The sequence below is a fragment of the Mustela lutreola genome, chromosome 15 (genome assembly GCF_030435805.1).
Source record: "Mustela lutreola isolate mMusLut2 chromosome 15, mMusLut2.pri, whole genome shotgun sequence".
NCBI lineage: Eukaryota > Metazoa > Chordata > Mammalia > Carnivora > Mustelidae > Mustela > Mustela lutreola.
Genome location: NC_081304.1, coordinates 8,256,078 through 8,321,200, shown reverse-complemented (window position 1 = coordinate 8,321,200; position 65,123 = coordinate 8,256,078). Strand labels below are relative to the sequence as shown.

Sequence of the window (65,123 nt, the reverse complement as noted above, 5' to 3'; positions counted from 1 at the left end):
TTCTCCAATAAAGCGCCGACGCAATAACCCACTGGCTACGATATCTTAGTGGGAGTAGCTGGTTAGAGCCCCTTCAGCTTGAGATGAAGTCCCCGCCATAAGCCAGTCTACCCTGGGAGAACCACACAAAACTATCCCGGGAGAATCTCTGCTCTTTTCCGCTGAAGTCCTCCCTGGGGCTGCACAGGCCCAAAGGGGACAGGAGGGGAGGAGGAGGCACAGGTGTGACCCCGGAGAACTGCGGAGGAAGCTCTTGGTGCTGAAGGAAGCCCCCTGGCTCCGTGGACTGCGCTGAGCACTTTATTTATATTTTTAGATCAGCAAGGCCAAAAGCACCTTCAAATGAAAATGCCTGAAAAAAATTTTTTAAAGAGGAAAATTGCAGAGGGGAAAAAGTAAAATTTGGCCTAAGGAAATTTCCAGGCTGTTCTAAGGATGCTTTGAGGGAATCCGAATGAAGCGTGGTTCCCCTGTACCCTGCCTAAAAGACTGGTATTTTCAGAAAAGGAAGGGGGAAACACACACACACACACACACACACACACACTCTCTCTCTCTCTCTCTCTCTCTCTCTCCCCCTTTGGAAGCTCAGTCCCTTTGGAACTGTGACTTCCTACTCCCATCCCCTCCCCCCCCCCCCCCCCCCCAGCTAGTCAGTCCAGGTTGAGCCAGCAACTCCCGCCTCCTGCTTGGCTCGGGTCCGCACGCCGCCCCTCCCCCCCACCCACCCCCCGGCGGGCGCCCCGCTGGGCCCCAGCCGCCTGCGGCCCCACAACCCGGCCAGGTCACCCTGGAGCACTTTGCAGGTTCACGCCTCCCTTACCCAGCACCTCTCTTCCGCCTCATTCCTCTTTCTGTGAGAAAACAGGAAAGGGAGGAAAAGAAAGCCCTTTTTGGCCTACAGTTTCAGGGGGCGCTGGGACTCTACGGTCTTAGGCGACCCATGTCTGGTAATCTCCCCAAGTAGGGCGCGGGTCTGGGGAGAGGACTATACAGTCGCGTGCGTTTATGGACCTGTTGCTGGGAGCCCTGGAGGCCTGCGACGGGTCCCACGCCCACTGGGGCAAAATGTCCCAAGATCGCATTTACTTGGCGGTCCGCAGATATTTACTGCGCACCTGCGAAGCTACCTGGACCTTTCCTTGTGCTGCTGCTCTCAGTCCCATGCTCCGTCCTGAGACGAGGGCTTACCCGCCGCCTCTCTCCCCAGAGAACCGGTGTCCGGCCTGGAGAGCGACCGGCAAATGCGCTCCCCCCGGGTGAAAAGTACTAATTACCGAGGAGCCCCTGGGAGCGCAGAACTCGGGAACCACAGGTTCCCCACTACCCCCACCCCCACCCCCATCCCCACCCCACCCCCAGGGATTGGGGTCTTGCAAGGGAACCGAGCTCCAGGGAATTGACAGAAGAGAAACCGAGTCCCCCTAAGCACCTCTACAGAGGACATTGCCCGGGACGAGATCTGCAGGAGACGCTGCTGCTCAACCTAACCGAATTTTTCAGGGACATACACCCCTGCTGAACACGGATTTAGACACGCTCCCCACTTTTGCTAAGAAATTTTGGAGCGGGAATTATGGTTCCCAATTCCCCCAGGCGGAGGGGACCCCATTCGCCCACGCCGTCCACTGCCATCCGGAGATGGAAACTCCCCTGTGCGATGTGTTCACACCGCCATCCGGAGACGGCCCACGAAACTCACTGTAAGCCAACATCTCCGGGCTCTGGACTCCGCGCCCGCGTAGACGCGGAGGGAGCTTGGCGGCCCAAACGAGGGAAATTGAACCCGGCGCCGGCCCTAGTCGCTGAAGGCAGGGAGGGGTGAGGAGGAAGGCGGTAATCCCGGACCTCGGTTTAGCGAGGTCCGCCTTGGGATCTGCTCGCACCTCCAAGTCTCCGCTCCTCAAGGCAGACCTCGGGGCGCTTGCTTAGAGCGAGGACCGGTATGCACGTCGCAGACTGGGGAAGTGCCTTCCGCTGCCTGCCCTTTTTCTTGACCTGCGTCCATTCCCTTCCGTATCCCCACCAGCATGAGGAGCCCAACGCGTTGGGCTCTGGGCAGAATGCTCTGGCTGGTACAGAGTCAACAGCCTCAGTTTCCCGATCTGGAACCTGAACCCCGAGAATGGGTTCCTTTCCCTCTGGCTCTCTCTGACACGGGTCCTCGGGTGGTGGGGCCGCGAGCGTCTTCCTGGGGCAGGGAGGAGAGGTCAGAGGTGACCAGAACCCCTGAGTAGGGGGTGGGGGAGTTGGCACCAGAGCCCTCTGCAGAGATACAGGGACTAATCAATGGTGTCCACGAGTCAGACTTGGCCTGGTCCTGGCAGGAGCAGAGGACCATGTCTGCTCTCTGGGAGGCAGGGGTCCTTTTCCTGGACCCGGCCTCCCGGTCCCGTGCAGACTAGAAACGTCAGGCACCTTGAGCTCTCTTTTCTTGCCAGGTCCCCTGTAAGACACACGCCTCCCAGTTCCTCTCACTGGGCTGCCCAGAGGTGAATCCAAACGGGAGGAAATATCGAGTAGGAATTTCTGCAGAGATAAATCTCAGCGGCAAAGCAGTCCTGATGGAGTGGAGCACACCACCACCATCCCCCACCATCACTCAAGCTTTCCTGCAGTTTCTGCGAGTGAAACAGTTTCTGGGCTTTTGGCGCCCCCTCTGGATGCAGCTGAAAATTGCGTCATTTAAAAAGTCAACTGATTGTTTATCAGTGTTCGAGAAGATACAGGAATACCAAGTGTTTGCATCAAACGAACAGAAAATGTTCAAAACGTTGTAAATTCATGATTTAAAATTCTATAGATTACGTATCTCCTATAACGTAATTGCATTAAATATATATTTATGTGTATATATTTATCTTGACAAATATTTAGAGAAATATTCGAAAGTATCTTCAAGTCCGGGTCTTCAGTGCCTTTAAGTCCGTAAACACAAGAATTACAATAAAATGCAACTGAACACATTCGTCTTGGCTAAAATTTCTGCCCGAAGTTCTAGTTTCTGAGTGTGCTCCTGGGTCAGGTGCCTACGAATCACACAGTTATACTCACAAATGTCCCCTCCCCACGACACAGAAATCAGTTGATACTACGCGGGACTCTTTTCTCCCAAGAAAGGATGAAGTTGTTCTTGTACTTTCCCAGCGTATTCCCGGAGCCATGAGTACGTGGCGCAGGTCTCGAAAACTTGTAAACAACCTATAAGGTACTATAGACATCCACTCTGAGTGAGTTACACCCGTTTAACAAGTAAATAGTATTTAACTGTAGTTGCAACTTAACTACCTTCTGAAGAGCTCCGTTTCCTAAAAGAAAGGTCGACTTCTTTGGAAGAAAATAAGAGAAAACGAGATTTAGAAAAAAAAAAAAATTTTTTTTTCCAGGAAACCATTCTTTTAAATCTTGCAAGTGTCCGCAATGTGCAAATTAGAAATGAACAAGTCTTTGCTATGATGCGGGCGGATTCACCACAATAATCATTTAATTCGAAGCGGACATCTGGGAGAGCCAGAAAGGGGGAAGTTTAAAATTAGGAGAGTTCCACAGTCGTGCTTTTATTTGTGATTCTGAAGACAGGTAACCCGCAGAAGCCTAGGGTTTTTCTTCTCTTCCAGAACTGAATCCTAACCGGGCACTAAAGGCAGTTGGTGCAAACACAAAGGTTGCGCTCAAATCACGCTCGAGATACATCAGAGACACCCCCAATCCCTCCCATGGAACTCCTAGCTGTCTGCCAGTCGGAGAAGGACCCGACTGCAGTCGGGAGACGCGAGCGTCACCCCTCCAGGTGTTTTGTAAAGGAGGGCGAAACAGGCGAGCTGCACGACTCCGCCAAAGTGGAGTGTTTTGTCTGCGGTGGTGCCCATGTGTCTGGCCTTTTACAAACCAAGTGACCGGCCTCAGCCTCCCGGCCCTGGACGGCCACATTCGCAAAGTTCGATCTCGCCAAGCCAGAGCAGTTTGCAAGCCCTTTCCAGTGGCAACCCTCCTGACGTTTGGATTCGGCCAGGAGGTGAAAAGCAGAACGTCAAAGCAATTGCCTGTCACTAAGCAGGGCCGCGGGCTGGGGGCTCCGGGGGCTGGAGAAGGACTTTTCAGAGTTCAAGGTCGCCGTGGCGCGGGGCGGCTCCCGCAAGCGCCGGGCTACCGCGCCGCCGCCGCCAGCCTCCGCGGGGACTTATCTTTGGTCTTCATTGATTCCCCTTGCAAGAGCGCAGCAGAATCCCGACCAGCCGCACCAGCCCCGGCGAACCAGAGCATGTTAATCTATTTATATGGATTATTACAGAGGAACAGCGGACGTTGAGTCACCAAAACCTTTGCTTCAAAAGACCATTTCTAAGCACTTTCGGAGGAGGCAGGCTCCGGGAGCATAAACTGGGCTACCCGGTAAAGAGCGACTGCTTTTCGAACGCTCCGAACTCCAGCTAAGTCTCCGGGACCGCGCAGAAAGCAGTGAAAAGAAATGCTTGGGGAAGATCCTAGTCTAGACACACGCGCGCGCGCGCACGCACACACACACAAACACACACACGCACGCAAAATTCGTGCGGAGACGGCACCAAACTTCTGACATGACGAGAGTACGGCAAACTTACACACTTGGACGTCCCAGGTCCCCCGCCTTCCCCGCTGCACACCCGCCCCCCCCCCCCGCACACGCCAGACCAGAGGCAGCGCTCCCCTCCCCGCTCCTCCCCTCCCCTCTCGTCACCCAAGCCCAGTGCCACAATCCTCCTCCCCGAAAAGTCCAGTCCAATCAGCTGCCTGCCAACCCCTGAAATGCCGCGCTCTGATTGGCTGGCCGTCTCTAAGGTGAGGAGCAGTAGTTATTAAAGAGCCCCGGGGCTGGGAGTCGGAGAGCTGAGAGCGGAGCTTGAAACTCACTGGAAACTTCAGTGGCGCCGCGACTTGCCAGTTTCACTCCAGGAACTTTTCTTTGCAGGAGGAGAAGAGAAGGGGTGCAAGCGCCCCGCTTTTGCTCTCTTTCTTCCCCTCCTCCTCCTCCTCTCCAATTCGCCTTACCCCACTTGGAGCGGGCAGCTGCGGGCTGGCCACCGCGCGCCTTCCCAAGTGCTCGCTGCCGCAGCCGGGTGACGCGCCAGGCTCCCCGGGAGCCGCTCGCTCCGCGTCCGGGCAGCCGAGGGGAGAGGAGCCCGCGCCTCGAGTCCCCGAGCCGCCGCGGCTTCTCGCCTTTCCCGGCCACCCGCCCCCTGCCCCGGGCCCGCGTATGAATCTCCTGGACCCCTTCATGAAGATGACCGACGAGCAGGAGAAGGGCCTGTCCGGCGCCCCCAGCCCCACCATGTCCGAGGACTCGGCGGGCTCGCCCTGCCCTTCGGGCTCCGGCTCGGACACCGAGAACACGCGGCCCCAGGAGAACACGTTCCCTAAGGGCGAGCCGGACCTGAAGAAGGAGAGCGAGGAGGACAAGTTCCCCGTGTGCATCCGCGAGGCGGTCAGCCAGGTGCTCAAGGGCTACGACTGGACGCTGGTGCCCATGCCGGTGCGCGTCAACGGCTCGAGCAAGAACAAGCCGCACGTCAAGCGGCCCATGAACGCCTTCATGGTGTGGGCGCAGGCGGCGCGCAGGAAGCTCGCCGACCAGTACCCGCACCTGCACAACGCCGAGCTCAGCAAGACGCTGGGCAAGCTCTGGAGGTAGGGCCGGCGCGGCAGGGTGGGCTCCGCGGCGGCGGGGGGCGGGGGGCGCTGGCCGGGACACTCTCGCGCCCCGCCTCCCAGCAGGAGGGAGTTGCCGGTCCCGGAGCCCGCGGGCTGCGGCGGCGGGGGGCTGGGGGGGCAGGTTGGGGGCGGGGGGAGGACGAAGTGTAACTTGGCTCAGAGTTTGACAAAGTTCTTGGATTGCTCTCAGGGGGGGAAGGGAGGGAGGCGGGGGGTGCGGAGGGGAAGGGGACAGAGAGAGCCAGAGGGTGGGAGAAGACTGTGGGAGACACGGTGGGAGGGGGCTGCCAGCCCTATCTCCCGTCGCCGTGAAGTTCGATCCCAAGTTGGGGGTTGGGTGAGAAGTGAAGTTTGTCCCTCTTTCGCTCCAACTGCGCTCTCTCGTGTAGCCCTACAAACCAGGGAGATGGGATGTGTGTGGGGGGGGGGGACTTCAAGGCCAGAGAAGACTCCAAGCAGGAATGGGGGGGGCTGACTACTGCTGGAAATAGGTGGACGCGGCGGGGGTGGGGGGGGCAGGAGGAGCTCCTTGACGATTAAGTGATTTTTGGAAAGCTTTTAAGGATTTTGGGGGCGGGGGGCGTTTTAGCTACAGTAGCAGAAGCACTTAGATCCCTAGCAGCGAAGAGCTATTTTCATCTCCAGGGTTTTCCAAAATAGAAGGAGCGAGGGCGGGGCGGGGAGTGACGGCTCAGGTCCGACTAAAAGAACCGAGATTTATTTTTCCTTTTTTTTTCCTTCTCCTTTTCTTCTCTTTTTTTCTTTTCTTGCTTTTTCTTTCTTCTTTCTTTCTTTTTTAACTTAAAAGTTAGGAGTTGCGGCAGGGGCTGGAAAGCAGGGAGGAGGGAGGAAGGGGTTGTGTGCGCAGAAGCCGAGCGGTCGGGGTCACCTCCCCCCTCCCGCCGACCTGACAGCTCGGCCCGTCTCACAGAACCCCCTCTGTTTCTCCCTGCGCCCCCTCCCCCGCCCCCAGACTGCTGAACGAGAGCGAGAAGCGGCCCTTCGTGGAGGAGGCGGAGCGGCTGCGCGTGCAGCACAAGAAGGACCACCCGGATTACAAGTACCAGCCGCGGCGGAGGAAGTCGGTGAAGAACGGCCAGGCGGAGGCCGAGGAGGCCACGGAGCAGACGCACATCTCCCCCAACGCCATCTTCAAGGCGCTGCAGGCGGACTCGCCCCACTCCTCCTCCGGCATGAGCGAGGTGCACTCCCCCGGGGAACACTCCGGTGAGTCCCCCCGCCCCCACAGGCCCAGCCAGACTGGGCCTCCCAGGGGCCCCACGGCACACCCCCAGGTCTCCACCGAGTAGGCTCCTCTTAGGGACTTTGCGCTCCCGGGAGAGGGAAAAACTACCCCTAGAGCCTAATCCTACCCCCCTCTCAGCCTAGGACCCCCGTGAAGTCCCTACACACACACACACACACACACACACACACACACACCTCAGTCTCTACATCTTAGCAGATTAATTTTTATTGCGAGGTAAAATGCCTTTACAGCTTTACAGAACTTCTTCCTCCTTCTCTCGCTCCACCACCCCAAAAGCACACACCGGCCTCTTCCACAAGTAGCAATCCGGTCCTCCCGACCCTCCGGGCCTCAGACCCTCCCTGCCCCCCATAAAAGGAGATCGCCGAATGTGTACTGGCGGGTTAATCATTTGGCGACTTATCTCGGGTGCTGCGCGCCTCCCGCGCGGTTGCGGGTCCTTCTGACACTTCAGCTCGGAGGGAGGATCCAAGGAGGGGTCCTAAGATTAGAGCCCTTGCACGGCCCCTGTTGACTCGACTGGGCTTCTTCTCTTTGATCGCCCGCAGGGCAATCCCAGGGCCCGCCGACGCCGCCCACCACCCCCAAAACCGACGTGCAGCCGGGCAAGGCTGACCTGAAGCGCGAGGGGCGCCCCCTGCCAGAGGGGGGCCGACAGCCCCCCATCGACTTCCGCGACGTGGACATCGGAGAGCTGAGCAGCGACGTCATCTCCAACATCGAGACCTTCGACGTCAACGAGTTCGACCAGTACCTGCCGCCCAATGGCCACCCGGGGGTGCCGGCCACGCACGGCCAGGTCACCTACACGGGCAGCTACGGCATCAGCAGCACGGCGGCGACCCCGGCGGGCGCGGGCCACGTGTGGATGTCCAAGCAGCAGGCGCCGCCGCCGCCGCCTCCGCCGCAGCAGCCCCCGCAGGCCCCGCAGGCCCCGCCCGCGCCCCCGCAGCCGGCGCCCCCGCCCCCGCAGCCGGCGCCCCCGCCGCCGCAGCCGGCGCACACTCTGACCCCGCTGAGCAGCGAGCCGGGCCAGTCGCAGCGAACGCACATCAAGACGGAGCAGCTGAGTCCCAGCCACTACAGCGAGCAGCAGCAGCACTCGCCGCAGCAGATCGCCTACAGCCCCTTCAACCTCCCGCACTACAGCCCCTCCTACCCGCCCATCACCCGCTCGCAGTACGACTACACAGACCACCAGAACTCCGGCTCCTACTACAGCCACGCGGCGGGCCAGGGCTCCGGCCTCTACTCGACCTTCACCTACATGAACCCCGCGCAGCGGCCCATGTACACCCCCATCGCCGACACCTCGGGGGTCCCCTCCATCCCGCAGACCCACAGCCCCCAGCACTGGGAACAGCCGGTCTACACACAGCTCACCAGACCTTGAGGAGGCCGCGTGTGATGATCCTTTAGGAAAAAAGCACCGAAGCAAGCAAGAACCCGCCACAATTTCCTTGGGACGATTTTTTTTCCCCCTATTCTTTAAAGACATTTAAGCTAAAGGCAACTCGTACCCAGATTCCCAGACGGAAACATCAGCTATCCGAACGCGTTCCCACCTTGTTGCAAAGCAAGTGGCCAGGCCACCCTCGTGGCCAGATGGACCCGGCGGAATCCCGGAGGACCCGAACTTGAAAACGGTCTTGGAAGCAAGCATGGAGAATCATGGAGAATAGTCGTATCACCAGTTTGCTCAGTCTCTCTGCCTGTTTGGACTTTGTAATTATTTTTTAGCAGTAATTAAAGAAAAAAAGTCCTCTGTGAGGAATATTCTCTATTTTAAATATTTTTAGTATGTACTGTGTATGATTCATTACCATTTTGAGGGGATTTATACATATTTTTAGATAAAGAAATTAAATGCTCTTATTTTTCCAACAGCTAAACTACTTAGTTGAACAGTGTGCGCTAGCTTTTCCTGCAACCAGAATATTTTTGTACAGATGAGCTTTCTCTTACAAAAAAAACAAAAAAACAAAAAAACAAAAAACAAAAAACAACAAAAAAAAAGTGTGTGTGTTGTTGTATTAACATAAAAAAAAAACACGAATTTGTGTTATGTGATCAGTTTTGGGGGTTAGCTTTGCTTAAATCCTCAGGCTTTCTGATTCAAGGAGGAGCTGCCTTAGAAAGAAAAATAAAGGCCTTATTTTGCAAATAGGGAAGTAAACCATAGTCTAGAGAAGCATTTGGTAAGCTTTATCATATATATATTTTTTAAACAAGAGAAAATACCTTGAGCCTTAAAACCGTGCTGCTGGAAAATACTTGTACTCTCTGTTAGTGCATTTCCTTCCTCATTTGCTTGTTTGCTGCAATCTTAAAGAAGTGAAAACCAAGCAAAGGAGATGAAATCTGTTCTGGGAATGTTTCAGCAGCCAGTAAGTGCCCCAGCACACTGCCCCCTGGTTGCCTGCTCGAGCCCCATGTGGGACACAGATGCTAGAGCCTTCTCCCTTATGCCTTCACCTGTGCCTCTCCCAACACCAGCAGTGAACCTTCAAGACATTCCACGTGCTAAAATTATTTATTTTGTAAGGAGAGGTTTTCGTTAAAAAAAAAAAAAATCTTTCTCTTTTTAAAAAATTTTTTGAAATTTTACCTTCCTTAAAATAGGTTGTTGGAGCCTTCCTCAAAGGGTATGGTCATCTGTTAAATTATGTTCTTAACTGTAACCAGTTTTTTTTTTTTTATTTATCTCTTTAATCTTTTTTATTATTATTAAAAGCAAGTTTCTTTGGATTTCTTGTCCTAGATTTGTATAATATACATGCCTTTTTGTCTGTCCTTTTTTTTTTCTTTGTTGTTTTGTTGAAAACAAACTGGAAACTTGTTTTTCTTTTTGTATAAATGAGAGGTTGCAAATGTAGTGTATCACTGAGTCTTTTTCAGTGTTTTTCTGCCACAGATCTTTGGGCTGCCTAAATTGTGTGTGTGTGTGTGTGTGTGTGTGTGTGTGTGTGTGTGTTGACACAAAACAAGGCTGGCATGTGTCATGGATAGTCCCCTGCATGTTCTCTTGGAGACAAGGAGGAAAGATTGGAGGGGAGAAGCCCAACAAGAGACCTGAATTCTTAATTCCTTCTGTGGCTGGAGAGTTCGAGGATTGCTTTTTAAAAAAGACAGCAAACTTTTTTTTTTTTTAATTTAAAAAAAGATATATTAACAGTTTTAGAAATCAGTAGAATAAAATCTTAAAGCACTCTTATAATATGGCATCTTTCAATTTCTGTATAAAAGCAGATCTTTAAAAAAAAATATTTCTGTAACTTAAGAAACCTGGCATTTAAATCATATTTTGTCCTTAGGTAAGGTTTGGTTTGTGTTCGTGTTTTGTTTGTTTCCCTCCCCCAAACCTTTTGTTCCCTCTGTGAAACTCATCTTTTCCTTTTTTCTTTCTTTTTTTTTTTTTTTGTATATTATTGTTTACAATAAATATACATTGCATTAAAAGGAAAGCGGCCCTGTGGACTGACTTACTCACCCCATTCTCCCCTTCAAAGGATGATTGGAAGAATTGAGGCACAAAAGAGATTGTTACACACCGATCACTGTGATGGTCTCAGGGTTGATGTTGCACTTTTGACTATCCCAAAATTGGCAGTGACGAAAAGACTGCGTCCCCAAAATCTACATGGAAAAGTCTTGGAAAGCGTCCCCCTATTAGGTCACCTAGACCATTCCCTGTCCGTGGTTCCCCTCTTGGGCAAAATGTTTGTTGTGATATTAACAGCCTCATGCTTCAGGGCAAAAGCTATTTCCCTCTGAAACTCAGAGCGGAATATTAGACCTGAAATCAGTAGCTTGTCTGTAGACAGAATGCCAGAGGGGTGACTTGCCTGTCTCAATTCAATTGAGCAAACTTTCTATACTTTCATGGTCACATACCAACAAGGGGTGTCCATTTAGAAGGCAGAAGAAGCCAAAAGAGAAGTTTTCAAAGAGGACCAGAGGGAAGCCTGTTTTATTAACCCATTATATGTGATTCAGAGCCTCCCTGGTCTATCTGCAGGGACAATGGAAGGCGATTACCTTATTTTGCTCTTCCCTCCCAGTTAACTCATTCTGAGAAGTTGCAAAGCCCTGGTAGAAGTAATAAGACCTAATCCTGTTTTTCTTGGCCTGAGTGACATGGGAGTTTCCAGGATCAGAGAAACGTCCAGGTCATTTTTCATTAAACAGATGAAATCACTCCTTCCCTCCCACCCCCACACAGAGCCAACCCCCCCCAACCCCCACAGACACCCTGGCTGATTGGGGAAGTGTCTCTAAAGGAGTCAAGTCTCTTGTCATCTCAGGCTGGTTTGACTTCAGGGCCCCTGTCCCTGACCGTCCTCACCGGTATCCAGACTCTCCGGTATTACGCCACATTGTCTGTTTTGGCTTTTCTGGATTCCTGGCTTGGGTCCCACACCGGGATCATGGCAACCAGGAAAATGGTAGTTATCAAATCGAGACAACATTAGTGCTCGGTCTCCTTTGCAAATTCCTTCAACAGCGACTGAAGGCCTGGGATCTGCGGGGCGCTGCGCACATCTCCCCCTGCCCACCCCCACCCCCAGATGTCAGGTTCTGTTGCTGGCTTGTGCCACCGTGCCTGTTGGCTTAAGCTCAGAGTCTAGCCTCCATTCTTATAAAATCTCTATTGTTTTTCCCCCTGCCAACACTCTCAAAGTCCTTTTTAAAGCATCTGTGGTGTTCACCAATTTATATCCACGCTCATTCCCCCAAATCCCCTTATCTGTTAAACCCAACACGTACCACCCAGTCCCGACCACCGCTTCCCCTACCAAATCCATAATGTTTGCAAGATTGTTTTCTCTTCTCCTAGAAATGTGCTATTTTCCTCCGCGTATGACCTTCCACAGACCTTCAAGAGCCACAAGGCTCCGTTTGGGTTTAATCAGGGAGGGCAAGTGGCTTACTTTCCTATGCCTTGGTTTCCCCTTTTGTTAAAAACATTTATAATCTCTCCTCTTATAACATCCTTGCTAGTAGAGCAGTTTTTAGCAAGAAGCAGTCTGGCAATGGACTGCGTCCGAATCTTCTGGTCCACAAAGGACTCCTACTGCACAGTCATAAGAGGTAAACAGTAAACGGGTGTTCACAGGCTGGTTCTGATACACAGGAAAACACAAGGGACAATGGAGCCCAGAGAATTCCTCTGAGTCCCACCAACCCGCGTGCTCCAGATCGAGGCAAAGCCCAGCACCACCAGATTACAAAATATTTTAGAGGAATTTTTATTCTAAATCTAGAAACGCAGAGCTTATCACCCTGACAACAAGACGTTTATTCAAAACCTAGGAAAGAGTCCTCCTGAACCAAAAAGCTCATAATTCGATCCACGGTTATTTTGTTTATTTGTATTCAAAATAAAACCTGTTTATTTAAAATAAATAAATAAATAAATTTTTTATGATAAAAAAAAAAAAAACTATCTCCAAAAAAGGCTTTTAAAAAGGGGAGGGGAACAAACATAAGGGAATAAAAACCTCACTTCGAATCCGTCCTTCGGGCTATTGTGGAAATGGTGCTTACGGGTTATCTTGAGCCGTGTGTTTGAATTTCCCCCCTGAACTCCAGCCTACCCTTTCTTTTCCCTGATTTCTACACTGAACTTTTCTGAGGCCCTGCTGAGACACTTTGCAAATTAACTTAATTGATGAACTAGCATTATAGCAGAGAGAGATTCACCACAGATGCTCAATGAAGTGAGAGCCTCTGGCCTGGTCACTTGCCCAGACTCCTTGGAAGGCCCTGTACTTAAATCTAATATTTTAAAAACACATATATTGGGCGCCTGAGTAGCTCAGTTGGTTAAGCATCTGCCTTTGGCTCAGATCATGATCCCAGAGTCCTGAGATGGAGCCCTGCATCAGGCTCCCTGCTCAACGGGGAGACCGCTTCTCCCTCCTCCTCCCTCCCTCCCCCCTCTTGTGCTCTCTTCCTCTCTCTCTCTCTCTCAAATAAATAAATACAATCTATAAAAATAAAAATACATATCCTTTTTTTCCAAAAGGGTGCCCCCTGCCACAGAACTATACAAGATCCTGACCCCACAAAACCTGGGTCTGCCCAAGACTGGAACTGTTGGCTGGCAAAACCACGACATCAGTGCATACAAGGTAGATCATTTTATTTCTATTCCCACCCGTGCCTGGCACATGGTCTGCTTATGGGACAGCAACGCGGACTCAGGGTCAGTGTCAGAGTCAGAGGACACATCGCTGGGAATCCCTGCCATGACACTCGAGCACGAGACCTTAAACCGTTATCTTAGCCCTCTGAGATGCAGGTGATTTTCATGTCTCAAATGAGATTATTTCACGGGCATCGTACAGGTTAAACGAAGTAAACCATGCAAGACTGCTAATTACCTGTCCTTCCTCGTTCCTTTACTTCTGACTCATTTCTATTTTTTTCCTATCTGACATCACCTCTTTTCTGCATTTTCTTAGCTTGTTCCGTGGACTCTTCGAGCCGACAAAGGTTTGCTGGGTTATCCCTTTGCCGTCATTCACAGACCAGACCTCTTTGACTCTGTATACCTGAAGAATTATTTCAGACCAAATACGACGTGGGGCTGGCAATGTCAGGTTCGGATCTATTCCAAATAACCAGGCAAAATTCAAGGCAATATGTACATTACTTCAAAGCTGCAGCTAGACACATCCCTGGAAATTTCAAAATTTTATACTGAATTTAATCCAATTACCATGATATCATGTCATCATATGCCACTTGAGGATGATTTCTGTTCCTCATTGTCCCCACAAACCTTTGCAATACATCTCCTGTGGGGCAGGACTCAGCAGTGGACAAGGACAGATGCGGCCCCTGCCCTCCGGGGGCTTACAATTTACAGTAGTAAAGCAAGGCATGCAGAAACCAATCGTACTTGGGTAATTTCTTGTTCCCATGTGATGGAAAAAAATACAACCGATTAGGGCCAGTTGGGAGGCTCACCATCCAGGCAAAAGAAGATGGCAGTCTAGCCTTGGATGCAGACGGACTGGGCGGTTGATGGATCTGGCAATGAACTTAGTGAAAACTTTCCGTCCTCTTTCTCTCCTGATCTCCACCCATTTTTCAGTCATGTGAATTTACTCTGACCCAATTTACCTAAAAGTGACCCCCCCCCCGTTTTTACCTTAGTCGTTCCTTCCTGGCCCCCTACAATAACACTCTTAGTCTCTCGACCTCTCCACGAACCACACATTCGTGTATCACACAATTAATTCTCTTTTTTTCCAGAGGCCTCAGGGGAAGGACCCAGTCCCTGAAATATAAGAGGGTCTCTTGATCTCTAGAGGCTTGCTCAATGGACCCCACAGGTTTATGGAATCAGAAATGGGAGGTGTTTTAGTCTGGTTGTGTTCTCACTGAAAAAAATTTTTATGCAATATCTCAGCCATTGAACACTCTTCAGTCTCTTCTAGAATGCTTCCATTGATTGAGAACTCACTTTCCCTGTCCTGGAGATCTACCTACCTTCCTTCCTTCTTTCCTTCCTTCCTTCCTTCCTTCCTTTAAGAGAGAGAGAGAGCAATAGCATGGGGGAAGGGGCAGAGGGAGAGAGAGAATCTCAAGCAGACTTCCCACTGAGCACAAAACCTGACGCAAGCCTTGATCCCATGACCCTGAGATAATGACCCGAGCCAAAATCAAGAGTCAGCAGCCCAATCAACTGAGCTACCCAGGTGCCTGTCCAGGCGAGCTTTAACTGTGCAAAAGTCTTATCTCTACAGTCTCTACCAACAGTCCAAGGTGACCTGGCTCTACACCAACATGGTGGGAGACTTGTCTTTCTTTCAAACACAGCTCTTCAACTAGTTACACAGTTTTCAGGATTTGTTTGTTTGTTTGTTATTTTCCCACATGCTAAACATTTCCAATACATTTTACACATGACTTGGTCCCCAACTCTTCCCTACTTTGTCATTCTTCTGTGAATGTATTTAACTTACTAACATGCCCCCAATTAATTCCAAGACCCCAAGTAGGGTTTGACTAGTACGAAAGATGAGTTGATTCATCCTTTTTGTAATCAGATATTTTTGTAATCAATTCATAGTTTTATTAATTTAAATTAGAACTATATTCATTGTTATGGTGGCCACAGTACCCAGTTATGTGATAGTGAGATATTTCTCACCTATTCCATAATTGTACAACTGAGTTTTGAACTTAATTACCAAGCTTTACATTCATCTCTGTCTTGACTGGACTGTGATATATACAGGCTCCATGGAAGGAGAACGAGGAAAAGGGTTTTACATCATCGGCCCCTCACTTTTCCAGGCACCGTGACAGATGTTTCATATATATATGATCTCATTTGATCCACTTGATAACCCATAGAGATAGGCGTTATTATTACATTTTTATTAAGGAGGCAACTGAGGTTCAGAGAGATTAAACAATTAACCTAAGGTCCTGTAACTAATAAAAAGCCTCAGACAACTACCACTGACTCCTCCCCAAACCACTACCAGCTCCCACCTACTGAATCTTCAGTTTTCAAAAGAAAATTTGAAATAGAGTTTATAATGGGAAAAAAAAAGAATAAACCCTTGTGTTGTAAATCATTTTATAGGGAATCTCTTTAGGGAAAAAAATCTGACCAAAGACCCCACCCCCACCCCACCTCCTGCTCAATACCTTGCAATGCCTTCCTATTCACTTAGAATACAATCCAAAAATCTCTATCAGAGGATCCCCCAGGGGGTTGCAGCTATAGCCCACAGACCAACTCCAGTCCTCACCTATTGTTGCCAATAAAGCTTTATTGGAACACAGTCACATTCGTTAGCTTATAGATCATGTATGCTGCTTTCTTGTTATGACGGCACTATTGAGCCATTGGAATAGAGATCAGGATCTGCAAAGCCTAAAATATTTACCATCTGATCCTTTACTCACTCTCTCCCTACATACTCTAGCCCTTGCCCATTTCTGTGACCTGGTCTCTTGCCATGACTCTCCTTATTCTCTGTGACCCCACCCCTCAGCCCTCCATTCGCAAATCTGTCAAGCTCTTTGCCACTTAATGGCCTTTGCACCTGCTCATTCCTTGGCTTGAAGCACCCTTTCCTCATCCCCATTTTTCCCTTTCCATCTTTCAGATCTCAGCTCAAATGTCATCTTCTCCACGGGACCTGGCTACCCTAGATCGAATGGTCCACATGCTGTCACTCCAGTCACTCTCCCATTATCCTCTCTACCCTGGTAACACCATCACTTTCTGAAAGCATCTTTGCCGTTTGTGTCCATCACCTTTGACTAAGGCTTTGAACTTGGTGTGTGGGCTTTTAAAAAAAAAAAAAAAAGATTTTTATTTTTAAGTGATCTCCATACCCAACACGGGGCTTGAACTCACAACCCTGAGATCCGGAGTTGCCTGCTCTACTGATGGAACCAGCCAGGTGCCCCTGAACTTTGTCTTATTCCCAACTTACCTCTGGTATCCAGAAAAGTGCTTGATGCATAATAGGAGCTCAGCTTATTGATGCCTTTGTTGGTAGAGTAAGCTGCTTTTATTCCCCCAGATCCTCAAGTGGGAATTGAGTATTAGGGGTTAAGAAGCAAAAAAGTCACCAATTCTTCTGTAATTAAATGATCAATGAAGTGAACACGTGATGAACATTCAGCTAGGAGCGAGGGACTCCAAAACTAATAAGATAAGGAGCTCGCGAGAAAAAGGATGGAAGAAAAGTAATTAAACCAACAATAGTGTCGAGGGTTGAGCTTAAGGTGTGCACGGAACACAGTAAAAATACAGAAGATGCAAGGCAGAGAGAGCCTTCTGGAGGGAGGGGAAGGGGGCTAGCTGCAGGAAGATATTTCAGGCACAGAGAAGGGACAGGGTAGGAATGAGGGGACGCAAAACAGGTTCATGCCTCGGGGCCACCACGGCTTGGTTGGGTACAACCAGGGTCGGACGTGGGCAGATAAAGTGGCGGAGAATTAGTTGAGACAGAAGCAGGGGTAGAACCACAGAGAATTTTAGGAAGATTTTAAGCAGGATAATGACAAGAGCCATTGTGTGCTAATAAGAGGACATCCCCCCCCCCCCCCTGCACCCAGCTCCCTCCAAGCCAGACTTTTGATGTCACTGTTTTAATCCAGAAACAGGGATTGTTTCCTCTTGGAATCTCTTGTCTAGTCCACTGCGGAGAACGTGAAAACCTGAGGTAAGGCTAGGCAGGGAGGATGGCTGTGAGGAGACTCGAGAGGTAGAAGTGGGGTTTGAGAACGGGTGGGATGTAGACCGAGAAAGTGGGGCCGAGCATGAGCCCTACCTTCTGTCTTTGGGGACCTGGTGAGAGGAGGTGCCATTGAACACATGGCCAAACACAGGTGCATGCCCAGCGGGCATTGAATACGTGTGTAACCTCCAATACGAAGCAAGCATAGCATGTGGGATGTGACCAAAATGCAACTCTTTTACTGTCTCTGTAGGCTTTATTCGGAGCTGGGGTCTTCCCTTGGCCCTGAGTCATCAAGGGGGGTGGGATTGGGGCTGAGGGAAAAGAGGCCATGATCTGTCCCAACATTCTCAGAAAATACAAAGTCCTTCAGTGATATACTTACAAAATAATAAACACTTTTCAAGGTCCCCTTTCAGTCATTGAAATGCCCCATTCCAGGAAATACCTAAATTGATTTAAAATTTTATCTTCTGGGGCGCCTGGGTAGCTCAGTGGGTTAAAGCCTCTGCCTTCGGCTCAGGTCATGGTCCAAGGGTCCTGGCATCAAGCCCCGCATTAGGCTCTCTGCTCAGCAGGGAGCCTGCTTCCTCCTCTCTCTCTCTGCCTGCCTCTCTGCCTACTTGTGATCTCTGTCTGTCAAATAAACAAATAAAATCTTTTTAAAAAAATTTTATCTTCTTCCTTCCTCACCTCATGATTGCTTCAGGATGGAGAACCATACTTAGGGAAAGCGTGGTCCTCCCCTTCTCTGCCCCCCTCCCACGGGCTAGCTGCTGTTCCCTGTCTGCCCGACAGAGTCCCAGGAGATGGGATAAACAGGGGAGAAGAGAAAGAAACATTTATGGGGACGGCGCCCCATGTCGGGTCCCGGCAGGTGGTCAAAGCTGGCATCCCTGGTGGGGCAGGCACTTGATCAGAGCTGACATTTTCCCCTGGGCCACCTTCAGGATGTCTCCTTTGTGTGACTGTCTTGATTCAGGCGCGTATCTTCTTACTCAGACTGGTGGTTTTCAACTCCTATCCCACTCAGCATCCTCTGAACACCTACCTCCAGCCTCTTTCTGTGAGGTCTCGCCCCCGCAGATGGCTCTGTGAGACAGGAACCACGAAGCGCCCCTGCTTGCTCTCCGGCCCAGGGAACCACACAGGGTGAGTGGGGAGAAATCGCTGAGCCAGGAGAAGTCACCGCTGCTCACATCCCACCTGACTTACCTAGACGCGTGAGTCAGCCACCGGGGCTCTGTGATTCTTGGCTGTAAGAAGGCATTTCCGAGCTTTGTGTGTAGCATCTTTTAAAGCCCCATTTGCTAACTTGAAGAGAGTGGATAACACTAGGGTGTGCCCCCAAGGAAGCAAGGGTGAGCACGGAGAGCACGGGAACTCCCCGGAAAGCATCCTTCACAGATTTCCTCTTCTTTTTCTGTCTCTGACCCTCCCTTATTTTACTGAGGTACAGAATGAAAACAAAAAACCTTCCATACAGTGAAATGCATTGATCTGAAGGGTGTACCTCTGCACTCTCTGGTAAGTGTATACATCTGAGCCATAACCACCCCAACCAAATTAGAGAACGTGGCCATCACCCCCGGAGAACGTAGCCATCAACCCCAGTCAATCCCCAACACCCATGGACAACCACAGGTCAGATCTCTATCTCCACAGATCAGATCTGCTTCTTCTTGAACTTGACATAAATGAATTATATAATGTATACTTATTTATATTTCTTTTCTTTTTTTTTTCCTTTTTTTAAAAGATTTTTTTTTTTATTTATTTGACAGATCACAAGTAGGCAGAGAGGCAGGCAGAGTGGGAGGCTGCGGGGGAAGCAGACTCCCTGCTGAGCAGAGACCCCCCCCCCCGATTCGGGGCTCAATCCCAAGACCCTGGGATTATGACCTGAGCCGAAGGCAGAGGCTTTAACCACTGAGCCACCGAGGTGCCCCATACCTGGTTTCTTAGGTTCATCACAATTCTATTCTATTTCTCTGAAGTCCATCAATGTTTTATGTGTCAATAGTTGACTCTTCTCTTGCTGAATCGCACTCCCTTGTGTAAATGTACAACAATGAGTCCATCCATTTTCCTACTGATGGACATTTGGATTTTGTCTGGTTTGAGATGACTGCAAATAGGGCTGATAGAAATCTCTCTTGGGCAAATACCTTGAAATGTTTCTGCTGGGTCATAGGACAGATAAATGCTCAACTTCGTAAGTACCTGCCAAACCATTTTTTCTAGGTGCGTAAATCCTTATGTATTCCCATATGAAAGAGGCTTCCAGTTCCTCTATGTCAATGACAACATTTGTTGTCAGATTTTTGCATTTTGAGACCTATTTTCGTGAAATGATATTTTGTGCTTTTACTTTGCATTTCCAGTGACCCCTCTTCCTTGATGGTCTCTGTCATTCTCTTGCACTTTCTTCTGCATTATAGAATTAATGTGATGTCAGATCTGATGACCCACTTTACCCATTTAGAACCCAGATGTTTCTTTCCTTCCTTTGAAAAACAAATGAATATCCAAGATATCCATTTTACTTAGGATTTTTTTAAAGATTTATTTATTTATTTTAGGAAGTGGGGAGGGGCAGAGGGAGAGGAAGAGAAGCAGTGCTCCCCGCTCCTGAGCATAGAGACGAACAAACTCGGGGCTCCACTCGGGGCTAGATCTCAGGACTCTGAGATCATGACCTGAGCCAAAATCAGGAATCCTATGCCCAACCAACTGAGCCACCCAGACACCCCATGACTTTTCATTTTGCAGCTTCCTTAGAACTGTATGAATGCAGCTAGAACCATGTACAGCGTGCCAAGTACTGTGGGCAGTGCGGGTGACTGATTGTACTGGCCCTCTGTGTCTAGCTGCAGACAAATAAGGCTGGGAATCTAGGACTCTCTAATAGGAGACTCGCAGCTCCATTATGGGCAGCTTGGGAGACAGAGGAAGTCAGGATAATGGAAGGGAATGTTAAAGTCCAAGTAAACATCTGAACTTCTAGGTCATGCTTCTTCAAGTTACCCTAAATCCTCGCACTTGTGGGGACCCACATCTGTACAGCTAAAGGACGTTGTAGAAAGATCATATTTGTGGGGCTTTTGCACTTTATGGCTTTAAGCCTCTAGAAAGAGTAAGATCTGCTCTTCTTCTGGGTGTCTCATCTCTGTAAGTTTGGGGGGCTAGAAAAGGGAATGCTTCTTCTAGGGCCCCCAAAGCAGAGATGGAGGAAGGAGTCTGGAGCTTCATTTCCCTCTATGCCTGAGGCCCCTAAATCCCAGACTGGTCATGCCTTTGTCCCTTCTCCCAGCCAAACAGAACCACCTCTCTCCAGAGCCAATTTTGAAAGTCCCTGAAATTTCTGAAGCCCTCACTGAACATGAGCACACACATCTGACCTCTGCGTTGATTTCATCACCCAGCTGGCCCCTGTCTGAACCCCAGCCTCCATGGAGAATTCTTGAAATCCATCCTATTCTCCACCTGCAGCTGTTTTCTGGGATTTCAAAAAAAAAAAAAAAAAATGATATGGCATTTTTAAGTCTCCCCAATGCCCGCGCTCCCAGATTCCCCTATTCCCACCCAGGCTCTTGCACGTCTGATTTTCATCTGTGTTATCTGGTCATTTCGACCCAGCTATAATGTAAGTGGTTAACTACCGAAAGCTAAGCCTGCACTCATGCCGGACAGCAAAATTAAGATGGCAGGAAAGTAACTTGAGCCAAGAGAGTATCAGAGACCAGCCATGACCAGTCACCGATCAATAGACATGAGGGCAAATGAAATTCAGCTGTCCAGGGAGAGGCCAACACCCACCGCTATTAATCAAAATAACCCTCATGGGCATAGAGTGTAGAAAGGACTGTCTTGCTCTGGTCTATTCCACTGCAATGCTCAAGAGGTCATAATCATTGAGACAACAAATGTTTCATGCTCGTCGACCACCTGACAGGCTCCACGCTGGAAGCTGGTGGCACAGAGAGACCCCACACCTCGTAAGGAGAGACCGGCATTAACAAGTAATTTTAATAAATTATGGAGTTATGTTTCTGGATTAAATGTAGTCCAGGGAGTTAAGTGAATAAAGAGCTTATAGTCAGGTGTGCCTTAGTCTCTAAAATTCATCATCTGAACATGTCTTGCTCTTAAACCCCAAAAGAAAAAGAAAAGATTATTTCATAAATAAATAAACTGATTACCTAGAAAGAAATAACCATAGCCTGATTTGTAGATTCTTGCCCCGCCCCTTCCATTTGATTAGCATCTCAATGGCCCCGCCTGGCCAGGTTATACTTGCTTACAAGTCTAGTGGTTTCACTGAAGCTGTCCTTACCATTCGATTATTGATGGCGGGCAGTGGGGATGGGCTGGCCAAGTCCTCCCTTTCCCAGAATCTCTTGTCTTTTCTGATGTGACATCTACACTCTTTCTCCGAGCGGCCACATTCTTCACACGTGATTTCTCAAAGCTCCCCAGCCCAAAAGTCCCCCCGGAGGAAGAGTCCAATGGCTTTTGAAAGGGAGCCAATGATTCGGTCTTGTCCTTTCTGCTCATTCCCTGTAACGTACCGGGCCATCGTGGACAGAAACGATTCGGGGTCTTAACCTGCTGGGTGACTTGATGTGCCGAGCGCCTGACAAAAACCAGGTTTACGCAAAGCTGACGTAACCAGATTTCTCTCAAATGTATGCGAGATTGAAAGAAAGAACAGACCCCAGCAACAACAAGGAGGTCTGCTTGCAGATCCGTCCCTCTGATCTGTAACAGATAATTCGGTCTCCGTCCTGCACTGTGACTCTGAGAGTGGAGAGGGTGGAGGGGGCAGGGACCCCATCTCCGCCGAGGACACCCTTCTCGGGGATGCCCGCCCTGCCTGGGAGAAGGCTCTGGACAGACTGTAACCCCCCCCCACCCCCCACCCCCAGGCAGGGACCCACCCCGCAAGCTGCTGATGTCTTGCCACAGCTGTTTCCGTGTTTTATTACGATTTTCTCCGCCTTTCATTTTTCAGGCCAAGGAGAAACTCAGGGGGTCCATCTGTTTCTCTCTTGCCCTTTTCCCTGTTCCCAGAAGCAAAGCTCACACATGCCTGTGCGCGCGAGCACACCCCACACCAGGCCACCACAGGCTGCTCTCGGGACAGCGAGGGGCAGGAACCAGAAGTGAACCCCACCCACCCATCCGCACCCCAGGGGCCTGCAGTGAGAGGCCGTGTGAGGAGAGAGGAGGGGGCCCTCTCAGACAGCTGGGAAGGAAGAATAAATGGTGACAAGGGCAGCAGCTATGGGAGCGAAACCTCGTCAAAGCAACAGGTTTCCTCCCGAGGAGAACATGGTTTTGTTTTTTGTTTTTACTTAAACTCTCCTATTTAAAAAACAAAACAAAACAGGCCTCGTGGTGTAGATTCACTCTCTCGTCCAGAAAGCCTAAGAGAAGCGATCCCATCGGGCTTAGGACGAGTTAGAAACAAATTAAAAGAGTAACTTCCTCATCGGATGGAACAAAATATTGTCCTTTCTAAAGAGAACAACACTATGAAAGCCAGCCAAAGCCCCACTCCCCCCGCCAAGGGCCCAAGGATGATGCTAGGCCTTGGGGGACACTGTCATATTTAAGTTCTAGACTTCAGGACCACCCTCTGCTTCCTTCGGGGGCACCAGTAGGTCTGCACGTCCTGTTGGTTCTTTCTCGCCAGCGGGTCCCTCCACAGCCACCATCCAGGAAAAGCTGGTGCAGCCCTAGTAGATATTGGTACAAGTGTCTTCTTCCTTCTGCTGTCATCAGAGTTTTCTAGAGCACCGTTCTTGGGTCTCTGGATTGTCCAAGAAGCTACAACACTAGACCCTAAGGACCACCCTGAGCCAAGCAAGCCAGACTCTAGGTTCTTTTTCAACCTCAGGTTCCCCCCCCCGCCCTCCGCCACCCCCATGAATCCTTCCCCATTTGTCTTTCTGGGTAATCTGTCCCACACCCCATCCCATTGCTGGGCCCCTCGTCCTTGGAGGGCAGCGATTCTCAACCTCTGTACTTTGGGCATCACCTTGCTGGGCTCTCTGGCGCACGGTAGGCAGGTTGGCAGCCTCCTTGTCCTTTAACCACTCCCCCGTGGTGGGTGGCATCCGGTTCCAGCTGTGACCATGTATAATCGCCTCTAGATATTCCCAAATGTCCGCTGGGGAAACAGAGTTGCTCTGGTTGAGAACCGTTGCTGTGGGTCTCTGTTCCCACAGTTCTTGGGCTGGAGCGGACTGCTACTTCCTCGCCTTACTAGAATTCTGAAGACTTAAATCATCTCCTCCAAAGACCGTGAACGAGCGAGCCTCGGCTGAGCTGATCTTGGCCGTGCATGTTCCCTCACTACCTTCCTAAGTCCCAGATATGTACCTGTGCTTTACTTTGTCAATGCTTCCCCCACTGTTTTATAGGGGTATGTCTCATTTAGAGCAATTGCTTTCAAGCTTCTGGAGAACCAGAGTTGTGCCTTCCTCTTTTTTCCAGGCATCACCTGTAGCTCTTAGCAATGAATACAGCATTCCGCTCATCACAGAGTAGCTGGCACCTAGTGATCCCTGAAATCTCTGTGACAGGAAGGACAGGAGTGAAGGAAAGGAGAGTGAGAGGAAAGATTTTAATAAAGCTCCTTATAGATGGAAGAATGAGCGGTATTTCTTAATTATTTCTCATGATCTCTGTCTCTGCCCAAATATTTCTTTGTCCCCCTACTGGCACTTGCTTCCCCAATCACTGAAATCATATCTGAAACCTGAAGTCTGGGTAGCCCCGGCTTTGGGCCTGGATGCCAACAGGACACTGTTTCCTGCTTAATAATAACTTCCGTCTCGAAAACCTCCTGAAAGGCACGGTCTTCACTCCAGAGCTTTGGGGTCTGGACAGAGCTTTGTAGCTCTGTTCTGGTATTCCACTGGGGCGTGCTCACTCGGGCCTTGGGTCTCACCAGTGTCAAGTGTGAAGAACTTCCAGATGGTGCGTAAAGGTGGAGGAGAGGAGAAGCTGTGGGACGCATGAAAACACTGAGAAGCCAAGCTACCACAATGGGCAACGTCTGCCCACGCATCTCGCACAAGACACAATCGTGCGGGCTGGGCTTGGGGCAAGGTCGGGCTGAGCCGTAGGACCAGAGGGAGGAAGTGAGCCTGGAGAGAGAAGACGGAGTCGACTCACTGGTTTTTCCCAATAACTTCCAGGGTCATTTCAAAGAGCACATGAGATCATACATGGCACATTGTGTGGGACCAAGAGACGGGCTTCCGTCTCTCTTCGCCACTTCTCCACACCATGCTGTCCTACTAGCCTTCCAGGTCACCTAGCGCTCTGACTCCCATCTGTGTGTCTATGAAACCATAATCCCGAGCACAGACCTCATTACTCACCACAACGGTCTCACCACTCCTACCAACAGTTTCCCTGGCCCTCTCCTAGTTGCATGATAAAATTCAGAAACTCCTGAGCCTGTCCCTGTCCCTTGCCTTCCTCACCTCCGTCCCCTTGGTTACCTCTTTCCATTGCCCTAGCGTTTTCCCCAGCCTCAAGCTCTTGCCGCTTCCCTTGCTGGTTTCTGTTCGGCTCATGACCTCCCTCCACCCGGTTCCACCCATCTCAACAGCGTAGACCTTCCTGAGCCTTCCCGGCTTCACACTCCCACCCAAGGTAAAGGACCTTTCTTTCCCCCCAAACAGCAAAGCGTCTTGAAGGGACTGTTGTATTTGATCACACCTAAGATGCCACTGATTAAAAGACAAGACGTGTGTCTTCAAAAAATGAAACAAATATATGTTCTGAAAACGTGTCTTTCCTGTACAATTTAACCTGCATCACTGCTACTGTGTATGTGTCCTATTTCTGAGCTGTGATCTTTTTTCTTTTATTTATTTGTTTGACAGAGAGAGAGAGAGAGCGCAAGCGAGCACAAGCAGAGGGAATGGCAGGCAAGGGAAAGGGAGAAGCTGACACCCTGCTGAGCAGAGAGCTTGACAAGGGGCTCCATCCCAGGACCCCGGGATCACTACCTGAGCAGAAGGCAGACACTTAACCGACTGAGCCACCCAGGCCTCCCCGAACTTCGATCTTCTTAACGGCGTGGCCTCCTAGTGGCCCACTTCTGTGCTCCTCCTCCATCGGAGCACAGACCCAAAGTCGTATTTACATGTAGAGGCGAACGTATTCAGATCTGTATACAACATGGGCAGTAAGGGGTGCCGGGGTGGCTCAGTGGGTTAAAGCCTCTGCCTTCAGCTCAGGTCATGATCCCAGGGTCCTGGGATCGAGCCCCGCATCCGGCTCTCTGCTCAGCAGGGAGTTTGCTCTCTCTGCCTGCCTCTCCCCCTCCTTGAGATCTCTGTCTGTCAAATAAATAAATAAAAAATCTTTGAAATGGGCAGTAAGAACGCATCAATATTTCAGACGGCAACAATCCTGGTACAAACACCCAACTCCTTAGGTTTCGTAGTTAAAAATGTATACTTGCTTCTTTTAATGGCTCAACTCATCACACATCTCAAACTATTAACTTATATGGACAAAATATAGACATTCATACAAATGAATGAGGAAGAGCAAAAAAAAATTACAAACTATCAGAATGTATCGCACCAGAGCACCTGCTGAGTGTAGATGCTCTACAAACCCCGCCACCACCTCCCCCACCCCCGGACGGGGGCATTTTGCCCTGATGCTTGCATAGCCCCCGCAGGGAGGTGAGTGAGTTCTCAGATGAGCACCCATGTTCATCTCCGCGGGGTCGGGTCCCAGCCTGAGAGTGGCTGAGGAAGAATTTGAACCCACTCTATCTTGATGCCGGAATCTGAGCTCAAGAATTTCTAAACAACCGGTGGGCCTGGATGGCTCCGTTGTTATGCATCTGCCTCCAGCTCAGGTCATGATCCTGGGGTCCTGGGATCGAGCCCCACATCTGGCTCCTTGCTCGGCGGGAAGCCTGCTTTCCCTCTCTCATTCCCCTTGCTGTCTTCTCTCTCTCTCTCTCAAATAAATAAATAAAATCTTTAAAAAAAAAAAAAAAAGAATTTCGGGGCACCTGGGTGGCTTAGTGGGTTAAAGCCTCTGCCTTCAGCTCAGGTCATGATCCCAGGATCCTGGGATCGAGCCCCGCATCAGGCTCTCTGCTCGGCAGGGAGCCTGCTTCCTCCTCTCTCTCTCTCTCTCTCTCTCTCTGCCTGTCTGCCTGTCTCTCTCTGCTTACTTGTGATCTCTGTCAAATGAATAAATAAAATCTTCAAAAAAAAAATTTCTAAATAACACCTAGTCTACCTCTCTCATCCAAGAAGCAGAATGTAGTCCCTCTCCTAGAGAAAAGCACACCTCACTGCCAGGCCAGCCAGCAGCTGCTCTCCTGCTCCTCAGGGAAGGAATCAAGTACCTCCGGAGAGGATTCCAAGGGAAGACCAAGAGCCATGAGGAGACCCCTTGGACTCTCCTCCCTGCTCCGAGGGAGAAACCAGCAAGGACCTTCCTATTTTGTGCCCAGCCCTTGACTGGGAGTTTCCTGGGGGGAGGCCTGGCTCCTGCACGGGGGAGGCACTGGGGACCCTAGAGCAGAGACATCTGGTCAGCTGTGCTTGCTGCGGGTGAAGGTCCATTCTCGGGGGAAGAGGGATCCATGGAATGAACTAGATTGTATGCATGGTTGAGGAAGGAAGGAGTAAAACTGGCTGAGCCCGTGAGCTGGGGAAGCCTTGAAAACTATGCTCCAAGCCACTGCCTTTTCTTATCTGCTCCGTGGGGGCAAATCATCACTACTCACACTGCGTGAGGTGGTTTCCCCTTAGCTGCTTCGCTGCGCTGGGGGTCCCAAGAAGAGCCCCCTCGATTTTCACTACTAGGGCATGGAAGCTTTTCTTTTCACCTAGGAAAATGTCATGCAAGTGGTGAACATTTGCAGATGCGTAGAAATACACGTGACCGTGTTGCAGACAGGCAGAGAGAAGGAATAGAAGAACCACACACTCTAGCTCCCAGCGGAAGCCTCTGATGACCACGCACGCGTGCCGGGCCGTTCACCTGGTGCCCTGAAAATGAAAGAATGAGAACTAAGGCAAGATGATTTCCTGGACTCCTACTTGGCAGCTTGTACTGAGCACCTGTCTCGTGCAGCGTCCCGGTGACGCCCTGAGGCAGGACCCACGTGCCCCATTTTCCAGGTACTCAGGAAGGAGGTGGCCGTGAGAAGAACCACCAAGACCCCAAGGATCAGGTGGGCTAAGGACCTGACAGCAGGAAACCGCTGACTGGAACCTCACTGGGACTCCAAGCTTCTGGGCAGTGAGGCTACATCTCACACCACTCCTGCCTGTCCTCGCCCCCAAAGATTATACCAGAACGCATCCCTCAACAAGATACCCTATGTGAACTCTGAGTTCCACAGTCTCCCCGAGGTAGACAGGGTGTCTTCCTTCTACAACCGTCGATACGCACTTGGATTCAGAATTCACAGGAGAAAACTCATCCCGTTCATCCATGTACAATGCATTCCTGCTTACCTTTCTGTTGTGAGAACAAAACACCATCGCAGGGGACTGATTCCTGAGAGTGGTGCAGAGTTCCCCTTGCTACAGCATAAAAGCACACCATCCTATAACCTTGGCATCTTAGCCTAACTCTCAAGTGACCGCGTGTGGTTTGAACAAACAGATGCTTTCCCAGTAGGAAAGAACACAATGCCCCCAGAGATGCTAAACCTGGGCCATGTTTACTTTTGATCATCTCCGTTTATAGGGCTGTGTGATCTGCCCACTGGGCTCTATTTTCTACCTAAGGGATTGTTACCCTGAGTTGCTGGGGCTCTGAGTTCCTTATCCCCACACAGTGGTCTCAAGTCATAAATTTCAAGCAGCTATTAACTTGGCCAGACAGATTTTTAAGACTCCTATGGACAGCATACAATTAACCATCTCCTGTCAGCTGGAAAATCAGCTCAATGGCCATTCAAGTTCATGTCCAAACTCCTTTACATTAAGAAACGCTTAGAAAGGTTCCTTGAGTCTCAGAACTAGGATCTCTTTGAAACTAGAGAGACAGGAAGAAGTCCAAATGGGAAATAGAATTGGCCATGAGGAGGAAGCTCTACCCCAGTGTAATATAGGCACGTGAACTAGAATTTTTTAAAACTCCATTCTTTCAGAAGACTAAGAAAGAAGGAAAGCAATGCTCCAAAAGGGGTCAGTGTTCTCGCCTAGTTAGTTCCTATCCTTTTGTCTGGTTCATCCTGTCATGGCTGGGAAACTCTCTTAGCCCCTACGGGCTGCTGTAACCGAACAGCCCAATAACAGAAATTAATATCTCATACTTCTCAGGGCTGGGAATTTCAAGATCAAAGCTCCAGCGAATTCTGTGTCTGGTGAGAGTCCACTTTCTGGTTTATAGATCCTGTTTTCTTGCTGTGCCCCCATAGGGCAGAAGGGGGCTAGGGAGCTTCTGGGTCTCTTTTACAAGGGCACTAATTCTCTTCATGAGGACTTCACCCTCATGACCTAGTCACCTCCCAAAGTTCCCAGCTCCTGAAACCATCTCTTTCATATGTTCGGACTTCAATGTATGAATTGGGGAAGGGGGGGGGGGGGGGTCGGGCGGTGGCAGCGGGGCGGGATGCGGGGAGGAACACAAGCATTCAGTCGGTAAAGAAGAAACACCAATACCCATGTAACCAGGACAGCAGCTCTAATGAGATGACTTCATTAGTGGACATCATTATTTTAACCATAGTCAAAAACTTCAGCGTGTCAAGAATTAAAAAGTAAAAGTATCCTAAAATAATACAATAAAACAAAGCATACTGGGATTTTCTCTGATTAAGGCAGCATTCTCAACCCTCTAAAAATCCAAAACCAACATGAGATTGCTGATTTCTCTCCTTCTGCCTGGAAATGACAACATTCACCATGAGACCTAACTTTAAAGATCTCCAAAGGGAAAATAAAAAATTGCTAAATCTTGAAATTCCAGGAGAACCCATTCTGGGTCTTGAACTTGGACCTTTTATGGGACATCTATTTAAATGCAGATTATAACTTTCTACCTGGGGTTCCTAATCTGTTTTGCCACCAAATCAGATAGGGACACCTTTCCCCAAAGTGGAGCCCAGGCTACGCTTGAGTTCGGTTCTCCCTTTCTGCCGCCTCCCTTCCTGGCTGGGTCTCTCTTCATGATGGCGGCTCCAGTGCGCCTACTTTCCTCCTGCCTGGAGCCCAGCTGTTCAGGAACAAGTGCCTGACAGGGGTGTGAGGAGACGATGAGCAGGGGCTGCGGGAAATGAAGAAGAGCAAAACACTTGTAAAGTCTGGAAGCAGTTAGACCAGAGTTGTCTTTCTGTCTGCAAATGGGAATCAAAGTTATTATTTATACTGTTGTTCAGCTACATTTCAACTGAAGCTGTATCAAAGCCTAGTTAATTTATAGCAGAGCCACTAAGTGAAAAGATATATTCCGAATTCCAAAGTTACAAATGTAGGCTTGGGAAATAGTCTGTTCTTGAGTTGGAAATTACACGTCTTTACGAAGAGACCATGAAGACCGGATTCAATGATTTAACTCCTTTCTCAAGACTTTTGGTTCTTACTGATCGAGCTTGCCTTTAAACCCAGATAGCTCATTTTCGTCCCATAAAAACCATTACCAATTGGATTTTGAAATTAAAATCTTCAGGAATTTCCTGTTGACCCTGTCGAATTTCATTTGGTTTATCTAGATCGATTACCAACTCTCACATCATTCTGAATTTTTATTGGTGAAGCTCTGTACATGAGTTATCCCTTCCAATTACTGATCAACACATTTAATAAGCATTTCATCGATTTGTTATTGATGAAAATGTCGAGTGGGACGGTGGCAAAGTAGAATCCAAATGATCTTCCTCTGGACATTTTCCGTCATCTTAACTCTGACTTGGTAGGGAACTGTTGAAACATGATTATAGGAGATGGCCAGCTTAGGCACAAGGACAAGTCAGCTGCCTATCTGTCTCAAGTCCCTCCGGTTTTTGATGCCATCCTGCCGTGAGTACCACCCAGTTTCGGTGTTAGAGCTTCATGAGCTGAGACCCGACACCTGGTTTTTTTCTTCCATCACACCTTCTAATAAAGGACTCACAAAAAGGGTATTTAAATTAGCACCTACTGGATCTGCATTTAGTGAAAATACCTTTTGAAATACTAGATGACGATACAGGACTTCAAATAATTCTATTTCTCAAAACCAAACATGAGCTTTACAAAAACACGTATGAAGTGCTGCTGAAACCCCTAGTCTCATTCTCCAAGCCAGCTGGGGAGGGGGAGGGGGGTCACAAGATGCCCTTAGTTCTCCTCCTCAGGGACACTGTGGGGCAAAGCTAAGAAACTCAAAGTTACTTTTAAGTGTAGTAATTTCGACTCTGGCAATCAAATCTTGTTCTGGGGAGGAGAGAACGCCTCATACCAGGAGATGCGTTGTAGATAAGCCTTCTAGAACTGGCAGCACCCACAGTAAAAATGGTTGGGCTTCTTAACAGACCTGTTACATTCAATGTGACAAAACAGGGCACTATCAGATCACGAGCTGATAGTCCCAGCAAGCCCGCCACCCCCATGGTGGCAATGGCGGGGCCACAACCGTGGTGGGGTGGGGGACGGATCTGTCAATGCAATCAGTCGTCTAACAGTCTCGGAGGCCACCTGGGTTCCTCGTGAAGGGACACAAAGACAATGGAAACCACTGAATGGAAGAATGAACAAGAGAAGGAAGGAAGGATGGTGACCTCTAGCGCATATCCCACCTGGCTTACTGTGTGCCAGGTATATTCTGAGTACTTTGTGTCATGGGAAAAAGCACTACGGTCTCCATTTTACTTGTGAGGACACTGGGGCAGCAAAGAGTTAAGTCACACGGCCAAAGTCAGGTGGCTGGTAAATATCAGAGATGGGATTTGTACCCAGAAGATCTGGTTCCAAACCCTCCCTTTGAGTTCTACAGCCTCTGGAGCCGAGGGAGGAAAGCAGGATGGAACAGAGCTGCTACATCACTCCAAGTTCAAGTCCTTCAAGGGAGGGCTGATGGGAACACTCGGAGAGAACGGCTTGCTTCGGTCCCAGCTAGATTTCAAGGTCCTTGAATAGTCCATGCCACTTGTGTCTCTATCCTTTGCCCTGTATCCCGCTCCCACACTTGACCTTGCTATCTTCTGCCCCACCTACTCCCACGGCAGCTTCTCCGCCCCTCCCCCCCCCATATCACCAATTACAAGGAGGCTGGCAGCATTGACAAGCCATCTGTTTTTAATTAAACTACACACACTCACACCTCTTTCTTGGTCATTTCCTAAGAGGTGGGAGGGAGAGATGGGGGTCTGGGGAGGTTTTGAAAAGCATTCTTTCCACCTCATAGCGCCCTTTCCTCCCCTCTAAGAGCCCCCGCCCCAGGGGATGTTCCACTGGGTGAGGGGCTAGGGCTTTCCACAGTGACTAGGCAGAGGGACAGGAGAGAAAGAGGGAGGGTAAGGGGGGAGGAGGGGCAGGAGGGAGGGCGGGCACTGGAGGGGGAGGGAGGGGAGGAAGGAAGGGGGGGAGGGGAGGGGAAGGTGGAGGAAGGGGAGGAGAAAGGGGGGGAGGGGGAGAAGAGGGAGGAGGAAGAGGTTTGCCTCTCAAAGATGCTTTTCCCATGGAAATGCGCTGTGGCTGGTGCCCATTAGCATCCCTAATGCATAATAAGGATTCAGCCTATTGTCATGCAAATTAATTCAGATGACAACACTCTCTCCTCGACAACATGCCCGGGCACGGGGAAGTTTCTCACACTGCCTCAGCCAATGCTAACTGGTGGTCTCCACCCTCTTCATTAATTATTTTACCCCCTTCGCTCCTGCAAGGTTTGTTTTTGGCTATGACCCCCCCCCTACCCTCCCCAGCTGCTGCTGGCTACTTTTCATTCTAGAGCGCTTGAGAACACCCCATAAGCAAAATACAACAAAAGGAAAGTAAATAACAACTAGAGGACAATCCGCATTTCAGAGTCCTGAAAAGGAAGGGTCTGCTTGAAGAGGGAGGTGGGGTTATTTCCAGGCATCCAATGAGCAAAGGCCCCTTTATTCCCTTGTCCCTTTTGGGGAAGACTACCTAAGCAGTATCTCTTTGTCCTGCTGGTCATTTGGGGCCTGATAAGATGGATTCCTTCTGAGCGTGACGACAAAGGGGCTGAGTCATTCTTGCCCTTGTCTTCCTGCCAACCTCTTACTCCAGGCCACGGACCCAGTGCTTCCCACTTGTCCACATCTGCAGGCTTCCGGCTAGCGCTGCACCGGGCTGAGACCAGGTCTTGCTCGGGAGGGAATTCTCTGTCAAAAGAAAGAGTAAACATGGGATGGCTTGGACCAAGCCAGGGAGCGAGAGCAGTTGCAGCCCCTTTGCGCTGCCGGGGTGGGCTCAGCAAACCCCCTTCCATCTCCTGCCCCGCTTGAACGTCCAGGCAGGCATGTCATACCCTGACCCCTCTCCTGGCCTGATGATTTCTCCCTAAAGTGAAGAGCTGGCCTCACCCTTACTTCCAGAACTATCCCTTCTTGTTCTACACACAGCAGAGCAGACCAGCTGTACCCCCGTTAGGGAATCTGAGGACCAAGCCAAGTTCGGATGGTCTCCCTTTGCTGCATGCTCTCAGGCAGAAGATCATACCCTTTGTGGGTCTCCGCTGACTCCTCTCTAAAATGAGAGTAACAAAAGTACTTGCCTAGTAGGGCTGTTATGAGGATAAACTCACAATACAAGCAAAGCACTGGAAACAATGCCTGGGACACTGTGAGCCTTCCTCATTAAGAGTTACTTAGCATCGGGGCACCTGGGTGGCTCAGTGGGTTAAGACTCTGCCTTTGGCTCAGGTCCTGGTCTCAAGGTCCTGGGATTGAACCCCGTGTTGGGCCCTCTGCTCAGCAGGGAGCCTGCTTTCCCCCATCACCTGCCCCCCAGCCTGCCTCTCTGCCTACTCTGTGTCAAATAAATAAAATCTTTAAAAAATGTAGTTAGCACCAGTAATTTTCCCAGACTTTTTCCTTCTTTTGGTTTATCTAGCTAACTCTCCTCTTTCCAACTCAGCCGAGTTCACTCCCCTACCTCTTGCTTCTAACCCTCTGAGCAGCCCTGTTCCAGTTTTTGTTGCCGTCTAAGACATTTTATGACAATAAAACTCCTAATTAGGCAAAGCGTTGCCGACAAAGAGAGCATGTGACCCAGGGACTACCTTTGTCCCCTGAAAATCCTGACATTTCTACCATGCATCTGAGTAAATGGGGTAAGGAAAGATGGGGAGAGAAAGATATTCTAGAAATTAACTTTAGCTTAAACATTATCTGAACAACAGACAGGCTTTGTAGCCGGACACAAATTATATGCAAATCACATGCAAATCTGAATGTAAATACTTTGGGCCCAGGGAGAAAATCCTTGAGGAGACATTCCCATTCCCTTGTCCCCTGCTTCTCAAGCTGCACTTTGTGTTCTGATTGGTTAGTTTGGAATTCATCATAAAGATTCAAAGGTGCATATAATTTTCCAAATGGGTTCAATTCACCTGTTTGGCAAGGGTCAGAGGCTAAAGAGACCTTGAGAAGCAGACATTCTTGCATGAACTTCTTCCGTGGAAGGGAGTGTTCTGTCCACCCACCCCTACCCTCGCTCCCAACTCCTCCGTCCCCCCACAGGCCCAGCCAAGAAAAAGTATAAACCTCAAGGACAAGGTCAAGAGCCAGCACAACTACAACCCTTTTGAGGGCTCTTGGTTGGGCGGGGAAGGGCCCCTGAGGGTTTTGGACCCTCAAAATAGCCAGAAATCATGTGTGTTCCCTGAGTGAGCTCATGTTCCCATTCCAGGGAACAGCTGTGTCATGGTTCTGCTTTCCTCCATCCTCCTCCTACTTCCTGCTTCCTCACTCCAGGGTGATGATCATGCCTCGTACAGAGAGAGAAAGAACAGAAGCCGTCCCACTGAAGGCACAGACTCACCAGCACCTTACCTGTCCTTTCCTCCCCTAGTGCTCCGAGGATACGTTGCTCCTTCTCCTACAAACCAATTGCTCTGAGTCCTCCTGGGGACCTGGCGTCCTCATTAGACTCCTCTCTGAGACCCTCTCAAATTCCCCTTTCCTTCTTGTGCTTGTTCTCCAGCATTCAAACATCAAACTGATAAAGACATTCAATGGATGGCCTCTGTCACACACTCAGAATCTTGCCTCTTATGTAACGAGTGTGCCTAAGAGTTTGCTATAGATGTTCAGTGAAAATCTGGTCCAGCTCATTAGTGTCAGGGACATGGATCCCAAAACAATGAGATTCATTTCTTTGTCCCAAAGCAGCACTGTCTAGTAGAGCGTTCGGGGGTGATGGAAATGCTCTGTAGCTGTGCTGTACGACATGGTAGCCACCAGGCCCACGTGGGGCTGTTGAGCTCTAGAAATGGGGCTGGTGCAGCCAAGGAGCTGAATTTTAAAATTTTATTTTGATGAAATTCACACAGACACACCAGGTCAGCAGCTACTGTTTTAGATAACGTAGCTCTACACATGAGGCCAAAATTTAAAGGATTGATAGCATCCAGTGTGGCCGAGAGTGCGGGAAGACAGGGGCCCCCATACACGGTGAGTGTATCAGCAACTGTGGCCTTTTGTAGGACTGCGTGGCCCTACCTGTCTGCTCAAGTGCGCGCTTCTCAAGGTTGCAGAATCCAGGCTAACAAGAACTCACGTAAGGGCACAGAGAGCTAAGAATAAGGAATGTGTAATTTGCAAGTGTATGTGCTTGTTTCCAATTTTTCACTCTTGCACAGTACGACATAATAAACATCCTGGCTTGTCTGTAAACAGACGATAATCACCGTACAGAGAGTTATTGAGAGAATAGGAGCTACTTTATCTTAAGAGCCTAACATGGGTTCCAAAGCAGATGCTTAATAAATGGTTAGTTTTATTAATTAATCATCATCATCACAGGAGTAACATTGGTAGGGTCAGAATTGGACTCAAAGCCTTGCAAGTGGGTTCCTAAAGCTTCCTGGGTTTCTGGGTAAGCAAAACTCAAGGGGTGGAGGCTGGCTGAGTGGAAGAAGTTGCCAAAGGAAAAATATGTGAGAGAGAGAGAGGCATCAGTCCAAGAGGGGCATACCCAGATTCAGAGCCCATCCCTCACACCCCTCCACGATGAACTACTCTTTCTCTGCGTGATGGAAACTGAGCAGACACCAGAGTCCCAATGACCTGTGTTGAAATTCCAGCTTTTCCCTTTAAAAGCTCTGTGTCCCTGGGCAAGTTAGCAAACTCCTCTGAACCTTGGTTTACTTACCTGTGGTTTACTTACCTGTCAGCCAGCTGTCAGATCCCTACTGAACTGTGAATAGCCCAGAAAGAACTCCTGTGTTATAGGATGGATTGTGTCCTCCTCAAAATCCACGAGTTCAAGTCTTAAGCCCCCATACCTCATTTGGAGACAGGTCTTCAGAGACATAATTAAGTTAAAATGAGGTACGTGGCTAGGGTCCTTATAAGAAAAAGAGATTAGAACACAGACACTTACAAAGGAAAGGCCATGTGAAGACACATGGAGATGATTATTTACAAGCCAAGGGGAGAGGTCTTCAAAGAAATCACCCTGCCGACACCTTGATCTTGGACTTCTAGCTTCTGTTGGGTAAGCCCTCCCACCTGTGCTGTTGGGGCAGCCCGAGAAAATGAATAATGAATGAATGGATCCTCCCAGAGTATTTTATTTTACTCTATTTTATTTTCAGAGATCATGTTTGATTTGAGTTTTATTTTCTTTGTTCCAAGTTTTTATTTGAATTCTGATGAGTTAACATATAGGGTAGTACTGGTCTCAGGGGTAGGATTTAATGACTCACCACTTGCAGACAATTACACACACTTACTCTTACCTCCAGTGCTCAACACAAGGGTTCTCCTTCATACTCATCTCCCCTTTCACCCCCTCCCCTGCCCACCTCCCTCCATCAACTTAGTTAAGAGTCTCCTACAGCTTGCTTCCCTCTCCTTTCCCCCACCCCTCCCGCTATGTTCATCTGTTTTATTTCTTAAATTCCACATACGAGTGAAATCATATGGTATTCTTCTTTCTCTGACTGACTTATTTCGCTTAGTATGATACAATCTAGCTCCATCCACCTTGTTGCAAAAGGCAAGGTTTCATTCTTTTTGGTGGTTGGGCAATATTCCTTATACATATAGGCCACATCTTCTTTGTCCTTTCATTAGTTGATGGACATCTGGGCTCTTTCTGTAATGCGGCCATAGTTGATAATGCTGCTGCCAACATCAGGGTGCATGTGCCCCTTCAAATCAGTACTTTTGTGTCTTTGGGGTAAATATCTAATAGAACAATTGCTGGTTTGTAGGGTCGCTCTATTTTTAACTCTTTGCGGAACCCCCATGTTGTTTTCCAGAATGGCTGCCCCAGTTTGCATTCCCACCAACAGTGTAAGAGGGTTCCCCTTTCTCTACATCCTCCCCAATACCTGTTGTTTCTTGTGTTGTTAATTTTAGCCATTTTGACAGGTGTGAGGTGGTACCTCACCATGGGTTTGCTCCCAGAGTATTTTAAAGTCTCTCAGTAACTTCTAGAACACCTTTGAGGTCGACAGGAGTCAGTCTCTAAGGGGAAAACTCTTGCCACACTACAAGCAGTAGAAGAAACATACTTGGCCTGTTCCTGTCATGTACAAAGTGCCTCCATTCCGGCACTATTTCCCTCTACTGCTTCTTGTGCTCTGAGCACAGTGTGTGGAGTCTGAGAACTTCTCCTGGGAATGTTCCGTCAGATGTGAAGGCGGTAGGAAAGATAAGGGGAGATATCTGAGCCACAGTGTGTATGCCCTTGAAATTCCTCTTGCCCAAGACCTTATTTGGTTCAGTGCCTCAGCATTGCTTCCACCAGTCCAAAACAGGACTCAGTAGGTCAGGGAGCCCAGTGCGACAGGATCAACACAATCATTAGGTCTCTTCGACAACATCCTCTAACAGTGTGTGTCACCCTTTCTCTCTCTGGGCCCCCTTCTTCCTCACTCTCTGTCCCACACACTCCCTCTCTATCCTTCCCCATCCCTATCCACATCTCTCATTTTGTCCCCATGTTGTCTTTTTTCTACCACCGTCATTCCCCCGTCCCTCTGTCCCTTTTAGAATCTTTGGTGGAAATAGGTTGGAATTATGGAAGACGACCAAGACTTGGTCTAGAGGTTTGCTTCCCTTGGTGGGGATAAACAGTCCTGATCTCTCTTTGTAGGGGTCCCTAAGCTTAGAGACATCCCACGGCTTCCCTGGATCCCATAATGGACTTCATTCAACTGGGTTGTCTTCCCCACCCCTTTCCAGGAATGCAATAACCAGGGAAAGAAATCTTGATCCTGAATTCATTTCCACAAGCCCTTCTAGGACCAGAATGTGCTTTTCCCCAGGCCAGTCTCCTGTGGGGTCCCTCTTTTTGCTACTTCCCCTGCACGTTCTACCACCATTTTGCGGGTAGAGAAGTGCAAACAAGCGCACCCATCTCATGCCTGCCCTTAGCTCCAGGAGAACGTAGAGTCCTGTGAAGACCTAACAAACACAGAGGGAAAGCAAGGAACCATGGAACCAAGCTCATTTCTTCCCACTTGTTGCCTGGATCTCGTTTAGACCAGAATGAGTTTCCCGTGGTCATATGCCTACTTTCCCGGACGACTTGAGCCCCTTGAACTCTGTTCTTTTCACTGGGGCTCCCTCATGCCTTGGGCCATCAAAAGAGACACATGGTTGGCTCCTCTGGCCATCTTCCATATGACTTCATTTGCAAAGTCCAGGGAAAAGGACAAGCCCAGGCACAGCATTCGGTTCCCTTATCAATGTGGGGGATGGTAGGGGGAGGCTGACGGGGCAGAACAAGGCAAGACAACCCCAAAGGCAGTCCTTCCATCAGAGGACTCTTGCTTTTGATTTTGCAGCTTGCACAAAAGATCTCACCACGCCTGCCCATCGCCCCAGCAAGGGGGTGGGGGTGCTGGGGGGTGCAGGGCGGGGAGGAGAGGAAAGCCAAGGCATCATTCAAGCTGCCTGTCTTGGCCCGTCATTCCCGGTCTGTGCGTGGACTGTGCTTCTCTGTTCTCATAACTCACTTCCCCCGAGGTGTCACGGTGTGAAGGGACAAGGCAAGTTTCCTCATGGTTTCTCTAATCCTCCCGTGTCAAGTAACATATGCATCGCTCCCCTACCCTCAACACGGTCTTGGCAGGTCCTCCACCAACATCTGTTGCCTGAGGTCTGCCCCATACAAGCTTCCCCTTCATCAGTTGACAGGGCCAGTAGGTAAAGCCCTGGTCTTCCTTCCCCTTCTGCCAGCTCGCAGCTTGGGGTCCCTGGGCCCAGCCCTGGAACCATCAAACAAGGCCAGGAGGCGGAGGCCGTCCCAGGGGTGCCTCCCCAGAGCCATCTCCCGCCCCAGCCCCCACCCGAACGCCGCCCGGGTGACCTCCTCGACAATACCAGTAATTTGTCTTGGAGACCCGCCATACCTACAGCAAACACAGGAAGGATTAGAACACAACATATGCCGCACAGCAACAGAAGCATGTGAAGGTCCTTCCTGGGCCTGGAGGATTACTGAGGGGGAGGAGAGGCAGAGACAGAAAGCAAGACCGATGAATGTCCAATCAGAGAAACGCCGCGTGTTCCTCCAGAATGGAAAGGAAATGGATGCCTCAGAACTGGGTGTGTTGAGGTCAAATCTGATAGGGGCTTTGAGCTGCAGCCGCTTTAAAGCTCATTGGTGACAGATGTGGACTTTCGCCAAGTCAACCACAAAATAGGATCAAAGGAAGTTGAAAAACAACAACTGGAGTTTCCTCGCTGAAGCCACTGCTGCCCTCGGAATGCTCGCCCGGAGGACCGACCAGGAAGTGCAGGAGAGACCAGCGCAACATCAAAATGAAATGCGGGTGGAGGGGACACAAAAAAACACCAAAGATCCAGATCCCTCCAGGGTGGGAGGTATTCTCTATTGCAGGGAACAATCAGGAAACACGCACCAGGCTGCCCTGGAGGGACACCTAGAACCAGTGCTGTTACTGTTGAGAGCAGATCTCTTCACCTGCATTCAAGGAAAGAGTGGCTGAGTAATAATTACTGCATTTTAGAAGTGAAAGGGACAGGGAAGTGAAGTGGGTTTCAGATGACTGTCTTTGAGGTCAGAGTAATTAAGTTCTAATCTGGGTGTTGCCGCATCATGGCTGTGTGACCCTGAGAAAGTCACTTAACCTCTCTGGGTTTCGTTCTCTCATCCGTAAACAGGGTGGATAACACTATTTATCTTAAAGGGCTGTAAGGATTCAAGATGCGTACTGCTGGAAACAGTGCGTGGCAAGTGTAAAAACTCGACAGACGTGAACGACTATTCTGACATACATTTGGAAGAATAAACTTACATTCTCTAGAATGTCCACCTGAGGGAAGACAGGATCAAAAGCACTGTGTGTGTGTGTGTGTGTGTGTTTTCACAGTTACGAATTCCAAGAGTCCTTATCACGTGACAGTAATTTGCACATGAAAATTGTGTTGTACAAACACATGTAAATTTCAAATTCCTTGTTCCTCACCTTTAAAGCCGGGCTCCGCAACCCCACCAGTGAAGGTCAAAGACAACTAAAATAACAAAAATAATTGCCTTGAGAAGAGAAGCATGCTTCGAAACACATGAGCTAGCACTTTCTAGTTGTGGTCGTGTTCTAACCTGTTCTTTAGCCGGTGAGGATAGTTAGAAACATTAACCCCTACTTAGTTACCTAGCTGCCTTGCCACCAAGGGAGTACCACCCCGTCTGTCCCTCCCAAGCCTTCCGAATCAGCTTCTCGCCTGTGTTCTCACACAGTCCGAAGACCTGGAGCTCTCCGGTCCCTGCAGCCCAGCTCCACGTGGATCAGCTGCCCAGGGGTCAGGCTTCATAATGCTGCAGCCCTGTGGGAAAGGGGATACGCAAGCATCACTAATTCTGGGGCAAAGCCTCTTTACACATCCACCTACAAATGTGCCCAGCTGTGGCAGGGGAGCTGGGGGTCCTTTCGTGCCATCCCTCACCCCTTAACCATTCCTCTCCGAGGAGCTTCCTGCAGTGAAGCAGCTGATACCTCCTCCAGGGGCCCATCTCCAAGGCCGGCTGCGTGCAGCCCGCGTAATAATCGCCGAGTTTGGGGCGCACCCCACACTCCAGGTCTTAATGATGGGGGGACGTGGACAGAATATCCCGACAAAGGAAATTTCTCAGCAAACAGTGGAACAGAATTTCACTGAATGAATGAGATAGCGTTCCGGTTTTTAGATCTACCCAAAGACAGCTATGCAAGACGTCCCCAACGGACAGGCGTTGCAAATAGGTTTCATCCTATCTCGGCAACCGACCCCGACTGCTGGGGGCTGGATTCCTGAACCATGCTGCACTGGGCGATTGTGAAACCATAAACAGACCCTAAGTTCGCTGAGATTGGTCAGCAGTGTGCACCGCGTGCGCGGGAGGAGCTTAACAGTGATTGGTCAGCAATGTCCGCAGCCCATGTTGGCCCTGGGTAGGGTTCCTTGGATGCTGTAAAACTCCTCGTGTTTTCATGTGGCTGTTCCAAGGAGTCCTTGAATCGTTTCTTAAAATTCCTAGGCCTTCATTTCCATTTTCTTAGGACATAGAAGGGAGAGGGGAAGGAAGAGTTAATTTTTTTTTTTTTAATGTTTGAATAAACTGGTATTTATATATGTGAAAGCAGGCATGGAAATCCCCCTCTCAAATACCAGATCTAATCCTAGAGGGTTCAGTAAAAGTTGATTTCTGCAACTGGAGCGGACTTCATTTTCTGCCGCCCTGAAATAAATATATCAGTAAGCTTGACTCTCCAGCCACCTACCTACCCACCGGCATTGTGGTATCACCACGTGACTCTGACACCTGGAGCTTGAAAGAGGTGCAGGAGCTCACAGGGCAAGCAGGGAAATTCACTGCAGACAATGTGAAAGGTAAGGCAAGGGTAGGGTAGGTGACATATGAACTTAAAGGGACAGAAATCGGTCAAAACCCATCTCTGGATAATGCCTTTTCTCTCTTCCTCTCTCTTTCTCTCTCTCCCTCTCTCCTACTTTGGAGGTCTCCTTGTCCATCTTTAAGAGACCCACCAGAAGAAATAGGAGCACATAACCCTGTAATATAGTCCAGGGTCCCTTCTGCAAGGAAGCAAGGAAGAAGGGAGAGATTCTAAAACCATGAATGAACCCAGATGTTGGAAGTGAAGTCAGATAGCATTGACTTTACTTGAAAATAACTGTTTGTTCCTCCTGATCTGAATTTTAAGATTAGCTTTTGCTGTCCTAATAAAAAGGACAGAGGTAACGAGCACTATTAATTTCTTCTTCTTCTTTTTTTTTTTTTTTTTTTTTTTTTTTTGCCTTGATTACAAATATGATGCCTGGAGCTGCAGGAGCTCTTTTGTGACCATGAGGCAACATCCATGAGGGCAAAAGGCCAAGGGGTGGAGCTAAGGAAGCTGTAGAAAGGCAGATGGAAGCAAAAAGAAGCATGAAGTTGAGGTTATCTGCCAACCAACTCTGCACTACCATCCCTTAGGTTTCCTTGTGAGGCAATTAAATGATTTTTCTCTTTAAACTACTGTTATTAAAGTTTTTATTATTCACAATTCAATGTATTTCCATCCAACTACTGACCTTACTGCTACACATTGGTACTTTACAGGCATTGGACCCATACTGATTTCCAGAACTGCCTTACACTGGGACCTTAAAAAAAAAAATAGAATAAAATAAAATAAAAAATAAAGTGTCAGGTGGTCACAAAGAGAAAGAAAGTGAGTCCTGGCAGCCAGGATCAATGGGGGTTGGGGATGCCAGGAAGAGGTCTGTAAGGAGAGGAAGGCCAGAATTTCCATCGGATTGACTTTTCTCACACATTCTGGAGGATGAGAAAATAGGTTAGGCCATCGGCCAGCCCTTTCTAAATACGGCATTTCCCAAAGCTGTGCCCTAGGTTTCGACACCTTTTGAGGCTTGAGTCAGGGCGAGCACCCATCTGTACACACACTCGCCTTCCACCTGCAGCTTAGCCAGTAAGCAGAGTGGGGCTGAGTCAGCTCCCCACACCTGCGCTAGTAATTTCGGGGGCTTCCAGCCTGCCTTTTTGCTGTGTACGACTCACAAGAACAACACAGAAAACTGCTACTGCTGTAGATTTCAGTGCCCTGGTACTCAAAGGCAGTATCATTGTGCACCATTATTTTTTCCAACAAAGCCCAGAAACAGTCACCAAAGCAATTAGGAAGGGCTCCACCTGGGCTAAGAAAACCTCTTCTTTCCAAACAGCTAGATATTACTCATTTGCCTTGAGAAGACCAGCAAAGAATGTAAATGGCATCTCCTCACATCCTGATTTATCGGATGAAAACCATATGTAGACCATCCTGCCTGCCTCCTCTTCTCCTATGTGTTACAAGAAACAACTCAGAGGGAGGCGGGGTAGGACGGCAAAGAGAGGGGGCACCTCTGTAGCCTCTGCTCTGTGTCTGACCCTGGGCTGGTAGATACCTTCCAATGTTTTATCTTATTTAATCCTCCTAAGAATTTCAGAAGCTAGGGGATTTTGTCCCCTTTTCATGGATAAGCAGGGAAGGCTTGGAGAGAACAGGTGATTTTTTTCCGGAGACGCACAGCTAAGTATGTGTGGCAGAGAGCCTCCGTGTTCATCCATATTTCTGTGGCTCTCTCCATTTCCCAAGCTTTCTTGCCATTGTGTTGAACACAAGCCAATGCATACCACTTCTCAGCTGGACCACTAAGCCATCTCGCATATATGCTTGCTCCTACAATTAGAAGTAAAAGACTCCAAGATGGCAGAACAACCAACTAAAAGGTTGGTTTTTAAGTTTCTTTAAGATCTCCCATTTTAAAGAGGGACCATGATATACTAATCCATGGAGTAATGGAGGAAACTTTCACTCAACTGTCTCCAAATATTACATAGGTCCATGTCCTATACAGGCACACAAGTGAAACTGCCCCAAAATGAGATCAGAAGGATTGTATAAGGACATGAAGGCATATTATGAACTCCCTGAGGCACAGATTTCCGTGTCGAACCTCTTTATCTAACTTCATACTCAGACATCATAGAATCCCGAAAACGCATGTTGCATCTAATTAAGGGCAGTCTCATGCTGGGCTTGAACTTAATGTAAGAACCCTTAGTAAATTCCTCCTAAGGTTCATGTCTCAGTTTCTTCCTTTCTTTGGTGTTCATGAAATAAAGGCTCCCCTTCTCAAGTGTCCTTAGGCATATGCAGATGCTCAGTCAGTCTGAAAGGAAGGACCCCAAGAAGCCATGACATCATTGGTAGAAATTATTTAAAGAGCCTCATGCAGGTACAATTTCAGTATGCTCTGACTCTTCAGGTATATATTCCAGGTGGGGCTAAGCTCTGAGAAGCCAAACCAGTGATTATCCCAAGCAGATCAACTTTTATTAAGAAGCTGTCAAAGAGAAGTAGGTGGCCCGATGGATTAGTGGGGGGAGGGGGGAGGGGGGAGGGAGGGGTGGAGGCCGCTGGAGAAAAGCAACAAAGATTTAGAGGATTTTGTATCCTTGGTCCTCCTTCTCATTATATAGCATCTCCTGTGGTATGTGACTGTTGATAAATATTCATTGAAGGCGGAATGGACCTAATGTCATGCAAATCACATGCAAAGCAACATGTAAATTGGAGGCATTATGCGAAGTCAATAGGTGAGGTACTATGCATATTCACAGTACAGGACAACAGCACAGAAAGACCTAGAAGAGGCCTTTAATACTAGCAGGGGACCTTCCATTCCGAAAGGAATCCCATAGTCAAAGAGAGAACACTGCTGCCAAAGAATGTCACCAAGCATGAAGCCAGGGACCAGGAGGCCTAAGGGAGAGAAGGGGGAGAATGCGGGTCGCTGTCTGCGCTCTCCGTCCCTGTCCAGGCTGTATTCAAGACACGTTCCCCTTCATACAGTCCCGATACTGATTGATTTGGTCAAATGCACGGAGTGACGGGAGGCGGTCTGACCTGCTTGCCCATGAGCCACGCTGCTCGGGACGGTTCCTTCGAGCCTTCTCACAAAAGAGCAGGGGACACCGAGCGGCCCGTGAGGCTGGTCACTTTGAACTGGCTGGCACCCCAGGGAAGACGTTCACAGGCCTTTGTGTCCCCTGAAAGTTCTCTTCCCGTGAGCATCACACAACGCCTGCATGTTTGGGACGCGTTTGCACGGCCCTGCAGAAGGGCATGAAGTACAGAGACGTGCCCAGAGACACCCCGATGCGCACTTTTTTGTGCGTCCGCGCAAGTCCTCGGGGAGCTGTAGGAAAGTTGACCATCGCGCCTGCTCTGGGCTCCAGGAGGTCACGGGCTGTTTCTGATTGGAGCCCTCTGCTGTGTTTGCTTTCTGTGCCCCCACAGACCTCCTGACAGGACTGGAGGACATGGAAATAAGTCAGGGGTGACCCTTCTGGTGACCCAGAGCCTCGCCAGCCAGCTCCTGATTGCAACCTTCTGGCTTTTCTGAGGCCAGAGCGGCGGCAGAGCTGGGAGCGGGAAGCATGCTCGGAGGCCCCGTGGCCTCTGTGCCTCTCGCCACATGTGGGACAGCCCGGGGATGGGGGGGTGGGGGGTGGAGCTGCCGAGGCAAGAAGCAGAGGCAGCAGCCAACTTCCGACTGCCCAGCAGGCACGGATTCCTCCTCGTGGGGCTACCAACACCCTCCTGTCCCCAGGATTACCCTCTCACCAAGCTAGGACCCGCTGGCTTTGGTTCCTCAGTGCAGACCCTTACACGCACTGGGACACCCGTCAGAGACGTCCGGCCTTCCCATCCGTGCTCCTCTGACACCCGGTCGTAGAACCTAGTCCGAGGGACATAAGAAAAAACAGACATGTTTTTGCAGACACAGCTCCCACGCTGTGAGGGGAACACACACACACACCTCTGCATATGGCATAGTCAGCACAGTCCTGGTCACCTGGGCCATGTGGCTTTTTCAAAAAGGATCCCACCTTTGACCATGGACACCAAGAATCAAAGCGATTCCCTGATTTCTGTCGCTGTATGCCTGGGACTGTCCAGCATAGACGAGGACATCTCATGGACTCTGAGATTGCTAAGTACCCCCACCTAATTGTTTCTTTTTCTTTTCTTTCTTTCTTTCTTTCTTTCTTTCTTTCTTTCTTTCTTTCTTTCTTTTTTTTAAGATTTTATTTATTCTTCTGAGAGAGAGAGAGACAGAGAGAGCACAAGCAGGTGGAGGGGCAGGGAGAGAGGGAGAAGCAGAGTCCCTGCTGAGCAGGGAGGCTGAAGTAGGGTTTGATCGATCCCAAGACCCTGGGATCATGACCTGAGCCCAAGGCAGATGCTTAACCGCCTGAGCCACCCAAGTGTCCCCTCACTGCCTCTTTTGACACATGAGAGACCTGAGACCCAACAAGAAGAAGTGACCCAGTCAGAGTTCGTCTTGCCGCTGGGTCTTGGGGACGGTGGGACTTGAATTCCAGTGTCTGACCTCTCCGCCTGGTGCCTTTCCCACCACACACATTCCCATACCACTGGCCAATGTCCAGCACCTCCGGCCGCTGCTTCCACAAACCCTCCCCCTCAGAGCCCCTCCCCCCGATACAGCGTTCTCACAGGTGGATTTATAGCAAACAGATCCTAGATCAATGCAATGATGTCCTAAAGAGTGTTTAGAGTCGGAAGCAGAGGGGAAAGGAGCACCAGAACCGGGAAGCCAAACACACCACGTTTGTTCTCCCAAGTCCTGCCGGCTCTCCAGAAGGGACGCAGGATCCTCGCTAGACCTCCAGGGGCCAGGAGGCCAGGCCCCATCCAGCATCTTCTGATCCAGGCCAACCTCCACCCCTCCCCCTGCTTCTCCAATCCATATTCAAACAAATCCTATCTTCTGGAAAATTTGCTTTCCGAACTCCAAGGTCCTTTTAGGTTTAAGGAGCTGCAGGACAACTAGTATGGAAAGGTGAAAGTTGCTGGAAGGAAGTCAGCCTCGATAAGCCAGCCTTCAGAGGGGTGTCCACCCCGCTCCTGCCTCCCTCTGGGGGAATCAGCGGGACTGTCCCCTACCAGCCTCGCCACAGAAGAAAACGGTTCGCCTAACCCCGGCTGCTTATCTACACATTAAACCCACACTCTGTCGGGGTGATCCAAGCTTAACACGTGACCTGCTTTTATTTTTCTCTTCCCTTTGCCCAAATGGCCGTGCGTTTCCTTTTTTATTTAAAAACATAGTTTGCCTTCATTTATTTTTAAGGCTTCAGAACCAAGTCCGTGTCGCATTTTCAGAAATCAGACGCCAAATTATCCTCCGTATCCCTTTCCATTCCGAATGCGTGCCTTGCCTTTAAAACCTGGACCCTCTGACTGTGCATGTGTCTGCAGAAGCACTGTTCACTCAGACCCACATTATCGAGGGGCTGCAGGGTAACCCGTTCCCCGGAGCCCAGGACCCCCCGCTACCAAGTCTCGGCAGGATTAGGTCATTCGGGTTTCCGAGGTATGTTGTCCTTGAGGAAAGGAACTTGTAACCTTTTCAGTCCTGCGTAGTTTATTGGAAAAGGATCTTTTCCTTTAGCCCCAGCTTAGAAGGCTGAGCTGGTGCACATGATGCCAACTTCAAGCTCCTCAGTTATTCATTCATTCATCCATCCATTCATTCATTCAATCAACCAATAGAGTGAGCAGATAAACATGACCCCTGACTTCACAGAGGATACAACGTAGTCGGGAAGACAGACAATGATCAAACGTCCAGACTGATGGCGTGTAGTGGCCGAGGAACTACGGTTTGCAGTGCAGTGTGTAGTGGCACAAGGTGAGTCTGAGAAGTGGGCAAGGGCTGGTTCCTTACGACTGGGAAGGGTTCTGTGTTAAACCTAAGAACGGGGGAGGGGGAGATGTCACAGGTCCGGCCCCCTCCCTTCTCCTGCCCCCATGCTCTTCCAGAAGGGACACACCCTATGGTTTGAATTAAAACTTTACTCCCATCCACACTAAAAGTCTTTGCCCCAAACCGGAGAGGGTTCTTCATGTCATACCACCCCAACAGCCCCTGACACCACATACCCCACATGAAGAAGACAGAGTGGGTGTTCAAAGTCTGCGGATCAAGCACGGGAAGGCTGCAAAGACTTGGGGGCCCCCAGCCTGCCCCGGAATTTCAGCCCAGCTGGGAAACAAGTGGAGAGGTGACCCAACTGTTCTCTTGCTCTGTTTGGAAATGTGTCAAGATGGCACGATACTCGCCGTTAAGAGCCGCGACTGTCCCGTCGTGGGGCTGGCTCTTACTCATTCAGAGAATTCCGTGGTTTAGCCGACCACTCCCTGCACCTTCTGATACTGGCGACAGGTCCCTACCCTGTGGAAGAGCTGTTTTGCTAACAGCCAGGCTTCCCAGCCGAGCAGCTACGCAGGAGGCAAAACATGCTGCGGTGTAATTAGCAAAACGATGGGAAAACGTATAATCCATTCTAGGAGCTCCAGAGGCTGCCGAAATGAACACAGGAAATCCATTCAGGGCGCGAGGGCAAAAATGCCAGAATCTGACACCATTGCATGATTTTGCCAATGATTTTCAGAACACTCCAGATTGTGGCACAGTTTTAATTCAAAATATTCAAGATTTCAGCTCAGAAAACACATTTTCAGCTATTCCTAAGCAGGTTAAGATGGTCATCCATTTCCCTTTTTCCTGCAGAACACAGGATCTGCTTAGAATGGTCTCACAATCAGGCTGGTGGCTGGGGTGTGGGCCTTCCACACTTCTGCCGCCTGAGCCCCAGAGACCCCGTGCTTTGGGGTGGATGGTGTTATTCTCACACACCTTTCTGGATTATATTCTTTTAAGGAGCAAGAGGGTTTGGTTGTGTCGAGTAAGTGGTCTCGGGGACTGGAATTGAAACGAAAAGGAGGGAGGGAAAAAACAGAAAACAAACCAAGTCGTCTTTAGATCAAGCCCTAAACTCCTGACCTTTGGGTTTGAGCTCTTCCCTCATTTTCTTAAAGGAGAATGGCTACTATATGACTCTCCCAAGATCTGGAGTGACTTATCAAGAAGAACAATGGCCAAAAAAAAAAAAAAAAAAAAGGAAGGGGATCCCGGGATGTGCCACCAGCCACTGAAAGACTAGATGAATCATCATTTTTCTCTAAAGAAGTGTTTCTCCTCCCCACTCTCTGTCCTACTTAATGATACAGACGACCGAGCCACAACACCAGGCCCCATCGTGGGCCATTTCTCCTTCTCTCACTTTCTGCAGCTAGAAGTCCTTTCAATGTGACTTCCTAAATTTTTCTCTCATCTTTCTGTATCATTGCCTTTTAATTTGGGCCATGTTTATCTTTCCAAAATTTTATTATAGTTTCCCCCAAATATTGGCATCGCCGGATCCCTCATTTTATCCAGCCCAGGGTGCAGTCCCATCTGCCCAGAGAGGCCTTCTCTGGCCACGCAGGCTCCAATGTGACTCCCGGGGAGGGAGCCTGAGTAGCTCAGTTGGTTAAGAGGCCAGCTCACTATTTTGGCTCAGGTCATTTTCTCAGAGTCCTGGGATGGAGCCCGGCATCAAGCTCTGTGCTCAGTGGGAAATCGGCTTGAGATTCTCTTTCTCACCCTCCCTCTGCTCTTCCTCCTGACTCACGTGTGCTCTCTTTAAAAAAATAAAAAGTAAAACAAGAAAATAAAATGTGACACCCCATCATTCTTTATTCGTGTGCACTTCATTTGTCTGAAAAGACCCTATTCACACCTCTCATCACATCACATGCAAACATATGTATCATGTAACGACATATGATACGTTTATACATGGTATATTTTGTTTATGTGTATCACAAATTTGTTGCGGGCTTTTGCTTCCAGAAAATAATCTTGTTTTGTTCATTGCTATGTCCCAGGACCTGGCTTACAAAAGGAGCTCTGTAAGTATTTGCTTAAGAAACCAAGAAACAGGGGCGTCTGGGTGGCTCAGTGGGTTAAGCCTCTGCCTTCGGCTCAGGTCATGATTCCAGGGTCCTGGGATCGAGTCCCACATCGGGCTCTCTGCTCGGCAGGGAACGTGCTTCTCCCTCTCTCTCTGCCTGCCTCTCGGCCTAACTGTGATCTCTGTCTGTCAAATAAATAAATAAAATCTTAAAAAAGAAAAGAAAAGAAACCAAGAAACAGGTCTCCCTCCCTCTACTCTCACATACCCTCCCCTCCATCCTCTGTATCAGCGAGACCCACTTTCTGAAACCCAGACGTAACCGTATTCTTTGACTGACACAAGTGCTTCCATGCCTACTGGTCACCCACAGACTCAGTCCCGTGTGCTGCCATGGCGACCCCTGGGGCACCAGGGCCCAGCCCACAACTTCTACAGCCTCCTCTCCATGCTCACATCCAACTCCCCAAGTCTCACCAACCCAACAACGCCGCCATGTGCAATGACTGTGGGCTCCCCCAAAAGGCCATGCTCTTCCCATACTCAACAACATCCTGGGGGACATTTTCTAGGCCTACAGTGGCCCTCCTCCCTTTGATTACTAGGCAGACTCTGAAAATCCCTCCCTTACCCACCCAGCGCCCTCCATCATCACCTTCCGTACCCCTGACACAAGACTCCTGTCCCCGGTTAGAGAAACTTCTCAGAGCATGGCACGTGCACTTGTGTCTTTGTCTGCCTCCTTCCTTGGCCTAGGAGCAGCGACCATATTGTAACCATTTTTCGGTGGACACTCAGCGTTTTTAGTCCTGGGAAATTCTTCCTTTATGTTAGCATTGCTTATCACAAAATTAAATGTAGGTTGTGAATGAGATAAAGATAAACTTTAAACCTCCCAACTCTGCCTCTCATCTCCCCCTCCCCTGGGACCTGTTATTTAGTCAGAAAAAAAAAAAATATGGAGAGAAATCATAAAAGGGATAACGTGACGGAGATAAAGAGATCGCTAAAAGATGCTTTTTCAGCCAAAAAAAAAATAATAATAATATTAATAACTGGCTTTTGCTTTCTTCGGTGCATTGATTACATAACTGAAGCCTGAACTTAGATGACAGAGAACTTGGCAGAAGGACTGCCCCCACCATGAAAGGCGGCTGCGCATGTCTGGTGCATGAAGCTGGCAGCAAGCCAAGACCGGACAGGAAATCGCTTTGGGCTTTGACTTGGGTTTCTCTGGAGTGGTGGGGAGGAGTGGCAGGGGCACTGCAGAGACCTAGCGACCCGACCCACTACAGTCCTGCCTCAGCGGGTCCGCTGCTGCCCATCTCCTCCCCAGTGACTCCGTCTGTCCCAAGACCCCTTTCCTTTCCTTCACTCTGTTTTCTTTGATGAGCTCACGCCGGGTGCAAGGAGCCGGCTGGGCGTGTGGGCCGTCGAGTAGAAGCCAGAGACACAGGCTGCAGTTGTTACTTCCCCTCTCACCGCCCAAAGGGGCAAAAGCAACATCCACAACAAAAAAATAAAAATGCGGGGGCACCTGGGTGGCTCAGTGGGTTAAGCCTCTGCCTTCGGCTCAGGTTATGATCCCAGGGTCCTAGGGTCAAGCCCCGCATCAGGCTCCCTACTCAGCAGGAGGTCTGCTTCTCCCTCTCTCCGTCCCCCTGCTTGTGTCCCGCTCTCACTGTCTCTCTCTTTCTCTGTCAAATAAATAAATAAAATCTTAAAAAAAAAAAAAAAGTGTATTTCACATCCATGTGAGGGAAAGGGCATTAAAGCTTTAAAGAGGAGAAGAACCTGGATTGGAACCTCCAGAGGCCGTGGGCTGCTCACTGGAGGAGGGTGAAGCTTGAGAGCCAGGCTCTGGGAAAGGTGGGGGAGGGTGGGGGAGGGTATGCTAGGGCCAAGGCCCCCAAAAAGGACACCGCGGCTGCGGGGAGATCCTGCCAGCCTGACTCCAGTGTACCTCCTGACTCGCTGTGGCTGTGCCCTTGAACAAGGAGGGCTTCTCTATCTTAGCAACTTGATGTGAAGATCCTGTGTCGACCTCTCTTCGAGTTCTAGAAAAGTCTGGAAATGTGGCATGTGATGTCCCTAACTCAGGTTCCAGAAAATATTTCAGCCGAATTCAGCTTCGTGCCGGCTGGTCTAGGAGGGACATGTATAAATTCTTTCATTTGAAAAATATCGTCACTGTTAACGGGCTGCGGGATACGGTATGGTAGGAAGAAAGAACAAAGTTCCACAAAAACTCTTGCTCTCTAGGAATTTATTCTCTGCTGGGGGCGGGGAAGGGACAAAGAGAATTTTAAAAACAAAGAAGTAGTTAAGACACATGGGTTTGGGGGGGCAGGGTCCTAAAAGAAGGGGACTCGGTTGCTTTTGGTCCCAGAAGGTTGCACTGAGAAGGGGACATCTTAGCAAAGCCGACAAGGACCCTATTGGAGCTGCTGCAAAGCCATAAAGCAAAGATTTAGGGTTTTAACAAAGATTCCAAGGAGGTTCACGTTCTGTCCTACCCCGGAGGCACCAGGAGCAGATAAAAATAAGGAGAAGAAACGGAAACCACATCACCCACTGTACTTGTTGCCATCTGGTGGGCCCTGGAAGTCATCAGCGTGTTTGGTTACTGTGTTTACACAGCCGGCAGGACACACGCTGTTCGCTCAGGGCTCCCCGGAGCTGTCGGAACGGTCCCCGCTTCCCCGGATTCCTGCGGCCCCCGCATCCGGGTGCGCAGCTCCGCCCGCCCCTCACAGGGGTTCGAGAATCCCCTCGGGTTGTCCAAAAACAAGGGGAGGGGGTGCCTCCAGGACCTCCCTAGGCTGGGTCGTGATCTTTACTTACCAACCCCGGGGGTGGGGGTGAGGTGCTGGGGGTCACGTCGGGGAAGGAGGGAAACTCACTGCCCCAGCCAGGAAGGAGGGCCCCAAGGGGGCCGCTGAGCTGAGGCCGGCAAGGGAATGAAGCATGTAACATCCTGAGGGCAGTAGCCCCTGCCTTGGGAGGAGCTTCCCCAGTGTCAGCTATCAGGCATAACCCTCAGCCCTAGGACCGTGCTCCAGGTTCCGGAAGCATCCACCCCGCGTGCTAAGCGCGTTATGTGCAGGTGGTGGTGGTGGTGGTGGTTTATCGTTTTGGCCTCTCTCCGATCAAGACATCGAGGTTGAGAAAGTTCAGCACTGCCCCCGCAAGATGCCACAGTTCCTCAGTGGGCCGTAGTAGTGGCCCAAGCCTGCCCAAGCCTAGCACATGGGTTCTTGATCTAGACTTCAGGGGGAAACAGAGGTCTTGTGGGCAAGACTGACGTTTCTCTTGCCGCTTCAGAACCTGAGGAAGAGGGCAGTTTGCAGCGTGAAAAACCAAGGAACGGCGGTATCTGGGTAGCTGAGCCTCCATAACACCTGGTGGTTCTTTTCAGAGAGGCCGTCTTTCCTTTGACGGCTGAACATGGTACCCGGGCTGCTGTGAAGAGCCCAGATGGTCCGGACGGTTTAGACCAGTCGAGGCGCCATCACAGGAAGTGCCCCGTGGTCCTTAGTGTCGCATGCGTGGCTGTGTCTGTGATCCCTGACCCTCGTGACATGATCTGCGGACGATCGCCAGTGAATATTTGCCCCAAAGCTGGGACTTGTTTCTCATTTCAGTGGCACTGAAAGCCACCAGAGGAAAGGCTGGGGTGACCTCTGGCCTCCGTCAGAAAGTGGGGGGAAAAGCAGCTCAGGGCTTGAGAGGGGCTGTCGGAAGTGCCTCACGGCGTTAGCACAAGAGCCCGCGGCAGAGATCTCCGGGCGTCGTGGGCCACACAGCCGAGGCTGGAGGGACCAGACTCCCCTCTAACCTGCAGGCTAAAGTCATCAGGCAAGCAAATAAGGATCCGTATTTAGGAGAACGTTCCAGCGGGTGTCAAACCCTTTCCCACCACCTCCAAACCTCCAGACTCAGACCCGCATCTGCGACCCCTCCGGCAAGGATCCAAACAGACCTTTGAAAGGGCCAGGCTGGGCCCCGCTCACCCACGGGAGGAAGCGAAGGCAAACGCTTCCCTCCCTGGGACTGGCCAAGGTGGTGGGTGGACCGGCCCAGGCCAAGTCAAACAGGGACAGGGCATCCGAAGGCATTATTGACAAACTGGGTGTGTCCGCGCACCGGGAGAGGGACAGCGGGTGGCTCCCAGCTGCAGAGAAGGGAGAGGAGCAAAGAACTTCCAAAATCTCTCTGCGGCCTTTGCCCAGCTCCCCTGGCAGAGCCCCAGGTGTCTCGCTGCCCTGCCTCCCTCGCCTCCCGGCCATTGCTGGGAGAGTCCGCCTTCCTGCAGGCTGGCCTGTTTAACGAGGCAGGTTGAGAATGTTCAGCCTCTAACTCATGTGTTCTAATCCTATTAAATATGCACCGGCTTCCAAACTCAGCTTTTTAAAAACTGGCTTCCCCACCCCCACCTTCTCCCCCCCACCGCCCCCGCCCACTTGGTCTTACTTAGTTAGACTTGCTCCCTTCCAGCTTGAAAAGCCATTGCTCAGTTGTTGGCAGGGGTCCCACCAGCGTTTTTGCAAGGATTTGGGCTGTGATTCAGCTACCTGCAGCTGTTCCCCAGTTACCACCCACGTAAAGGAATTTCTGATATTAAAACGGGTGACAAACTTCCTCCCCCTTCCCCCAACACATTACTTTGATTGACATCCACAGTCCAAGCGGCCAAGTTCACCCGCACTGGGTTCTCCAGGTCCAGGGGATGGTACGTTTATTTCATTCCGCCCACCCTCCCGTGACTTACACACACCTTCTTCTCACTCTAAAGGGCACCCTCTGCCAAACACCAATGAAATACCACCGGGGGACCATTTTTTTAGGGAGCAACCTATTTAATCTCTCGAGAACTAAATTTTGGTCTCTCTTTCTTTATCGTCCAATGAAGTCCTCTCCCCGGCATTGCAGTAAATCTTCCTAATTTCTCCCCGACGGAGGAGTGTCTTCAGGTGGGAGAGGCGAGGCCAAGGCCAAGAACTGAGGTTGAAGGTCCCAGTTCGAGGGTTCCAGAGAGCCTTTCCGAGCTAGCGCCGGGGGATGGGGAGGGGGCTTCTGCTTCCGTCCAACGGTTTAGAGATGCAAGGGTATTTCTTTTAACCAGATGGCATTGTCTCCAGTGGGGCACACAACTGGGCCTGAGCATCCGGGCTCCAGCAACTTTCCTTTGTGTGCTTTGGGGGTGGGGGTGGGGGATGGGCGACGTGCACAGTGCAGATGGCGAGGCCGTCGAGTGCCCATCCTCCTTCTGGCAGAAGTCCCACCTCAACCCCGGGCTCCGCAAAGGAGGAAGAGACAGAGGTCAGCCCAGCACCCACAAAATCGTCAACAGTCAGCTTTCTGGGGACCTACCTAGAGAGTGGACGCTCAAAAGGAGGCTTCTGAGCTCCGACCACATTGGTGCCCCCGGATGCCAAGTCCTGGGCTTTCTCTGCCTTTCCCCATTCTGCTTGGCAGACACTTTTCCCCGGGAACAATGCAGTGGCCCCACCAGTCCCATCAACCCCGAGGCCGTGTCCCCTTGCTTCTGGGCAGTAGCCAGTAATGTGATCCTTCAAGGCACTGCCAACCCCCCCTGTTGGGAATTCAGCCAATCTTGGGGCTCTTCAGGGAAGAAAAATTCCTTTCCTGACCTCTGCAGGTGATTGGATTGAGGTCCCTGCAGCTTGAAATTTGATTTGATCTTTGATCTCTGCTTGCACAGCTGCGTGGCTATTATGGGCCATAAAGGGTCCCAGTGCCCTTTTCTTGCTCACCTGCCCTCCAGGGTGAGTGCTTGGGGCCAGGTAGTCCCGAACGGGGCGGGGGGGGGGGGTGGCGCGGAATATTGCTTTTCTGATTTTCTCATACTGTGCGCCCCCTTCCCAGCTCGGCCCTGCGCTCCCCTTGTTCCCGGGACTTAACCCCAAATTCCAAGACCGGGGACATTTTTGGGTCTTTCTAAATGAGAGTATGTGGTTTCAGGGGGGAAAACGTGCTATGGGTTAGAACCAAACACTTAAACAAGGTCATAGCCTCCGAAGAACGCCGCACGGGTCTGAAGACGTTGGTATAGGGTCGTGGTCTTCAAAATGCGTTTTCCTAGTTTTAGTCAACTTCTCTGTCATGTGAGCTCACTCTGTGCCAAGAGCTATGTCTAAGGCTGAAAGTGCAATCCAGTCCATCAGGCCTACGTTCTTCTTATTAGTAGTAGGTGATGTAATAACACGTGATTTTTCTTTTTAAAGATTTTATTTATTTATTTGACAGAGAGATCACAAGTAGGCAGAGGGTCAGAGAAAGGGAGGGGGAAGCAAGCTCCCCACTGAGCAGAGAGCCCGATAAGGGGATCAATCCCAGGACCCTGAGACCATGACCTGAGCCGGAGACAGAGGCTTAACCCACCGAGCCACCCAGGCACCCCACAGGTGATATTTATTGAAAGTTAACTGTATTTCAGACCTGATGCTAATTCACCTGCACGGACACTTCTGAGCCTCACGAACTCTACGAAGGATCTACTCTTACTGTCTCATCGTATGGATCAGGACACGGACGTTTGCAGGGGAAGTGGCTGGTTTGAGATTCCATAGTCAGGGAAGAAATAGAGTTCAGGGTTCCCTGGCAGAACTGTCTGATCCTGAACCCAAGTACTGAACCAAATTCATGTGCTGCCTCTCTTTGGAGTTTTTTGCCCAAGCGTTGCAAACTGACACACCAAGAGAACCTTGATATCTTGCCCACAGTGTCCACAGCCCAAGGAACCCAAGACTTATATTGCAGCTCCCTTGATTTTAAACCAAAAACAAGATCAGAATAACATGTTTTCTCCTCTCATCTTTTATTTTTTTAAAAAGACTTTATTTATTTAATTTAGAGAGAGAGGGAGGGAGGGCAAGCAGGGGAGGAACAGCGGGAGACAGTCTCCAGCAGACTCCATGCTGAGGGCTGAGCTAGACGCAGGGTTCAATTCCAAAACCCTGAGATCATGACCTGAGCCAAAACCAAGAGTCAGACGCCTAACAGACTGAGCCATCCCAGGTACCACTCGTCTTGCCAAATTAAAACCCAAATTGCATTCAACGGCAAATAAGACTGATAAAAAGAAGTACTACTTCTTTTTTTTTTTTTTTTAAGATTTTATTTATTTATTTGACAGAAAGAGAGAGCGAGATCACAAGCAGGCAGAGAGGCAGGCAGAGAGAGGGGGAAGCAGGCCCTCCACTGTGCAGAGAACCCAATGTGTGACTCAATCCCAGGACCCTGGGGACCACGACCTGAGCCGAAGGCAGAGGCTTTAACCTACTCAGCCACCCACGCGCCCCGACTTAGTACCTCTTTTTAAAGAAACAGCTGAATGGGTATAACTTGGAAAATTCTATACCAATATTTAATTCCTGGGTCCCCATGCCGATCTTACCTTCTGGACGAGAATTGATAAGAACATTTCTCTGCAATTCTGTAACTAGCAAAGCCAAATGCTTCTCTCGTGACTCTCAGATTCATTCAGCTGGATTAAAATTTTCAGCTAGTTTTTTGTTTTTGTGTTTTTTTCTGTTTTGTTTTGTTTTTGTTCCCATTGACTGCCAGGTATTAAAAAGCATTGCAGTTGCTGGTTTTTGTATTGTTTTGTTTCGCTTTGTTTTAAAGAGGAGAGCAGGGCTGAAGGGGCAGAGGGAGAGAGAGAGATAGTCTCAAGCAGACCCCTCACTGAGCATAGAGCTGGACATAGACTCCAGCTCATGACCCTGAGATCATGACCTGAGAATCAATGTTTCACCAACCATCACCCGGATTCCCCACCCCTCCCTGCACTGCAGTTCCCTTAGAACTCTGTCTTTAGTTACTGCATGGAAGGAAACCATTCTCTTGCTGGCACATCCCCCCCCCCCTTCCATCCCACTCCCACGGGATGGTCTTATTCCCCAGCATCTACCTCCTTTCCTTTCCAGATCTCCTCCTTCATCTTCCATGTGGAAGGAGCAAGATGAGAATTTGTTGTGCTGTGTCTTGTGTCTCCTTATCCACTGAGGGCTGGATCTCCGTGGATATCCACTGAGAGAGTGTCTTCTGGCATCTAAATCTTTCCACCTTCCTTCCTTTTATTTTCTTTATAGACTGGAGGTTTGTCTTAAGTTTCCCCCACTTTGGACTGGTCACTGTCAGTGCAAGTCTTTGTGAACTAAACCATGACACTGTGCGTTCCCGTGGCAGCTAACCACCTTTACAACCAAATTGTGACTGAGAGCTGAGTTACAACTTAGACAACGTTAGACAAGAAACTACATCTTTTCAAAGGAGATGACAGTAGCCTTTCCACGCAAAAGCTTTTTCTCCACTTTTTGGTATAAACTGATATGGAATTTGAAAGAATAATATAAGGAGAATTGATATCGTTCCTAGACTCAGCAATTGCTAACATTTTTGTGCCATATTTGCTTGGTCTCTATTACACATATGTGATTTTTGACTTTTGATTTTTTGTTTTGTTGTAGAACCATTTGAAGACAAGTTGCAGACCTCAGGACACGTGGCTTTTCAAAAGCCTAGAATGCTGGCATTCTCCTACATAACCACATACCGCTGAGAGACCTAAGGAAAACTCATGCTTTGCCTATCCCTTATCTACTACCCAAACCGTACTAAAGTTCCCTAGTTGTGTCACAAATGCCTTTTAGAGCTGTTAGTCTGAGGGTTGGTTTTAGTTTTGTTTCTACTTTTGACTTTGAATTAGAGTCCTGGCTTGCCTGGATGTGTCCCAGTTTTAGGATGAAAGTCTGGGGAACATCCCCCCTAATTCTATTCTAGGAAAACTGAGTCAGTCACCCCATCAGGGAGCCAATCAAGTGGCACGCATCACACTTGATTATTCTAGTTGGTGTTTGCTCTCTTTAAATTGCATGTGTAGGGGCTCCTGGGTGGCTCAGCGGGTTAAGCCTCTGCCTTCAGCTCAGGTCATGATCTCAGGGTCCTGGGATCGAGCCCTGCATTGGGTTCCCTGCTCAGCAGGGAGTCTGCTTCCCCCTCTCTCTCTTCCTGCTGCTCTGCCTACTTGTGATCTCTCTCTGTGTCAAATAAATAAATAAAATCTTAAATAAATAAATTGCATGCGTCAACAGATTTCACCCAGAAAACTCAAGATATAAAAATGAGACCAGCTTAAGAAATTTCCCAACACACAGGGCAAACCTTGGAGCTATCAGGCATAGACTTCCAAAGCCTCCCTGATACATCTAGCCTTACAGATGAAAACAGTCCGCTCCAGAGATAGTGTTTTTCTTCCGTTTCGCTTTGTTTTCTAACGGTCTGACATGTTGTCATCTTCCCAAGAGCATCTGTAGGAGACTTGAAAGGAGTCACCCACTTAGACAACAGCAGCGTGTGAACAGTCCGTCCAGACTCCGGACCCCGTCGTTAGATACTAAAAGTGAGCTATCCGAGGGCTCCTGCTCCCCTTCCTCGGGAGGGGTAATCAAAGAGTGGATATCGAGAACCTACTCATCTCTGATGCCACAGTCTTCCACAGCATGTTCCTGCTGGGCCCCCATAGAGGAATGTCGTGGGCACCAAAGTGAGACCCAGGTTCGAGGCCCAGCCCTGCATACACCCGATCGGTCTACCTCTGGTCCCAGCAAAGCGCCTCTCCAGGCTCCTTCTCTTCGGCCAAGCTGTGAGTGGCTCTGACCCAGAAGGCAAGGCCACCTTCTTCCCAGTTGGCTTCATTTCAGGCCCTCCCAGGAACGCACACCTGGCACTCAGGCACTCCCTCAGATTATAATTAGAATTTCCTCACTTTGTCTCCAGGAAGTCACCGCTGTGACGCAAGCCTGATAAACCCATGGAAGGTCAGGAGGCTGGTGGCCAGCAGGCTTCGAGGGTTCACTCTGCCCTCTTCCTGCCTCAGATGAGACCAAGTGGCACACGAGGTCCTGAGCCCTCACGAGCAGCCTCTACTTGTCCAACCCCTTCAGCCTCCCCTGGGCCTCCAGGGACTGGGAAGCGCTTGCTCCACTCCATCCAGAGTCTTTACCAAAATGGTGGGAAATACGTCAGAGTCAAGTTAAGCTATTGGCTCTAAACCAGCTACGTTCTGTGAGCTCCAGACCGACGTGGCCGCTGCCTTCTCAGTGTCTCCCATTGGATGCTCGAGAGGCATTTATTTCATCCTTCCTTCTGCCTGAAACCCAACTCGTAACAGCCTTCCAACCCTTCCTCCCCAACCTTCCCCAGAGCCTGCGGAGCCTCCCTGCTCACCCAGCCCCTGGAGGCAAGAGCCTAGGGATCATTCCTAAATCTTCTACTTCTGTCATGCCCCGAACCCCATTCATTTATGGGGCAGAGGAGCTCGACCTTCAACTATGGCTAAATTTGCTCCCTACATGTCAGCCCCTGGATCGTACCTTTCATTAAAGCTGCCAAGGCCTCCTGCCCTAAACTACTGCAAACATCTGTATTTCCAGCTTCCCCTTCTGCCCTCCTGCTGCCTAATCACCGCTCAGCAACCCCTGAACAGTCCCGTCAAAACTGTACATCAGACCCGATCGCTCCCTTATCGGCCATCTACCAAGACTCTCTTACTGTGTTTATGATCAATTCTCACCTCAGCTCGTCCTCTTCTTCTGTCTTCCTCGGCCATTTGGTCTCATTCCGCTTTCTCCCTTGCTGACCGCACACCAGCGACAAGGGGCTGTCCCGCAAACACAGCGGGTCCATGAGACCCTCAATTTACTCCTGCTTCCTGATGTCCTGGGCACCTGGGCTCAGATTCATTTCCATGCCACCTCTGCCGCCTACTGACACCCTCTGCCCGCCCCCCACCCCACATTGACCCTCTCCTGCCTCATCACGTGTCGTGTGTCTTGTGCCTTTGCGGAGTGTCTGGGTCATGTGACAGGTAAGAGCAGGCACAGAGCTGGCTGGGGTCAGGAACAGATCGCTGGCGCCGCAAACACTTCCCGAGCCCAGAAGGCACCCGATAAATCTTTACTGAATCCCTTAATCAATAGAACATAATTATTCCAATTAAGGCACAAGAGGACGCAGGTAATAACCAAAAACACTTACTTCATGTTGCCATTTCCGTAACTGCTTTTAACTCCCTCAAATATTAGATTTGACTGCTGTAAAGTTTTACCAAACCGATCCATTGCACACTTCTGCCATAATTAAACATCGCCTCCTTCCTTCCCTTCTGTTTCTGATGGCCTTAGAACCATCAGTGATTATCTTGTCATTTCGTTTGTTATGACCTCGATTTGCCTGTCTCATCTGTTTCTGGACCTAAGATCAGGAGAGCAGGAAACGTCCTGCTCAAGGCTGCATATCCCCAGTGCCGAGCTGACGGACTGGTGCATAGTAGGTGCTCAGTACACATGGGTTGATGAAGAACTAAGTGGGAAACGTAACTGAGGCTGAAATCTCATTAAAGGAGATAGTGAGCTGTTCACCGTCAAGAACGAGATTTTTTCCTCCTTCTTTGCACTCCCCTAGAAGCCCGACACAGTGCTTTGCACTTAGGAGTTCAGTAAACATATTTATAGAGTTGAACTTCCCTGAACAAGCAGAGTTTCAGAGGCTCCATGTCCTAATTAGAAAAACTCTTCTGGAGAAGATAAAGGGGCTGGGGGCAGCGTTTGTCCGGAGACCCAGGTTCCCAGCTTGGCAGGACATAGACAAAAGGTTCAATGGGCTCATTTGCATTTTGTTCCGCATAAATATGCAAGCTGAGTGGCTGAGCTGGTGTCTCTTGGAGTGTCAGATGGCAGCGGACTGTGTTTTTAAATACGATACTCAGGATCTTACAAACGGTCAGATTCCCACCCAAAAGAAGATTCTTCCTCTGCCCTGGTTATGGGGAGATAGCCCAACCCTGAGTAAATGTGTTTTGACCGGGTCCTCCCTGTGCCCTGGGCACTGCCGGCCACTGGCCCCACACTCGCCCCCTCCGGAGACCTTGGCAAGCCTGGCTAAGGTGTGGTGACTTCCAACAAGGCCCCGTTGACGGAGCTTAAAACAAACCTCCCTGTTCACCCACGGGCCAGGGAGACAGAAAGAGCCAAGTTGGGAGACCACCTCTGGCCTGGTGAGGCTACCAGGGCAGGAGAGACATTCCTAACAGAAAACAGCCCTTTAAAAAAAAAAAAAAAAAAAAAAAAAAAAAAAAAAAAAAGTCATCCTTTCGGAAGCCAACACGGAGTGCTGGGAAGGCTCAGAAAGACCATGAGATTTTTTTTTTTCTCCCCAGTTAATCCAGTTGCCCTGATTTGCATGGGATTTGCATAAACAGCACATTGTATTCAAGCAGTCCTCACTTCAAGGGCCAAGATTAGGGTTGAGGATTTGTCCCACCCACAGTAGTTTTGTTCCACTTGCACTGTTTGGAAGCTCAGGGACACCTAAAATAGCCCTTTAGATCCTGGCCGAGGTGATGGGGGGGTGGTTGGGACTGGGGGGAGGGGTTGGGGGGGCGGAATGCAGGGCTCCATCCCGGCTCCCAGGAGGGGAGGTGAACACTAAGAACTTTCAAGTGGCTTCTAGTTCTGGAATTCTCTAAAATCTCTGCAGGGTGCTAGACACTGAAGGGCAGGCCCGGCCGAACCCTGGGATGAAAGTGGGAGCAAGAGACGCCTACCACGGCAGCCAGATCCAGGTTGAGTTAATATTTGTTGAAGGCTTTTCTGTGACAGCCAGTGTCACGTGGGAAAGGGGAGGAGATGTGGCTCCATTGGACGAAAGAAGGGATGGGCACGAAGGAACGTGGGATTCTTCCATTAACCCCCACCGCGGCGGCCCGGCCAGCCAGGAAGCAGCAAGAGGCCCTTCAGACGAGGGTAACGTTTATAAACCTCTTTCAGCTTCCAGCCATCGAACTCTACCTTGTCCTTGAATGCGAAACAAGAGCTCTCCTTGGCCCTGGTCAAGAGTCGCTTTGCCATCCCCAACGTCGGGCTCTACTCAGGGCACTTCCGAATGGGTCTTTCCACCCACCGCTGGCTCTCCCGGGGGGGGGGGGGGGGGGCTGGTCTTTGAAATGTGCCGTGCTTTGTTGGCCTGAAGGAAGTTGCCTTGGCCCCAAGCTCTGTTGAGCCCACACCCAGATATCCCAACCTTAACTTTAGCCTCGTGCCAAGAAAGATCACAGAGCAAGAGCATGAAGCCTACTGGGTGACGTCAGAAAAAATAAACCATAGGTAATAACCTTCCAGGAGCGGATCAGATGAACCTGCAGGACGCTCACGAAGAAAGGCCAGGGAGCAACGTCCAGGGTCTTTGTTTCTTTCTCCTCAACTTCCTTGATACGGTCGTGGAATACTAGTTGCTCGTTATCCCGCGTGCAGCTGGGCACCGGATAAACCCAGCATCCAGGAAAGCCACGTGTCCTGAGAAGAGGGAAGGACAGCAACCTTGACCTTCCTGGCTTGGCCTCATCCAAGCTCTGCCCACTTGATCTCTACAGAATCACGTGGGTCGTCCCAGTCCTCCTGAGCATGATGATCAGGGGGAAAAAAACTGGAATAAAGTAAAACAGATGAGCAAAAGGAAAACACTGGTGTCCGGTCCTAACCCTAAGGCTTGGAAGCTATGGAATTTGCTCAGGTCATTCTAACTCTCCAGGGTTTTAACTTCTCTTCCTTACATAATGGGTATTTTAAAGTCTGCCCTACTTCAGGCAGTGAAGAATCACAAAGGAAATCGCACCGGTGCTGAGTGGGACAGCCACCTGTCGCAAAGCGTGATTTCCCCAGGAAAACAGACTCGGCGGACATTTTTCCCAGCGGGTCCGCCGAGACTAAGTTATTTTGATCCTCCTAAATCTGATTTCCTCTCAATGGTTTCTGATCAGGAGCAGTTTCTTCTTTTCTTTCCGGTTTTTTGTTTTTTGTTTTTTGTTTTTTTTTTCCTCTCTTTCCTAGAAATGCAGGAGGAAAAGAAACTCAGGATTCTGGCGTCTTTCTGCCCACATAGAGCTTCTCCAGCAGCAGGTAGAATACAGTATCTAGTATCAATAAAGCTTCTACAGTATCAATAAAGCTCCCATCTCATTGTTACCTAATGGCTTAAGAACACACTTTTGTGATCTGGTGACTGTAAAGTAGATGTTCTCAAACGGAGTCTGATTTTTGGCTTTCTAGGGTCTTCAGATGTCCAAGAACCAAACTTGGCTTGTAAAGATGGGGAACGGAAAGTCCTGTTCCCATTTTGGATGCTGACCTCCTATCAGACTCTCATGCTCATGGATCACTTAGTCCTAATTTAAACAGTTTCTAATAACTTCAATTATCCTGCTTCCCTTCTGCATTTTTCCTATTTTTTTTTCCTTCCAAATTAACCCAGTGCCTCAAAAGATTAAGGAAAATTTCCCAATGGCTTTAAGCTGGTTTCTAGCTTAAAACCCAGTTTTCTTCTGAAATCCTTGGATTTCCACTGCAAGATGAGCAACATAGCTTAAGCCCCCTTCTGTTTACCCCCAGAGAAAATGTGCCCTGGTGATTTATTTACAGAGCTTCAGGATGCTCTTCTCTCCACCCTGAAATGTTGCCAAAGTCCAGGAACTAGGGATATGGGGAGGAGAAAAAAAAACCCATATTGTTGCAATCCCCTCCTTCTCCTTGATCATTAATTGTATCCTGCTGGGAGCCCTCCCCTGCACTCTGGGTGAGCATGTGTCAAACACATTTCCCTCTTCCCCTGCACTTGCCAAGGGTGTGTTAGCCTCTTGGTTTTGGAACCCCCTCCTTGGGACCTGGAGAAAGTCAGACCAGAGGAAGGAGGGGGAGGAAGAGAAGATCACAGGCAGGCAGCGGGCCGGGGTCAGGCTCTGGGCTGGAGCCTGCAAGTCTGAACTTCCTCCCTGGACAGAGAGGGTGGGGGTGGTCAGTTCTGCTGTGGTGACCAGCTGGTGACTGGGCCGGCAGAAGGGACCTGCGATGGGGACCGGAAGTTAAGAGGCTGCAGACTCCGTTGGGGTTCTCCTTAAATGATGGGGCTGCAGACCTTTCTGTAGCTCCGCTTCGACTCGTTCTGAGGCCCCCACCCCCACCCCCAGGACAATCCCTGGGCCCAACACGGCTGCTTCCCCTCCCAGCTGTTTTGAATTCTTGAGAGAGAGCAGAATAAGCAGACAAATCCTTCCTGGATATTTATTTGCCCCTGAGGGCAACAAGGTACATGACCAAAGGGCCAGGAATGGCCTATTGGGTTCTATCAGGGGAAGGAGCATTCAGTATGGGGGGCCTGGAGGCTCCGTTGGGGTTTTTGCAGTTGCTTGGACTCACGTGGAAGGTTCTGGCCTCTCACAGTTGCTCACCGTGCTGAAGCAGGAGAGTCAGACCAGCCTCAGCAGCTCCCCGCAAGGAACCATAGGGGTGAGGTTGTCCTCTGTCTCCCGGCTTAGCCCCGTCCTCCCCACAGCCCCAGCCGTGTGGAAGGACTTCAGATTATTCCGGCAGATCACGACTGGCTTACGGAGATGCCACTTCTCCAAGACACAGGAGCGCCGTCTCCCTTTCCCCAGGAGCAGGAAAGGATGCTGCTCTTTCCCCTTTTTTTCAGCTTCACCGTGACCTTGGCTCTCTGTCGTCCCACGCACCATAACTTTAACCCTACAGGTCTCAGCCCTGCGTGGTCCTTGGATAAGCTCTGCGACGTGCCACAAAGCGGGTTATCGCTGCCTGGGGCAGCACCCCCGGGGCTACCAAGCACCAGGCTCCAAGCACTTGCCCCAGACCTCATATCAGCTGCAAGGTCCATCCTAGCCGAACATCTGAGCTATAGGGTAGCTGCCCCTTGTTTATCTTTAAGAGACGGAATGAGAATATGTACACAAAATGTATCACCCTTCGAGGACAGGTGATGTTCAAGAAATCCAATTTTATAATTGCAGACGAAGGGAAAACGTGCCAGGTGTGCGATCTGGAAGCT

The 65,123-nt window shown here is 49.8% G+C and overlaps 1 protein-coding gene and 1 long non-coding RNA gene across 3 annotated transcripts; one reads left to right on the top strand and one right to left on the bottom strand.

Annotated features, from left to right (window-relative positions):
- The first annotated feature begins 4,859 nt into the window (after window positions 1-4,859).
- Window positions 4,860-10,422, top strand: SOX9 (SRY-box transcription factor 9). Its single transcript, XM_059149145.1, has 3 exons — window positions 4,860-5,664; window positions 6,662-6,915; window positions 7,507-10,422. The coding sequence occupies exons 1-3, from the start codon at window positions 5,234-5,236 to the stop codon at window positions 8,349-8,351; spliced, it is 1,530 nt and encodes a 509-aa protein (XP_059005128.1). The 5' UTR covers window positions 4,860-5,233; the 3' UTR covers window positions 8,352-10,422.
- Window positions 10,423-29,919: 19,497 nt separating this feature from the next.
- On the bottom strand, window positions 29,920-40,635 carry LOC131816808 (uncharacterized). 2 transcript variants are annotated; one of them, XR_009348192.1, is made up of 6 exons: window positions 40,527-40,635; window positions 40,070-40,159; window positions 39,802-39,847; window positions 35,523-35,702; window positions 32,298-32,515; window positions 29,920-30,281 (listed from the first exon to the last, which is right to left on the bottom strand). It is a non-coding gene; the product is annotated as an uncharacterized LOC131816808 (long non-coding RNA). The 2 variants fall into 2 exon arrangements; XR_009348191.1 differs by having other exon boundaries at window positions 32,298-35,702.
- Between the last annotated feature and the right edge of the window lie 24,488 nt (window positions 40,636-65,123).

Excerpts from the sequence above, each read along its gene's own strand:
- SOX9 (XM_059149145.1), top strand. The coding sequence starts at position 5,234 with ATGAATCTCCTGGACCCCTTCATGAAGATGACCGACGAGCAGGAGAAG. Across the intron at positions 5,665-6,661 it reads ACGCTGGGCAAGCTCTGGAG|ACTGCTGAACGAGAGCGAGA; the intron begins GTAGGGCCGGCG and ends CCCCGCCCCCAG. Across the intron at positions 6,916-7,506 it reads CTCCCCCGGGGAACACTCCG|GGCAATCCCAGGGCCCGCCG; the intron begins GTGAGTCCCCCC and ends GATCGCCCGCAG.